The sequence below is a fragment of the Lithobates pipiens genome, unplaced genomic scaffold (genome assembly GCF_037356315.1).
Source record: "Lithobates pipiens isolate NorthernLeopardFrog02 unplaced genomic scaffold, aLitPip1_a1.2 Scaffold_10, whole genome shotgun sequence".
NCBI lineage: Eukaryota > Metazoa > Chordata > Amphibia > Anura > Ranidae > Lithobates > Lithobates pipiens.
In genome coordinates this window covers 24,623,322-24,695,410 of record NW_027507686.1, presented here as the reverse complement: position 1 = coordinate 24,695,410, position 72,089 = coordinate 24,623,322, and the positions used below count along the sequence as shown (strand labels likewise).

The window sequence follows — 72,089 nt, the reverse complement described above, 5'->3', positions numbered from 1 at the left end:
AGAGTTGACTTTAGCAAACTGCATGGTTTTTAATACCAGTGTTTTACTGATGGTCACTGACAGAAATCACCCAAAAAAAAAAAAACACAAGCATTACTTCCGGGGAATTAACTAAGCTTCCTGTGCCAGAAAACTGGTTCAGGAAATGGTCTGAATTGACGTTAATGACATTACCTAAGCTGATGGGCTTGTTATAGATCTATCTGCACCACCCAGAGTAAAATAGAAACTGGCGTGAGTTCTGCGACTAATTGCAAAGGGATTGTGGGAGTTTTTATTATGGAAAACTGCCACAGATGCCCACCAGGTTGAACCTGGTGTATAAGATGTGAGTTGTCAGCAGACATCTGACATCCCTCTCTGCATGAACATCGCCTGCACATCCTCCCCCTCCCTTCTGATCTCAGGTTGTGCTTGGTGGTGGGGATAGGGACGGGCAGCTCCAACAAAACAGGTCCACGTTAAAGTAAGCAGTGTGATCTTGCCTCAGATACTTGGACAGAGGAAAGCTTTCTTTGTCAGAAGGGGAGCGATGAGGTGCCATTGAAAAGTGGAAGTGCTGTGGTGTTCTGTAAGGAGCCCTTCTAAAGCCTGGTTAACACCCATGCAGTTTGCTTTTGATCCGTTTCTGCAGTGCTTTTTGATGCGTTTTGCTTTTTCTTTTTTTTGGCCTATTTGTTGTTGGGCAGATTAAAACACAGCAAAAACACACTACATGCTTTTCTGCAGCGTCTCCATTGAAGTCTATTGAAGCAAAAAATTTTTGTATTTAAAAAATTCCTCTTTCCAAAAATGCAGCGGCTGAAAAATACATAGATGTGAATGTGTCCCATAGGAAACCATGTTAAATAGACTGTAGTGCATTTTCTGCAAGAAGCACTAAAAACCGCATAGGTGGGAACCAGGCCTTAAACCAGGAAATGCTTTTAAAGGAATTGCCCATGTAGATCTTCTTATGAAACCATGCCCATCAGAATTAACCCTTTGTGCAGAGGACAGCAAAGTCTGATTTCTGATCCCTTTAATCGAATCCTCCTTTTGGACATAATGGGTTAGATTTACTAAAACTTTTGCACTCAGAATCTGATGCAGCTGTGCATAATGACCAATCAGCTTCCGAAGCTGTATATTCACACCTAGGCGTCACGTTTTCAAGCATTTTTTTTTATCCCAAATGTATTTTTGGAGCAGACGTGGATGTTTTTGCAGCTTTTGTCAGGTTTGTTTTTTTTTTAGGCGTTTTTCAACGAAAAGGTGTGGAATGCTGCTGAAGGGCCCTAGAGCTGATGTTTGAAAACAAAATGCTTAAATAAACGCTCGAAAAAAAGCACGTTCAGGCGTTTCCATTGAAGCCTATGACAAAAATGCTTAATTCTGCCTGAAAAGAAGCTTGTGTACTTTTTTTGAGTGACAGGCGTTTTGCTACAAGCGACAGGACGTTCAGATGTAAACAAGGGCTATTGAAAACAAAAGTTTTTTGCTTGTTGAGCGTTTTTGAGCTTAGAGCTACAAGATGCTCAAGAGTGAATGGTGGCCTAACTTCAGCTGCTTCAATTTAGCTTTGCGAGTAAGGCCCCTTTCACACGGGGCGGATCAGTAATGATCCGCCCCGTGATGATCCGCTCGCTCAGCGGGGATCGCTCCGTTGTCCCCGCTGAGCCGGCGGCAGACAGGGCGGTCTCTGCACACTGTGCAGGGACCGCCCTGTCAGCTCTCCTCTATGGGGATCGGATGAGCACGGACCGTCTGTCCTTGTTCATCCGATCCGCTCTGCAGACGGATAGAAAAATAGGATTTTCCTCCATCTGCAGAATCGGACAGTAGCAGAGGCAGACAATAGTGGGTGTCTGCGGATGTTCATCCGCAGACACCCGCTATCCCATAGGGATGCATGCATGTCCGTATTTCATCCGCAAACGGATGGATGAAATACGGACATACTTGTCCGCATGTGTGAAAGGGGCCTAAAACCCAGAAGCTGATTGCTTACTGCGCACAGCTGCACCAGATTCTGTGTGCACCTGATTTGGTAAATCTCCCCCAGTGATGGAGCTGGTCAGACAAATTTTAGAAGGAGCGGGGGGGGGGGGAGACTATTTTGAAGTGCTCCTCCAGGGTGGAGTTAACCCTGGGGTAGGCAACTGGCACTCCTGCTACGAGGGAAGGACAAATCCCATCATGCCCATTACTGTGACTGTCAGTCTTGCGCAATGCCTCATGGGACTTATCCATAATAACAGCTGGAGTGCCGAAGTTGCCTGCACCTGAGTACACTTACAAAGAGATTGTGACTTGCAGCTCATTAACTTCTACAGGAGAGCTAGTGGCTGTGACAAATAACCAGCTGTTGCAGAACTACATATCCCATGAGGCATTGCAAGCCGCTGACAGTTAAAAGCATGACTCCCAAAGGCAGAGGCATGATGGGATTTGTAGTTCTGCAACAGCTGCAGGGCCACAGGTTGAGCACCGATTGTAAAGTGTGCAACCCTTCTTTAAAATCAGTGCCAACTGGTTGTTAGGTCAGAGTAGAATTCCAGCCTTAACCTATTAACAATGTGCACCTCCCCTCCCCAAACACCTTTGCTGACCTGTGGGAAAAAAATAAAACAAAATAAAAGTGTGTATATTTATCAATTCTCAGCCTGCTGCAGTCATGTGATCCCTGTGTCACCCAGCGGCGGCTGCATAGAAAAAGCAAGAATGCCGACAAAGACTGGTAATGCCTGGAAGTGGAGACATCTCCCCATAGACTCCTATGTCCCTGCTGTTAGTGGTCCCTTCTCTCTCCGGCAAACATAGGGCAGTCGGATCACGTAACCAAACCAAACTGAAAATAGCTAAGTATATACATCCTTTTTACACAGGTTAGTTAGCATAGGTGTTTGAGGGAGGTGTGGAGGAATCCTTAAAGGTAACGTTCACCTTTTTATAACATCCAGCCACGTCATTGATTCAGAGCTCTGTAAATGGGAGAACTGCAAGTACCGGCAGCCTTTGTGGCTTTCGCCTGTAGTTTTCAGTGAACTACTGGGGTGCTGTTGTGCACTCTTGGTGGTTCATTGATTCTTCCTGTCAGTGTCTAACTGCCTGCCCGTATGAGGTACGAGCAGACAGCTTACACTGACAGTCTGCAAGAGCCCTGCATTGCAGATCTGATTGAGGGAGTGCAGTGATTCTCAACTTTTCAACTTCAGTCCTCAAGTACCCCCAACGGGCCATGCTTTGGGAACATCCCTTCGATTAAAATAGCTCTGAACAATACCAAGTCATTGATATTGATTTAAAGCAGCTGTGCAAAGTAAAGGAAAACCTGAAAACATGGTCCGTTGGGTTTACTTGAGGACTGAGGATGAGAACCACTGCTTTACGGCTCTCAATAAAAAAAGAAAAAAAATTAATGCACTTTCTTTTTTTTTACCTGCAAAAAAAATGAACATTTTATTTTATTTTTCCTATGGTGAACTTATCCTTTAAGACTAGTTAGGTTGAGGCTGTAAATCTACTTTACATCCAGCTATAGATACCCACTAAGTTCAGTGCTTATCTATATCAACCAATTTGACTTGCCTTGGCTGATTTCTTAGTGTACTGCAGAACCCTCATCTCAATTTGTATTAAAAATAAAAAATAAAATGACTGTCAGCTCTTTTGCTAAAGTTAACAAGCTAAAAGCTGTAGAACATTCCCCCTTACTAGGCTTTCCTGGAAACCCTCTTGCAAGATTCAGTGAATGCGTTGACATCCGTAAAATAAATCAGTTGTGCACCTCTTACCAGATGCTGTAGGTCATGGATTTTGTCGCCCCCCCCCCCCCCCCCCCAGAAGGGAGGCTATCGACTCCACTGCCATTCATTTCCCGAACTCCCTCACCCTAGCCTAAACAAAGGAAGAGTACCAGACCCAGGGTCGATGTCATCAATGTTTGTAAAACCATTTTCGGTCACTTTGTAGTAGTTACGTTTCAGTTAGTAAATTAAAATGTCCAGGGTCGAGAGGCTCCCCCCCCTGTTTGAAAACTTTAATCCACCCCCCCATGCCTAAAATTCTGCCCCCACTGGCAGTATTTGTGCCTCTATGACAACCCTACAGGACATTCCATCTAAACATGGAGGATCAGTTTTGTGAAATAAGGTCTGTTCGTTTCATATTAGAGACCCCCACCCCCCAAATGTAGTTCTTCAGGTGGATGCAAGTTGTGTCGCAGTCTCATTTTCATTGCCACCGGTTTTCTTCTTTTTTTTTTTTTTCCTTTTTTTTGTTTGTTTTTTTTGTTTTTTATTGAATATATAAAATGTATCCTGTTCCTTATGGCCAAAGGCATTATGCACATACAACTCCAGAAAATAACTTCTGAGATAGTAAGTCTTTCAATATTCTTTAAAAATTATATAAAAAAAAAAAATCTTATGTGAGCTGGCTCCGAAAAATAACTTAATTAGCAGGTAGATGAAATAATAATAATAAAAATATATATTTTTAAAGAATGCAGCATAATGTCACTTAACAAAAAAGAAAAAAAAAATGTGCCATGACATACAATGCTTATATTAGGAGTCACGTTTCTTCCAACCAAAGTGGCTACAAGAGAAGAAAATGGTGCTTATGATATAAATTTAAATAGTTTGTGTACAGGTCTCCCATTTTATCTTAATCAATGTTACAGAATATTCTTTATATCTATATATATATATATATCTATATATAGTTTATATGTATTTAAAAAAAAAAAGGCGTCATTTTGTCTTTTGAAAAGAGCCCACTGCAATCCCTCCCAATGTTTTCTAGTTTCGAAAAGAGAAAAATTAAATAAAAATATTGACAGTATTAATCTTATTTTTCTATTTTCCTATATTGTTATATATCACTAATATACTTTAACTCATAACTGTGAGTAAAGAGCTTGCTGACTTGCGTAGCGGAACAGTGAAAAACAAAAAATTGTGTTTCTTTGGATTTAAACATTGAAGCACTTTTTTTTTTCTTTTTCTTTTTTTTTTTTTTTTCTTTTTCAATTTAATTATACCAAAAATATGTATAAAACACTAAACTATATACAGTTCATAACTTGGGGTATTTAAAGCCCGTACTTTTTTTTTTTTTCTTTCCCCCTGACCCCTTTGTACAGTGATGTATTTTATAGCCCGAATGTTACTGTTTTTTGCGTTGTGTGATAAATCTGACATTACTGTATTTATATTGGGTTTTTTTTTGTTTTGTTTTTTACTTCTGACCCATCAAGTCTACATACATCATCTATGTTTACAGAGACTTGTGTGCTGTGCATAGCCCTCAATACTGACCTGCTCTGTTGCTTCTTTTTGTTGTTTTTTTGTTTCCCTCCTCTCTTGCCTGTTTCTGTAAAGACTTCTGTACCTGTTTGTTAAAGGTTTATGCTAAAATATTTCATTGAATTTATCATTATGGTTCTCTTTCAGTCTCCCAAAAATAAATACCCTGCTCTCTTTTTGTCCGCAGACCTTTGCACTTAAGTAGGCGCTCCACCCAAAAGGCAATTTTTTTCAGATATGGGGGGAGTTCAGCAGAATCCACACCAACCTGAGGCTTCTTGGGGACCCCAATGCTGAGGTCTTCTCTGCGACAGTCCCTCATCCTGCTGACTCCTACCTACCCTGGTAATCATTGCATTTCTCCTGCAAAAATGTAATTTTGGTAAAATTAGAGATCAAATATTTATGACCACCTTCTGAAGGTGGTAGAGGATGGGGCATCAATTTGAGTCGGCTCCTGCCGCCGCCTTGTTTCTAAAAAGAAACCGGAAAAAGGGGTGATTTATATGTAACTTTATGTGCAGTTTTTGTCCTCTCATAACAGCCTTCTTTCACAGGGGAACCTTCACAATGGCTGTCTAAAAGTTACTCTCACTGCAAGTTTTTATGGTGGTGTCGCACTCTGGCGGCAGGTGATTATGTAGGTGTCCCTCTGGCAGCAGGTAATTATGTAGGTGCCCCTCTGACAGCTAACCATTATGGAGATGTCGCTCTCCATTGACAGCTGACCATTATGGAGATGTCGCTCTCCATTGACAGCTGACCATTATGGAGATGTCACTCTCCATTGACAGCTGACCATTGTGGAGATGTCACTCTCCATTGACAGCTGACCATTGTGGAGATGTCACTCGGACTGCTGGCCATTTCTGAAAGTGTCACTCTGGGACAGCAGGCTGGTATGGAAGCGGCGCTCTGGGACAGCAGGCTGGTATGGAGACGGCGCTCTGGGACAGCAGGCTGGTATGGAGACGGCGCTCTGGGACAGCAGGCTGGCATGGAGATGGCGCTCTGGGACAGCAGGCTGGTATGGAGACGGCGCTCTGGGACAGCAGGCTGGTATGGAGGCGGCGCTCTGGGACAGCAGGCTGGTATGGAGGCGGCGCTCTGGGACAGCAGGCTGGTATGGAGGCGGCGCTCTGGGACAGCAGGCTGGTATGGAGACGGCGCTCTGGGACAGCAGGCTGGTATGGAGACGGCGCTCTGGGACAGCAGGCTGGTATGGAGACGGCGCTCTGGGACAGCAGGCTGGTATGGAGACGGCGCTCTGGGACAGCAGGCTGGTATGGAGACGGCGCTCTCTGAAAGCGGGCTGGTATGGAGGCGTCACTCTCTGACAGCGGGCTGGTATGGAGGCGTCACTCTCTGACAGCGGGCTGGTATGGAGGGGGAACTCTGGGACAGCGGGCTGTTATGGAGGCGTCGCTCTGTGGGACAGCGGGCTGTTATGGAGGCGTCGCTCTGGGACAGCGGGCTGTTATGGAGGCGTCGCTCTGTGGGACAGCGGACTGTTATGGAGGCAGCGCTCTGTGGGACAGCGGGCTGTTATGGAGGAGGCGCTCTGTGGGACAGCGGGTTGTTATGGAGGCGTCGCTCTGTGGGACAGCGGGCTGTTATGGAGGCGTCGCTCTGGGACAGCGGGCTGTTATGGAGGCGTCGCTCTGTGGGACAGCGGACTGTTATGGAGGCGTCGCTCTGTGGGACAGCGGACTGTTATGGAGGTGTCACTCTGGGACAGCGGGCTGTTATGGAGGCAGCGCTCTGTGGGACAGCGGGCTGTTATGGAGGCGGCGCTCTGTGGGACAGCGGGCTGTTATGGAGGCGTCGCTCTGTGGGACAGCGGGTTGTTATGGAGGCGTCGCTCTGTGGGACAGCGGGCTGGTATGGAGGCGTCGCTCTGTGGGACAGCGGGCTGGTATGGAGGCGTCGCTCTGTGGGACAGCGGGCTGGTATGGAGGCTTCGCTCTGTGGGACAGCGGGCTGGTATGGAGGCGTCGCTCTGTGGGACAGCGGGCTGGTATGGAGGCGTCGCTCTGTGGGACAGCGGGCTGGTATGGAGGTGTCGCTCTGTGGGACAGCGGGCTGGTATGGAGGCGTCGCTCTGTGGGACAGCGGGCTGGTATGGAGGCGTCGCTCTGTGGGACAGCGGGCTGGTATGGAGGCGTCGCTCTGTGGGACAGCGGGCTGGTATGGAGGCGTCGCTCTGTGGGACAGCGGGCTGGAATGGAGGCGTCGCTCTGTGGGACAGTGGGCCGTTATGGAGATTTCCCTTTGCCAGCTGGTCTTGCCAATTCTATATGAAAGAGAACTCATCAGTGAGTGGTGGCTGAATCGTTTGGCTTTATCACAGTGGTTTGAGTGCCCAAGACATATTTAGAAGCCTTTATGTGATCAAACTTGCCACCAATCAGGCAAAACTGAAATCTCTGTTTTGGGTGGAGTCAGCCCTTCAATGGTCCCCGATCCACACTCAGTGAAGGAGTTATGAACTAGACCTCTGTCTTGGTAGACCCTGCCTATGGAATCAGGATGATCCAATAAGGTCCCTAGCTCCTGGAGGACCAATAGGCTGCCGATTGGTTTAGTCCATGAAATGTCTTCCTCCACTCAGTGGGTGACAGGGACTCTTTAACCCCTCCCACCCCAACCGTTTTATCAGAATATTATTGGTCTTATTAATGGGTAGACATATATATTTGTATCAAAACAGATGTCGCAAAGTGCCAACTTAACTATTCCACATGCTATATATGAACATATATTTTTTTTACTCGTATTTTGAAGTCTTCTAAAAAAAAAAAATTCAATGTGATGAACGGAAACTGAAAACAGAAACCTTTTTTTTTTTTTTTTTTTTTCTTCGATATGTTGATGCTTTGACCATGTAGGTGGTATGTTCCTGGCTTCAAGCTGTACTGAACACTGGCCATTAGATGCTCCTGGGGGGGTGGGGAAGACTCGCCTCCCCACTTTCTATGAGCGCGTTGCAGTGCTGTGCTTGGCGACGGCTCCTCGAAGTCCGATTCACTGCCAAGTGCGAGGGTTTACCGCTCGTGAGCGTGACCCTACTATCGCTTTTTTTTTTTCTTTCCTTTTTTCCAGCCATTACTTGTAAACTGGAACTGTACATTTTGTATTTTACTTCTAAAGCTTCTGTAAGTAAAATAACTATTTGCTTTATTAAAGATACATTTAATAGTGTGACATTATTTTGTGTTTTTTATGGTATATTTTTTTCTAGTTTAGACATTTAATTTGGTGAGTTTGGCTGTGTTTTATATTGATGGGGTGTTTTTTCTATATACTGAATTTACTATTTAATTAGGTCTTCCAATGAAGTCACCCCAAAATCACAATCTTTTTCTCCTGCATAATAAGGGTCATTCCCCCTTTATTTTTTTCAGTGTCCCACCCACTGTTTAGAAGAACAAAAATGTAGCGCTAAGAAAAACGCATAAATGTGAAACATGATGGACCCAAAATAGAGTCATTCGTGAGACTCAGATGTGAAACTCAAATGAAGTATTTCATACAGTGTATATGCCAAAAGGAATTTCAAAAATGGTGCTGCACACAGTGTATGATATTGCACACAGTATATAGGCCAAAGAAATCGTAGAAATATCTTGCTTCCATGACGTCAAGATAAATGAGAAATGGGTCCTCTTACCGGAACCACTGGACCTGTGCGTGAACACTAGGTCATACAGGCATGTAGGGATGGAACATCGATGGAACCACGTAGGTCTGGGCGAGGTTGTCTTGTTCCCTGTATTGCTTTTTTTAACATGTGATCAAGTTTATGTCCTATGTTTATTTTTTGTTTACGCTGGTTTTATGCCAATAAACAGCTATTGATACATTTTTTTCAACCTACACTGTGGGAAGCTGTTTCTTTTCTTTTATATTTTATATATGATCCCTTTATGAGTTGGGCTTCATAACTTGCTAAATTATCGGCTGGGAGTCTTTTCTGTTGCCGTTTATTCAGATCTTTGAGAAGAAGATTGGAGTGCCTGCGGGGATGCAAACCTTTCCTGTGTCGGTTTGAAGATCTATAGTCCCTTCATTGACAGACCTACGTGGTTCCAACGATGTTCCATCCCTACATGCCTGTATGGCCTAGTGTTTACGCACAGGTCCAGTGGTTCCGGTAAGAGGACCCATTTCTCATTTTATCTTGACCTCATCGAAGCAAGATATTTCTACGATTTCTTTGGCCTATATACTGTGTGCAATATCATACACTGTGTGCAGCACCATTCTTGAAATTCCTTTTGGCATATACACTGTATGAAATACTTCATTTGAGTTTCACATCTGAGTCTCACGAACTTTAAAGATTTATTCTATTGTTCACTATTTTGACTCTATTTTGGGTCCATCATGTTTCACATTTTATGTGTTTCTTTTTTAGCTCTACATTTTTGTTCTTCTGTTTATATGAATTTGGTCACATTCGTGTGTAGCTGCTTTTTTCTTTTTCACTTGTTTTTTAGTTCGCGCAGTATATTTTCCTATATTTGTCACCCACTGTTTAGTTCATTCATACAGTGGGAGGAGACAGATCCTGCACTGACCTGCCCATAGTCTAATTCAAGAGGAACTGCAGACTGCTCACATAATTTGTAATAAAAACATTTTGCATTCTGAAGCTTCCCTCCAACCACTTTGCCCATTATTTTATATATATATATATATATATATATATATATATATATATATATATATTTACATTTACACACTGAGATTCTGTACTTGCCAAATATGCTGCAGAAATCTCCCTCCACTGAGTTTCGTTGCCGCCATTTTAACTGTGGGCAGCTGAAACTGCTGCCTGTTCACTTCCTGGACACACACACACACACACACACACACACACACACACACACACACACACACACACACACACACACACACACACACACACACACACAAGTATTCATACCCCTTGAAATTTTCCACTTTTTGTCATGTTGCAACCAAAAACGTAAATGTATTTTATTGGGAATTTATGTGACAGACCAACACAAAGTGGCACATAATTGTGAAGTGGAAGGAAAATGATAAATGGTTTTCAACATTTTTACAAATATGTGAAAATTGTGGGGTACATTTGTATTCGGTCCCCCTGAGTCAATACTTTGTAGAACTGCCTTTCACTGCAATTACAGCTGCAAGTCTTTTTGGGAAAGTGTCTCTACCAGCTTTGCACATCTAGAGAGTAACATTTTTTTCCCATTCTTTGCAAAATAAGTCGAGCTCTGTAAAAATTGATGGAGAGCGTCTGTGAACAGCAATTTTCAAGTCTTGCCACAGATTCTCAGTTGGATTTAAGTCTGGACTTTGACTGGGCCATTCTAACACATTAAAGGTGAACCTCCGCCCCAGTCTCAAGTCTTTTGCAGACTCTAACAGGTTTTCTTCTAAGATTGCCCTGTGTTTGGCTCCATCCATCTTCCCATCAACTCTGATCAGCTTTTCTGTCCCTGCTGAAGAAAAACATCCCCACAACATGCTGCCACCACCATGCTTCACTGTGGGGATGGTGTATTAAGGGTGATGTGCAGTGTTAGTTTTCCACCACACATTGAACTTTTTGGCTTAAAAGCAAAATGCTATTTTGGTCTCATCTCACCTTCTTCCGTGGGCTGTGCCCCCCACATGGATTCTTGCAAACGGGACTTCTTATGGCTTTCATTCAACAATGACTTTCTTCTTGTCTCTCTTCTGTAAAAGGCCATATTTGTGGAGAGCACGACTAATAGTTGTCCTGTGGACAGATTCTCCCACCTGAGCTGTGGATCTCTGCAGCTGCTCCAGAGTTACCATGGGCCTCTTGACTGCTTCTCTGATGAATGCTCTCCTTGCCCGGCCTGTCGGTTTAGGTGGACGGCCATGTCTTGGTAGCTTTGCAGTTGTGCCATACTCTTTCCATTTGCAGATGATGGCTTGAACAGAGCTCAGTGAGATGTTAAAAGCTTGGGATATTTTTTTTTTATAACCTAACCCTGCTGTAAACTTCTCCACAACTTTATCCCTGACCTGTCTGGTGTGTTCCTTGGCCTTCATAATGCTGTTTGTTTACTAAAGTTCTCTATTAAACTTCTGAGGGCTTCACAGAACAGCTGTATTTATACTGAGATTAAATTACACACAGGTGGACTCTGTTTACTAATTAGGTGACTTCTGAAGGCAATTGGTTCCACTAGTCTTTAGTTAGGGGTATCAGAGTAAAGAGGGCTGAATACAAATACACCCCACACATTTCACATATTAATTTGTAAAAAATGTTGAAAATCATTTTCCTTCTACTTCACAATTATCTCAGACTGTGTTGGTCTACCGCATAAAATCCAAATAAAATACATTTTGGTTGTAACTGTGTGTGTAAAATAAATATATATTTGGGGGAAAAGTAATTTTCTAGCAAAAACACTTTTTTTTTTTTTTTTACTTGAAACCAACAAATGTCAGAAATGTATATGTGTATTTTTTTTTTTTATATACTCACAAACACTCCCCCTCCCTTGTTGGAAAACTCTCATGAGAGAGAGCTGTACATGATGTCATTAGCCTTAACCAGTGCTGGCAAACCTTGGCACCCCAGATGTTTTAGAACTAAATTTCCCATGGTATTCAACTATGCTGCAGAGTGCATCATGGGAAATAAGTGGTTGGGTGCCAGGGTTTGCCATCACTGGCCTAGGCCAATTACCAGACAAGAAAGAGAAAATGGACATCATAAGGTATTCACTGGCAGAAAAAAAAAATGTTTGACTATCTAAAGTTAAACAAGGGCAGAAGATTTAATGGATGGAAAGATGGGGGGGGGGGGGACTGAAAAAAGGGGTCCGCTTTCATTTATTGATGTAGTGGGGAAGACTCAAGTGTGACCCACCCACTGTGGTTCATTTATTTGTGTCCTGGGAGGAACTTGTTCCAGGTCTGACCTGCCCACTGTGTTAGTACAGTTGGAGGAATCAGGTCCTGGTCTAATCACTGATTCACACAATGTAGTTCATTTGTTTAGTGAAAAATAGATGTGGTCTACAGCACTGAGTAATAAGATTCCATCCCTAAATAAATAAAAAAAATATATATAAAATATATATTTAAAAAAAATTATATATATATATCTTCCAAACAAAAAAAAGTACACATGATTACATGTTTATTGCGTAATAGGAGATTTCATGTTGACAATTCAATAGACATGATACAATATGAACAAAAAAAAAATTGTATTGAGCTGATCCATAAAAAGTTATCACAATACACACTAAATTCATAAAAAAGATTAATATTCGTATACATTATATTTTTTGATGGAGATACATGATTTAGGCAGCTGGAAAAACATATGAGTACAAAATACATAGAGGTCCACAATTGTCTTGGTAGCCTGTAACTCTACGTGTTTTGTGGATCAATGTCCTATAGATGCAAGAATATTATCTAAAAAGAGAACGAAAATGCCAGAATAATATTGTATACAAAAATGGATGACTCCCAATGTAGGGGGAAAATAGTGTGGGCAATTTTCCCTAGTGCTTACAGGTCACTTCAAAATAGCGGAGGGGGGGGCGTTGGCTGGTTGCAGAAAGAACCAAGCAGCCTTGTGGGGGGGGGGGGGTTTACGTGACTCAAACGGACCTTGAGGACAAATGGAGGGCGGACCAAGTTTTCATAGCAAGGTGAATCCATAACTTTGTCACAACTAAGACCAACTAAAATTTCAGCCACAACTACCAGGAAAATTGTTTGGGATGCAAAGAAAATCACAAATAACTTCAGGTGAAATGCAGGACTCTCTGAAAACATGGGGCGTGGCTGTTTCAAGATGCACAATAAGGAGACATTTGAAGAAAGATGGGCTGCATGGTCGAGTCGCCAGAAAAAAGCCATTACTACGCAAACGCCACAAAGTATCCCGCTTACAATACGCCAAACAGCACAGAGACAAGCCTCAAACCTTCTGCCATTCAAGTCATTTGGAGTGATAAGACCAAAATTGAGCTACATTTGGAGAGGAGTCAACAAGGCCTATGATGAAAGGTAGACCATTCCTACTGTGAGACACGGAGGTGGATCGCTGATGTTTTGTGGATGTGTGAGCTACAAAGGCACCCGAAATTTGGGCAAAATTGACGTCAAGGTGAATGCAGTATGTTATCAAAAACTACAGGAGGAACATTTGTATTCATCAGCCAAGAAGCTGCACATGGGACGTACTTGGACATTCCAACATGACAATGATCCAAAACACAAGGCCAAGTCCACCTGTCATTGGCTACAGCAGAATAAAGTTAAAGTTCTGGAGTGGCCATCTCAGTGTTCTGACCTCAATATCATTGAGCCACTCCAGGTAGATCTCCAACGTGCCGTTCATGCAAGACAGCCCAAGAATTTACAGGAACTGGAGGCTTTTTGCCACGAGGAATGGGCAGCTTTACCATGTGAGATGATAAAGAGCCTCATCCACAAATACTACAAAAAACTTCAAGCTGACATTGATGTTAAAGGGGGCAATACACGGTATTAAGAACTGGGGTATGTAAACTTTTGATCAGGGTCATTTGGGTAGTTTCTGTTATGATTTAAAAAACAGTAAACACAGTTGATTGATAAATGGCTTCAGCCAAACACTAACCATGAGTGAAAGAAATGTTTTTTCTGTTATTCATATTCTCTGAAAAATGGCCAAGAAATCATAAAAAGTGTGCATGATATAGCTGATGACTATAAAAATTAGAGTAGAGCAAGATATATAGTAAGGTGACCAAAGTGGTCAATTTGATCAGCTTACATTGCATCTTGCTCTACTCTCATTTTTAAGCATCAGCTATATCATGCACACTTTGTTCCCTCCTTGTCACACAATAAAGATTTGTGAATCTATATATATATATATATATATATATATATATATATATAAAATTTCATAGATTATTGCTGGCTAATTGTGCCATCACCCATGCACATAAGCTATGGATTCACCTTGCTATGAAAACTTGGTCGGCCCTTCAGTTGTCCTTGAGGTACAGTTGGGTCATGTCGCCACAGCCTCTGGGACAGACCTTCCCTGGAACCCAACCCCCCAACTCACAAGGCTGCTAGGTTCTTTCTCCCCCCTTCTTTTGATCTGACCTATAAGTACTAGGGCTAATTGCCCACACTATTTTCCCTTTTTATCCTCCTACATTGGGAGTCATCCATTTTTGTATAAGATATTATTCTGGCACTTTCTTATTATCGTTTTCGATAATTTTCTTGCATCTACTCCTGAGGAAGTGGTCATTGATCCATGAAACGTGTAGTTATAGGATGTAAAGACATTTGTGGATCGCAACATATTTTGTACTTATGTATTTCCATCTGCCTAAATCATGTATCTCCATCTAAAAATATGTATACGAATATTATTTTAATGAATTTATACTGTGTATTATGATTACTTATTAGGTATCAGCTCCATGTTTTTTTTTTTTTTTATATAATTTCTATTGAGGTCAACATGAAATCTGCTATTATGCTATAAACATTTAATCATGTGTACTATTCTATTTGGAAGTGATTTGCCTCATTTAAGGTCCTGTGACCAATGCTCTAGTTTTTGTTTATATTAGATTAGTTTAGTTGGAGGACTGAGGTCCTTCTTTGACCCACCCACTGTGTAGTTCATTTATTAGTATAGTGCAAGGGCCCAGGTCCAGTTGGCTCCACCCATGGTCTAGTTCATTCATTAGTGTACAAGGACCCAGGTCCTGGTCTGCCCCACCCATGGTCTAGTTCATTCATTAGTGTACAAGGACCCAGGTCCTGGTCTGCCCCACCCATGGTCTAGTTCATTCATTAGTGTACAAGGACCAAGTCCTGGTCTAGTTTGTTCATTAGTGTACAAGGACCAGGTCCCAGTCTGCCCCACCGATGGTCTAGTTCATTCATTAGTGTACAAGGACCTGGGACCGGTCTTCCCCGCATATGGTCTAGTTTATGCATTAGTGTACAAGGACCCAGGTCTTGGTCTGCCCCACACATGGTCTAGTCTGTTCATTAGTGTAGTGGGATGACCTGATTCCCTCTCCCACTGTAGTTCAATAGTGCGCTGGGGGGGACACAGGTCCTGTCCTGGCCTGACCCACCCCCTGTGTAATTCATTCATTAGCACAGTTGGAGGTCCTGGGCTGAATCACACATGGTGTAGTTCATTCATTAGTGTAGCGGGAGGACCAAGGTGCCAGTCTGACCTGCCCACAGTGTAGTTCATTCATTAGCATAGTGCGAGGACCCAGGTCCCTGTCTGACTCATCCATGGTCTTGTTCATTCATTAATGTAGTGGGGAAGACCTGGTTCTCAGCTTGATTTCCTCCCCCCCCCCCCCGTGTAGTTTGTTAATGGGTGGACTGTCTAATTCATGCACCAGTGTGGTGGGAGGTCCCAGTATGACCCACCCATGATCTATTCTAGGTTCATTCATTGGTGTAGTGGGAGGTCCTGATCTCCATGTAGTTCATTAGCGTAGCAGGACAGCCTGGTGTGACCTGCCGCCCATGTGTAGTTCATTAGTGTAAGAGACGCTTCTTAGTCTGATCCTCTTTCATTAGTGCAGTAGGAGGACCTAGCCAATATGTGCTTGAAGAATATGATGCTCTTCTTCCTTCCACATGACAGTGTTGGTGATCGGTCATCACCTGGGGTGTAACTAGTCAAGTGGGGGGTGGGTAGGTTAGCTTTAAAATTAGATTGTGCTGAACCCTGCACAAGGAAAGAGACACTGATTAACGTTAAAGCCGGGGGGGGGGGGGTCGGCAACCCGTCGATCATGATCTACCTGTCCATAGCAGGAAGCCGACAGGTAGATCATGATCAGGGCTGCGCCGATTTTTTATTTTTAAGACATGCACAAGGGTGAAATTAACCTTTAAAGCTCTTTAGGACCACCCGGGTGGCTCCTACAGGCACAGTGGGAATTTGTCAGCAGGTCCCAGACAAAGATTTATGATTGGGACCTGCTAATCAGCTGTGTTCAATCACCGCTCAGAGCCCCGAGTTGAAAAACACAGGGTTCTGTAAAGAGGGAACAATCTTTATTTCTTCTCTTCAGGCAGAGGAACAGATTTTTTTTGTAAAAAAATAAAAGAAAGCAAGAAAGCACAATTAACCCCTTGATTACCCTGAGATGTTAACCCCTTTCCCAGCCAGTGTCTGTGTATAGTATCACTGGTGATGTCAGTGTCAGATTTCACACCAGACTACAAGTCACTGATCACCGCCATTACTAGTATCAAAAATAAAAAATAAAAAAAATTCTAGTATGTTTCCCATAGTTTGCAGACGCTGTAATTTTCACACAAAGATCAATATACACTTTTTTTTTTCCCCAAAACCATGGCAGAATACATTCTAGCCTAAATTTATGAAGATTTTTTTTTATATATATTGCATATGTATGCTTTATAGTAGAAAGGAATAAAAAAAAAAAAAAAAAGTTTCAAAGTATTTGGTCTTTTTTCATTTAAATATATATATATTTAAAAAACGGTGATCAAATACCACCAAAAGAAAGCTCTATATGTGTGAAAAAAATATATTTTGTTACGGTACAGTGTTGCATGACCGCGCAATTGCTAGTTAAGTAGCACAGTGCTAAATAGCAAAAAAAAAAAAAAGATGGTCTGGTCCCAACAGGGTAAAATCTTCCAGATTGGTGCCATCTATTCAGAAAGACAATTCATAGGTTTTATTTTTTTATTAAATAAAAATACCTAAAATTCAAACAAGATGTACAGCCTCAAGTAAACAAAATATTTACAATCAAAAAAATGTAAATCCTTCCAATGCTAGCTAGACTCACTAGTGGCCGGAGCTGCTTAATCGGCTCCATCTTGTGGACAAAACTGGAACTTCGCCAGACAAATGTTCTTCCCAGCCAGCACTGTTGTTGGGGGGGTCACATTCTGGGGTTTTGGCATTTCACAGCCAGAAGTCACCTACCAAGGAGCTCAGACAAAAGACGGAGAGTATACAGGTAACGTTACAGCATATGCAGTCTGGATGTAGAAATACACACAGGTAGGTTTGATGGTCAGAGAGGGGAACTGGCACACATGGTTTACGATGCTGGTTTGGGTGAGGGTGGGGGCGGTGGACTTGCATCAGCTATGGTTGCCAAGTAGATGAGATTCCTGTGCAGAACTTGCTGGTACCTACAGGAAAAAAATAAATAAATATATAAATAAAGCCATCAATACTAAAGTAGCAAAGACGCAGACAGCAATAAAAACTGACAGATTAACCCCTCACTGCTCCACCTGAACCAAAAAACACTATGGGGGTTATATACAAAAGGCAAATCACTTTGCACTACAAGTGCAAAGTGCATTTGGAAGTGCAGTCACTGTAGATCCGAGGGGGACATGTAGGAAAATAAAAACCAACATTTTAGCTTGCACATGGTTGGATGATAAAATCAGAAGAGCTTCCCCTCAGATTGACAGCGACTGCACTTCCAAGTGCACTTTGCACTTGTAGTGCAAAGTGGATTTGCCTTTCGTAAGTAACCCCCTATAGCAGGGGTCTCAAACTGGTGGCCCTCCAGCTGTTGCAAAACTACAAGTCCCATGAGGCATTGCAAGCATGACTCCCAAAGGCAGAGGCATGATGGGACTTGGAGTTCCGCAACAGCTGGAGGGCCACCAGTTTGAGATCCCTGCCCTATGGCTTTGACAAATCCCAGGTGCTAGAAATTGTGTCCTGGGCTTTTTTTTCAGCCCATTCACTGTTGCAGGGATGCACAATTTGTATCACCCAATGCCTGGGACATACAGTTTTTTTTTTTTTTTTTTTTTTTTTTTTTTTTTTTCCCACCTGACAAGTAAGCCCTGCTAACTTTCACTGCTCACTTGTCCGGTGGAAGCACTCGGAAGGCTTACACACACGGGTAAATTGCGCCTGACCCAGGAGCGATGTGTGTGATGTCACTTCCGGCTCCCTGTTGACAGTTTCCCCGGCCAGCAGTGCATAGCATTTAGACCCTGGATGCATTAAAAGAGAGCAGTCACAAAAAAAAGGAAAAAAAAATTCAATAAAAAAAGGACCACCACGTGTCCCCTATGTGGTGAAAAAAATAAATAAAAAAAGGTAAGTAGATTTTTTTTTATTGTAAAAAGGAGGAGTATGGGGAAAGCTCATTTGGCTGCATTTCTCCTGCGGATCACAGGTGTGCAGTTCGTGATCGCGAACAGAGACGGTTCAGGTTTGGGCAAGATCACGACACTGGGGTCAGGATCCACCCACATGTCTGGGCTGGCACCTGGCTCAGCCTTTCAACCAGCCGCTCCAACCTCCTTCGCAGCCCAGCGCTCTGGTGAGCCCAAGGGGGAGGGGGAGATTGGCAGAGCAGAGCGCTGGTGACTGACAGACCCAAGCACATAAAAAAAAAAAGTTGCACGCACGCCCCCCCCCCCCCCATACACACACATAGAAACACATGTTGAGGCACCTACGCATGAAAGCATTGATTGCGATACACGTGTTACAGATCACCATGCACGCGCACAAACTGGTACCTAACATTTTTAGCTGGCTCCTAGATTTAAAGCAAATTTGTCAAGCCCCGATTTAGATGCGGGTTAACCTGATTATATTCACAGATCTATATACCAGACTGACAGACATGAGTGCAGAGTAACTGACATGCGGGCAGACACTAAATGGAAGCAGCGCAGATTGCTTGGGGGAGGGATGGGTCTGGGGTTACTCACTGGGAACACTCGGTGGCTCTCCCCTTGTTCTGATATTCCACAATACAGTGGATGAGTTGATCGTTCTCTTCCAGCAGCTGGAAAGGAAAAAAAACAAATGACACAATTAGTGGGGTGGTGAAGGTTAAACGTTTGACAAGGTCATTGCTGGCTGTAGGGCTGAAACAACTAATCGATTATAAAAATAGTCATCAACTATTTTCATAATCGTTTAATGGGTCAGCCGATTAGTTGCACTGCCTACAGAATGCAATATTTGTTTACATATCAGGAAATACAGTTCAGCACACATACAGCTCAGTACACCATCGTCCATACATGTCAGTAATTGCCTCAGAGCTTGTGAGGAGCAATGCCTCATGGGACATGTAGTCCTGGGCAGGAAGTGAGTGGTTCTAAAAGTATATACTATACAGCTTGCTATTGGGGCACTCTGAAGGTAGGAGGAGCCAGAAGCGTTGGTGGAGGACCCCAGAAGAGGAGGATTGGGGCTGCTCTGTGCAAAACCATTACACAGAGCAGGCAAGTATGACATGTTTGTCATAAAAAAAAAAAACCTTTTTTTAACTTTACATATTATGGTAACTAAAACTATACACCACACTTTAAGGTTATTATCCAATTATGCAAAGCAATAAATCAGCCAACTAATCAATTATGAAAATAATCAGTTGCAGAGCCCTAGCTGTCTGTCTTCCAGTCCCGGTGACAACCTACTCTCTCCACATTCCTTACAGGACTCGCAGGGACAGGAAGTGGGGGAAATCTTCCCAATGGGGTCACAGACAGCCACAAAGAGTCAGGATCGAGGTGGTTGGCACAGACAGCGATGCCGGTGTTCTATCAGATTACCGATACACATCAGATCGTGTAATGGAAGCGACGTTCTGACCAAAAAAAGACTTAAGCCCCATACACACTATCAGATTTTCTGCAGATTTTTTCCTTCAGATTTACCAAAACCATATAATATGAGGTCAAACCTTAGGAGTTTCAATTTGTATGCAATCAGGCAGGCCCTTCCACTACATGGTTTTGGTAAACCTGAAGACAAAAAAAATCTGCAGAAAATCTGATAGTGTGTGTGGGGCTTTCCTGTGCATTAGAGCTGTACGATTCTGGATAAAATGAGAATGAGATTTTTTTGCTTAGAATAAAGATCATGATTCTTGGCATAACATCTTTCAAATTATACAAAAAAAAAAAAAAAAAAATTGGGCTAACTTTACTGTTTAGTTTTTCTTTTCATTGAAGTGCATTTTTTCCCCAAAAAATTGCTTTTGAAAGACTACTGCGCAACTACAGCATGACAAAATATTGCAGCGACCACCATTTTATTCTCTAGGGTCTCTGAGATTATATTATATAAAATATTGACATCTATGATGCTATTTTGATGTTCTGAAAGAAGCTGGACGCCAGCAGTAGGAGGGTGGCGGAGGCGGCCATGTTGGTACACCCTGCACTGCTCAGCGCTAAATCTTTAGGTTTTCAAAATTAAAGATCCAAACAGCATCACAGGTGTCAATGATTATACTATATTTCTATAAGCTCACTTTATTGCTAAAATTATTCTGAAATTCAAGACGTAGCCGGGTGCATGGGCGTTCTATCAGATTACTGCTACACTACATATCAAAGTGTTTGGAACGCATCGCGCTGTGGAACGCATATTGGAATGCATAGCACACGCGCAGTAAGTATTTTTTGGTCCGAACGTCACTGCCACGATCTGGTGGGTAGCGGTAATCTGACAGAACGTCAGGTCAGAGCTCGGCCTGTGTGCTGCACCGAGCGGGAGGACGAGGCTTCAGGTGTGTCTTTTCCGTGTTTCTACCTGTAGTTGATGCATGGAATAAACCACCAGCAGAGGTAGTGGGACAAACACAGAGCTATACTCAGACCAGGGCTCGACAAACCCCAGGCGCCAGGTCGCCAATGCGACCAGAAATCGCGACCTGGCGCCTAAGCTGCCACCAGCCCACTCACTATCGATGCCCCAGACATGCAGCAGCATTAACACTGACTGCCGTCCTCCTCCCTCCTTCACACTCTGCAGCACCGCGCTGTGTGTGAAACTGACACGCAATGGAGAGAGGAGGAGGATCTGTCAGCCTGATGGGGTGGGCGGGACCCGGCCGGGGTGGGCGGGACCCAGCAAGCTATCAAACACCAGCCAATGGGATCTGTACATACACGTAGCGGCCCGCCCCTTTTCTTAAGCAGCCCAATCGTTGGCTGGTGTTTGATAGCTTCTGAGTCCCGCCCACCCCGGCCGAGTCCCGCCCACCCCAGCATCAGGCTGAAATCTGACATATCCACCTCTCTGTTACTTGTCAGTTTCACACCCGGCAGGGTCCCGCCAGCTCCTCTGTTACATTTCAGTAACAGAGTGCTCCGTGTGAAACCTGCCAGTGCCAATCAGTGCCACCTGCCACCAATCAGTGCCAACCAGTGCCACCTCCAATCAATACCACCTGCAACCAACCAGTGCCACCTGCCAGCGCCAACCAGTGCCACCGCCAATCAGTGCCACCTGCCACCAACCAGTGCCACCGCTAATCAGTGCCACCTGCCACCGCCAACCAGTGGCACCTGCCAGTGCCACCGCCAATCAGTGCCACCTGTCAGCGGCAACCAGTGCCATCTGCCACCGCCAATCAGTGCCACCTGCCACCACAAATCAGTGCCACCTGCTAGTGCCAACTAGTGCCACCGCCAATCAATACCACCTGCAACCACCACCCAGTGCCACCTGCCACCACCCAGTGCCACCTGCCACCGCCAATCAGTGCCACCTGCCACCACCTACCAATGCCACCGCCAATCAGTGCCACCTGCCAACACCAACCAGTGCCACCGCCAATCAGTGCCATCTGCCAGTGACAACTAGTGCCATCGCCAACCAGTGTCACCTGCCAGTTCCAAACCAGTGTCACCTGCCAATGCCAACTAGTGTCACCTGTCGGTGCCATCTGGCAGTTCCACGTGCCTTCCAGTGGCAACCAGTGCCACCTGCCAGTGCCAGCCAGTTCCATCTGTTGCCAGCATTACTCTTTCTGGTCAGCCCATACCCCTGATGTAAAAGCGTTTCAATTGAGTTATTGACTGGGTGCTCCATTGTGAGTTAGGGATAGGGGGTGAAAATGAGTGGCCTTACCCCGGGAGCTGAAAAAAAAACTGGCTCCTAACTTTTTTAACTGGCTCCTAAATTCAAAGCAAATTTGTCACCCCCTGACTCAGACAATAAAAGTTAAAGAAAAAAAAATGGGCAGACTCGATGAACTACTGTCTTTCTGCCTTTTTTTTTGCCTCTTTCTCACTTTTCTATGACATATCCTGGGACTGGAGGGTTATACTGATGTCAGGGGAGGGGGGGTAATGACATCTACAGTCATTTATTCCTGACGATCAACCCCCCCCCCCCCCCCCCCGGGGCGTACTAGGACCAGCAGTGATGACTTATGGGACAGATGTTGACAGTACACCATACACAGGGCAAGGATTCAGCAAATGATATACTTCTGGAAATACCGGACTCAGGGGCAGCCAGGAATTTAGTATTTTCAAGTGCTTAGTAATGACGGGCCTCCTTTTTTCTTGTACCAGTAACACTGAAGAGCCATTGCCGGTGTCCTGTCGCATACTGTCCCCCGTCGGATAGTGTCCACTGTGGACTGCGCATGAACAGTACACAGGACCAGCAGATTCCGAAAATAACCGAAGATGATCAGCGCCTGCGGCGTGAGTCCAGGTTCTATCCCCACCATCCAAGTGGACATAGAGTTAGAATAAAAAGAGCCGAGTGCAGCGAGGCCGAGCCCACGAGGGGCCCTCTAATATGTGCAGCCCCGTGTCCACTTGGATAGTGGGGCTACCACCTCGACTCAGAGATTTTCCGAATCGCCTTCTGCTGACACTTTTCAATGGCTGGACTATATATATGTGACAACACCGGCTCCCCTCACCCCCAGGATGTTCTCCCTTCCCCCCCCATTTGAGGGCTAGGTTGCACTCCTAGGTAATATTACACAGGAGCTATATGGCACCGACAGTTTGTGTAGCACTTTACAACATAAAGGGAGACAATACAAGAGGAATCAGAGGGTCCTGCTCCTTAGAGCTTAGGGGGTCATGTGACCCCCCCTTTCCCTACTGGGATAGGCTGTACTTCCTGGTATTGGGGGGAAGGGGTGGGGTCACGTGACCCCCCTCCTGGGATAGGCTGTTCTTCCTGGTATTGGGGAAGGGGTGGGGGTCATGTGACCCCCTCACTGCTGGGATAGGCTGTACTTCCTGGCAGTAATGGTGTCTGCTGATTGGCTTGCAGCCATCATCTGAAGACCCCCTCCATTCACTCCCGGGGGGGGGGGGAATATGGAGAGCCGTGAGGTCGCAAACATGTCACCCACCACCGTAACGGGGGTCATTTTATACTCCACAAGCCAAGCCAGGCCTCCACCACGCTGGGAGTCCCGTCCTCCTCTCTCCCCGGGCTGCTCACCCTCTGTACATTGTCCTCCGTGACCTGTGCCCGGGCCCGCAGGCGCTCCGGTACAAATACCAGCGACATCTCTCTTGCACAGATCCCCCTCACTTCCGGCGCAAGGCTATCGCGTCATCCGACGTATCGTCCCCACGCCAGCCTAACGTAAGGTGCAGGCTGAGCCCGCCCCCATTATATGGCGCTGAAGTTCAGATTTAAAGGAGAACTCCACTTAAAGTACAATTGTTTTATCACCGCTTGATTGTTGTCCCCTCATTAGGTTGGAGCTGCAAAAGATGGAAGGCATGCTTCCATATAGCATAAGTGAGCCACGTCACATCATCACCCAATCATTGCACGTCCATGTGTGATCAGTACACGAGGGGGCCGCCCGCTCCGTGTGTGCGCTCACTTCTCACCCCAATAAAGAAGTGCTGGCAGATCGATGGACCCCAATATAAATGGGTGTTCACCAGTCTCTCCAGAACCCGACGGGTCCCGACACGTCCACAGACCTCCAACACAGAGGGGCTGAAAGTCACAAAAGTCTTACTAGATATGAGCAGTATGAAAAAAAATTGCTTTGATTTGTTATTTCATTTAGTTTTAAAATTTATTCAATTCGAAAGACGGTTATATTCTATTTTATTCTATTTTTTTCTATTCTATTCATTCTCTTATTTTCTAATATATTTGAATTTCAGAATTACGTTATATTCTATTTTATATTCCATTTTCCATTCTATCCTTTTCTATTTTGTTCTATTCTATTCATTTAACTTCTATTTATCCTATTCTTTAATTCTCTATTCTATTTTACTGTATTCCTTTACTTTAGATTCTGTTTTACTCTATTCTATTAATTTCTATTCTTTTTTTTTTTATTTATTTTTTTACTATATTCTTTTCACTCTAGTCTATTAGTTTCTATTCTATTCATTTCTATTTTCTTTTAATTTATTCTAGGGCTGTGGAAATTAAAGACTAATACCTCGATTAATCGTTAATTTTTTTCAAAATTCAAAATTATTTTGACTGGTACTCACCTCTCCACCAGCTTCCAGGTCTTCAGGGAGTTCTGTCGGAGATCCGGTGATGTCACGGACATCAACGTCACCGGACGCTTGTTTTGCGCTTATATCGCAAAAAATAAAAAACGGAGTCGTGAATAAATACCACCAAAATAAAGCTCTATTTGTGCGAACAAAATGATAAAAAATTCATTTGGGTACAGTGTAGCATGACCGCGCAATTGTCACTGAAAGCGCTAGAGCGATGAAAGCTGAAAATTGGGCTGGGAAGGAAGGGGGTGAAAGTGCCCTGTATTGAAGTGGTTAAGGACCAGGCCTCTTTTTCAGATTTGGTGTTTACATGTTTAAAACATTTTTTTTTTTTTGCTAGAAAATTACTCCAAACATTATATATTTTTTTTCTAACATCCTAGGGAATAAAATGGTGGTCATGGTAATACTTTTTTTCACACCGTATTTGCGCAGCGGTCTTACAAGCGCACTTTTTTGGAAAAAAATCACTTTTTTGAAAAAATAAAAATAAGACAACAGTAAAATTAGCCCAATTTTTTTTTATATTGTGAAAGATAATTCTTAAGCCGAGTAAATTGATACCCAACATGCCATGCTTCAAAATTGCGCCCGCTCGTGCAATAGCGTCAAACTTTTACCTTGGGGCGTGGTCAAGCTGGCGGCCTGAGCAGACGTGCACTGCGGGAGCTCCGCTCTTGCCTGGCTAATTTACCCTCTTAATACCGGCGATCTGCTGAATATCTTCCCCTGCAGCCCTTCTGAGACCTCCGGGCATGCGAGGAGGCAAGGCCAGCTTCAGAAGGAAGAATTCCTCCATTCCTACACCCTCTCCGCAGCACCTGAAGCAGCGGCGGCCTCCTTCCGTTGGCGCGCAAATGGCGACTCAAACTCCGGCACCGGACCCGGCCACGGTAGAGGAGGACCGAATTACAAGCCCTGATGCAGGCTATCTCAGGCTGCAAAACAGCCCTCACGGCCAAGATTGACCTCCTGCAAATGGACTTTGGGCTAATGCGCCGCGACATGGATAAATTCCGGGAGAGGATCAGGAGGCCGAACGGCGAGTGGGCGACACGGAGCACTCCATTAGGGAACACTGTGCCTCCCTCCACACGCTGCAGGTATGGGTGAGGGCGCTGGAATCCCAGGCGGAGGACAGTGAGAACAGGAGCAGGAGGAACAACCTCTGTGTTGTGGGCCTGCCTGAGGGAGCGGAGGGACAAGACCCGGTGACCTTCACGGAGCATCTCCTCTGTACTCTCCTGCCTGACGCGGCATTCTCTCCTCATTATGCGGTGGAGAGAGCTCACAGGATGCCCTCCATGCTGGGCCCACCCAGTGTGCCCCCTCGCACCTTTATCCTCCGCCTGTTAAATTTCCAGGACCAGGACCTGGTGCTTTGTAAGGCAAGAAAGGTCCCCGAACTCCGGTTTGCCAATGTGCATCTCATACTGTTCCCGGACTACTCAGTGGAAACTCAGAGGCAGAGAAGGACCTTCGATCAAGTTAGAGCCCAGCTGCGGACCAAAAACATCAAGTACAGTATGCTGTTCCCTGTCTGCCTCCGGGTGGTGGATGGAGAATCTACTCGCTACTATACTTCACTGGAGGAGGCCTCCCAGTGGCTGGACACATTACCTAGACCCCAGTAACTATATTGTTCTGCTCAGCCTTTGACTTTGATATCGCTCCTTATTGTCTCTTCCCCCCCCCCCTCGTGTGGCTGAGGGCACTCTATGGCAGCTAAACATGTAAGACTACTCCTGAATTCTGCCTCCCGCCTGTTTTGCTGTTGTGTACTGTACAGTCATGTCCCTGTCAGGGTGCTAGAGTTTTGTTCCTTTGCACGGTATTGTCTGGAGCAGATGGCCGGGACTGATCGCACTGCCCGCTCTTGCACGCCATACCACATTTGGCTCGGAGGGCAGTGGGGGGGTGATATGTGGGGGGGGGGTGTGGGAATTTGGCCACTCTGTGGCACTGTTACCTGGCTGGACATGGAGTGACACAGGCTGGGAACTGTTCATGCTTTACTGCACCATCTTCCAAGTATGTGTCCTTGGCTTATGCTAAGTGATCTTGACTAATATTGTACTATTTGCTGGTTTTCTAATTTACATTTTCCAAGTTGGGGTTGGTGGCTCGTGGCCCGTAGAGACTGCAAGAACTTTGCCTACAGCACCACCCCGGACAGCCTTTTGTTTTTCTCTGCACCCCCGCAGGAGATTTACCTGATTTGCTCCAGTTGAGCTAGGTTCTGGTTTAGGGAGTGGGCACTCCAAGTTCCTCAACGGCTGTGCGGGGTGGGTTCTATGGGTTGGTTTGTTATAATGTTGTGTACATGTCGGAACGCTTTTACTGTGGTACTTTTCTCTGGCGGGCTGCCCACTGATGGCACTGGCTACTACTAGGGGTTCATGGGACCATACAAGTGCCTAGGTGTGTAATGTGTGCTGCTTGTCTTTCCCTGGATCCAAGTAAAATGTGCCCCCCTGGCGTTCCCATACAGCAGATCTCGCTATGGCACAAATGAGACTGCTTTCCTGGAACGTCCGGGCGTTAAATGATAAACTGAAACGTTCCTTGGTTTTGACATACCTTAAATAACACAACCCACACGTGTGCATCCTACAGGAGACACATCTGGTGGGGGGCCAAGTGCTGAACCTAAAGAAACCCTGGATCGGCCGCTGTTATCGCACTACATACTCTAGCTATGCGTGGGGTGACAGTGTGCTGATCCATAAATCCCTGACATATGAATTATTGGATGTGAAGGTGGACCCGGGGGGCAGGTATGTGATACTACATACAGTTATAGACACTGTCGAAATGGTAATTTTGGGCCTCTATATCCCACCGCCGGCTACTACGGCCCTTTTAAAATACTTGATCCCCCTCCTGGCTAGCTATCCCACCGATAACATAATTATAGCGGGCGACTTCAATATGGTTCCGAACCCTACATTGGACAGGCTATCGCAGGGGGTTGGGGTGGACTCTCCTTTGTCGAGGTGGGCCTCCCTCTATGGCAGGGATATGCAATTAGTGCACCTCCAACTGTTGCAAAACTACGAGTCCCAGCACGCCTCTGCGTGTTATGCTTGTGGCTGTCAGTCTTGCTATGCCTCATGGGACTTGTAGTTCTGAAACAGCTGGAGGTCCGCTAATTGCATATCCCTGCTCTATGACCTGACTGATGTCTAGCGGTGGAAACACCCTGATAACACACGTGTCATTCTACCTCATATAGGGCCATGTCAATCATTGGCCTGATTTTTGTTAGCAGAGGGATGCTCTCATGTGTGCGGGTGGTGGACATGCTACCAAGGGGAATCTCAGATCATGCCCCTATGCTGTGTACTTTTCAGATGCAAACTCCTTCCTCAGAAGTTATGGCGATTGTCTCGGTACTGGATCTCTGACCCCTTAGTTGAGGCTGAGATCTCTACACATATACAGACCGTTTTTTTGGCTAACGAACACGGGTACTGCTGCAGCGCATAGCGTATGGGATGCATTCAAGGCCTACATTAGGGGCTCGTATCAATCCTCTATATCCAGGGTCCGGCACGACTCTGCAATCACCCTTGCGGAAGCAGAGGCCTCGGCTCAAAAACTGGAATCCTGTTATGCTTCTACCCAAAACCCTGTCACCTATCTTGACATGCAGGCGGTGTACAGGAAGGTAATGCTCCTTAGGGTGTCCAGGGCTAAAAAGCAACAATCGGCGCTGACGCACCGCATTTTTGAGCAGGGGGCTAGGACCGGCCGACTTCTGGCCTGGTTGGCTAGAGAGCAGCAGCCTACTACTTCCATTGACCGTATTCTGGACTTGGACAGAACGGTGCTGGTGGACCCCTCGCTCATAAATGCTTGCTTCGCTTCCTACTACAGTGATCTTTATTGCTCCCGGGTAGACTACTCTAGTGAAGAACTCCATTTATTTTTAAACCAGATCAAATTCCCCACTCTTTCTGCCATGGCTCGTGAACGCCTTGATGGCCTCATAACTGTGGAGGAGGTTCAGCGGGCTCTGGGTGAGCTTCCAGGTATAGATGGGATCCTCCCAGAATTTTATAGGCAATATGGGGACCAGTTGACGCCCAAACTCCACCATATGATAGTCAGAGCTCTGGGGGAGGGGACCCTGCCAGCATCTATGGCCGAGGCAATTATAGTGGTTATAGCCAAACCAGGTAAGGACCCCGAGCTGTGTTCCTCCTATCGGCCCACCTCCTTGCTTAATGCTGATGCCAAGGTCCTCACTAAGATCTTGGCGTGGAGATTAAACGAGGTAATCCTTACACTGGTCCATGAGGATCAGACTGGCTTTATGCCAGGTAAGGGTATGGATATAAACCTCCGAGGTTATACACGGTTCTGGGATCCGCCAACCACCTGGTCCCTTCGGATGCAGTGGCTTCCCTGGATGCTGAAAAAGCATTTGATTCAGTAGAATGGGAATATCTGTGGGAGGGCCTGCTCCGTTTCGCCCCCAGATTTATCTCCTGGGTCAGGGCCCTCTATGACTGTCCAAGGGCCAGAGTGCACACCGGGTCGACTATTTGCCCCCCCCCCCCTTTTCTCCTCGGCAAGGATGCCCGCTCTCTACAGCGCTTTTCATGCTGGTCATAGAGCCAATGGCGATACCGATACGTTCTTCAACAGTGGTCTGTGGCATCTCCTTAGGCCCTGTGGAGGAGAAAATTTCTCTATATGCCGGACGACACCCTCCTCTACCTTAGAGATACATCCACTTCCCTGCAGGAGGCCCTCTCCCTTATCGACAGCTTTGGCAGGTACTTAGGTGTTCGGGTGAACTGGGGGAAGTCTGTCCTGTTTGCCCTGCACTCCTCTGACACCGGGTTGCCAACAGACACCCCACTCCAAATAGTCTCCCAGTTCAAGTATTTGGGAGTTGTTATTCACAAGGACTTGGCCCGGTTTATCCCCCTCAACCTGGAACCGATTATGTCCTCCCTGACGTGGAAGTGCTCGTTCTGGAAGGTTTGCCTCTTTCGCCCGTCGGCAGGGTTAACCTGATAAAAAAATGTCTGTTCTTCCCAAATTTACCTATTTGTTCAGACAGACCCCAGTGCACATCCTGCAGGTTTTCTTTCGGAAATGAAATAGTCTGCTTATTTCTTTTATCTGGAACGGAGGTACCCCTAGAATAGAGCAGGGCATGCTCCAGCTCCCGATCTCTCTAGGAGGCCTGGCGATGCCTTGCTTTGTTAGGTATTATTGGGCTGCGGTCCTGGTGACGGTCCAGTGGTGGCCGTCTGAGGAACCAGCAAACCCTGCGGCTACGTTGGAGGCGGCGTTACTGGGTTCCTACTCCGAACTCCGCAATTTAATTCACAGAGGCCCCAGATCCAATCCCAATGTCACTCCTTCAATGCGGGTCACGCTGCGGGTTTGGGACACAGTTAAGGTGGGGAAGCCCAACAGTTGGTCCCTTTGTACCCCGCTATGGGGGAACCCGAGGTTACCCCACTTTCGATCCAATCTGGACCCGGCCCTGTGGGCCTGGGGTGGTATCAAAACCTTAGTGGCTATCACTTCCCCGAATGGGTTACTTACATTCGATGAACTAAAAAGACATGAATTGCCTAATCACATGTTCTTTAGGCACATTCAGCTCCGGCATGCTTACCAAGTGCAATTCTCCCAACCTATTACCCTTGAAGCAAATTCCATAGAGACCACGTTGGCCTTAGGAAAATAAAAACGCTGGAAGCTCTGTACGCTACACTAATAGATCTCGCTACCTGTTATCTCCCGACTATTTTCCAAAAGGAAGCAGGACATACCGGCATTGGACGACGATGACTGGGAGGAGTGTGTACAGCAGTACCTTCCCCTCATGATATCTTCCAGGGATAGATACACCCAGCTTAGGTTCATTCACCGAGCTTACTACTCCCCAGACCGTTTGACAAAGATCTACCTCGACAGGAGTGGCCTGTGCCCCAAATGCACCTCAGCTCCAGGCACCTTCTTCCATGTCATATGGTCCTGTGAACATCTCCAGACCTTCTGGAGGGAGGTGGTCTCAGACATTAATTCCATAGGCCAACTTTATGTTCCCTGCAACCCGCTGCCACTGCTGCTAGGCATTGTTGACACGATACAGGCACCACAGGCTAAGAAGCTCTTCGTATTTTACACAGCCTTCTATGCAAGGAAAGCTGTTCTCCTTAAATGGAAGGACCCCAGTCCCCCCCCAACGGTAAACCAGTGGAGGCCCTTGATCGGCGTGACCTTACCACTTTATAAACTGACATACCTGGGGCGAAAATGCCCCCAAAAAAAAAAAAAAAATGAGAAAATTTGGGGACCCTGGACCCGAGAGAGATAAACTATCTTGCCGTAAGAACTAAGAGTGAACAGTGTCAAGTCTGGCGGTTGGGCGGGGACCGGACCTCCACACTGGAGGGACTCTTGCCCCCTCCTCTGACAAGGGATTCTATCCTGGTGGACATGGGGCACCTGGGGGAATCCTTGACGTCGAGACTGTGCCAATACAGTTGCCTGGTGAAGGATAGGGCATGGACCCAGTTTAGACAGCTACATCCTACCTTCAGTTTTAACTCGCCAATTCAGACTTCACCTTATCTATACCTTCTAATGTTTAGGAAGCAATGCATGTTACTGCCTAGTTTATATTGTCTGATCTGTTGGCGGACAACTTTTTTGGTTTTATTTTCGTCTCATGTTATGCATAACCACTGCTAAGATTGTACCACTGTTCTAACATATCATGCACAAAATAAGTTTATGGGAGAGAGAAAAAAAAAAAAAAAAAAAAGAAAAAAAGCACCTTTAATGAGGTACGGGCAGAAGTGACGTTTTGACATCGCTTCCGCTCTCCTATGGTATAGAGACGAGTGGGGGCCATCTTAGCCTCACTTGTCTCTATACCCAGCAGTGTGAAGGACCCGATCGCCTCGCAGGAGAGCGGCGGCACATCTCCCGCCACCGATAACAGTGATCTCGCGGCGAACCCGCCACGGAGACCACCGTTATCGTACACAGGACCGCCTCCTGTAAAGAGATATCTCAGTTGTGGCAGCAGCTGCTGCCGTTACCGAGAGATCCCTCTTCAAAGTACCAATGTATATGTACATGAGGCGGTCCTTAAGTGGCTAATGGAGAGATTAGGGGACCAATTAGACCCATCATCCGCATTCCAAAGCAGCCAAACAGATCGGCTGTTTAGGCCAGGGAAACAGCACTGAAACTCAAAGTAACAAAATCCTCATCACTTCTAGCTTATTTGACACAGAGATGTGCAAACGGATGTTCCTCCAGCAGCTGGTTTGTGGCCAGTCCCAGGCTCCCCAGTGCAACAGGAGAGCTGTGAATTGAGGGGGATGAGGATAGGAATACAAAAACACCACACAAAATATTTGTATTTCATTGAACTTTTATTCTGGACTTAAAATAAAAACCTTTTCATTTGCAGGGTACTCCAAAAAAAATACAATGTTGTTCTTTGTACAAGTACAAAAAGAAGGAAAAATATAGACATAACCCTGATCAATTGTCCAAAGTCGTCAGGAAAATTCAAAGTATCACCACAGCAGTTATTCACAGGACAGTTCTTTCCAACAGGTGGCTGAGCCGATCGCACTGTCCCTCTTTCAAAGCGGTGATCTCGTGTAGTCTTGAATAACACCGTCATGTTTAGTCTGCAGACTCAAAGCCTGTTGGAAACACCCTGCAGATATAACTGCAGTGTTATAGAATCAAATGCTAGAAATGTCACTGCTTTAAATCAGCACTGTGCTTAAAGTTTCTATAGATCACCTACTCAGGAGGATTCAGGAGGACATTCACTAGAAGCATCAGTCATATCACCACTTCTGTCTGAGTGAACCGTTAGGCTATAGAATAAAATCTCCCACATGGCTTCTTCCAGTATGAAGGTACAACTTACACTTTGTTGCACTTCCACGCTTACCAAGTCAGGATTTGAAATCAGTCCACTTTTCTGATCTGTCACCAGGGCAGGGTAATCTTACAAGAAGAAAAAAAAAAAAAAATGGATGTCCTATTTTGTCTTTGTATTGCATTTAATAAAATGGTAAGAAAAAAAAAAAAAAAAAAAAAATTATACCACACTTTGACCAAACGGTTCCCACCCAGTTTACAGGTGCAGGATAGTTGTCAGTACAACACTAATAAACTGCAGGTCAGCGTCGCAAGAATACCCCTGGACTCCACATGGCTGATGAGCATTTTCCTGTAACATCAAACACAGGTCTCCAGGTTTCAATTTAATGCGGAACTATTCCCATCCTTTACAGCCAAGGAAGCTGCCATTCTAGCCTCCGCTTGATTTGCAATGGTCATTGTGCTGCACATGTGATCAGCTATGACACCTGTCATTTAAAAGGCTTTACAATTCGGTCGAGAACAAACATAAGCACACTAGTAATAATTAATAGTTATTCAAACACATTGCATGTAATTGATTCAGGAAACATTTCAATTTATTGGGTTTTAGTTCCACTTTAATAGAGACTTATGGATAACCACTCTAACGGGCATTTTTACACTGATCAGCTGCAAAAACGCATAAGCATGAATGTTACCATGTTTGCAGTGCAGTTTTAGAGGACATGACTCAAAAACCGCACCAAAAAACACATCACAGGCAAGTTTTTGCCCCCATTTCCATTGCTTCCAATGGGAAGATGCCTTTTTTTTTTTTTAGATCCACAAACAAGATTTTTTATTTTTTTTCTACCGCAACAAAAGATCGCCGCCCCAGTGTGAACACATTCATCGATTTTAAAAAGGGAATCATTTTTTTCTTGAGCTTTTTATTTTTTTTAAACGCAAAAGCACTTTAAAAACCTCTTCAGGGTAAAAGGGTCCTTAAGTTGTTTTTGTCCCACAATTTGAAAGCAGCAGGTCCGATCACATTTGCAACTTTTTGCTTTTGAGCAGTGCTGCATTAGGATGCAAGAGGCAGCATACAATAACGAGCCTCGCCTACATGTGCTCTTCAAGTACCAATTTTTCCCCCGGTGGAAAAGGTTTCGATTTTCTTTCATGGGAAATTAATAAAAGTTGACATTTATTGTCCCCTTAAATAGTTGGATCAGGTCAAGTTAGCCCAAGCCAACTATTTACTGCACTTGCTGAGCCTTCCCTACATACATTATACAGCACCATGTCCAGCAGCGAGACGAGGCCTTACCATCTCACTACCAGAACAAGATAAGTTGGGCTGAGCTCTGCTCAGCTATTCACATGAAGCTTTATATTCTATGAACGAATATGAGCTTCCTCTGGTTGGCCGAGGCAGGTGAATGATGTCAATTATTCCCAGAACCACAAAGCTGCCTATGAATGTCTGAACAGCACTCAGCCTGACCATTTTGTTCCGGGAAGTCCCTAACCCACTGCCAAAACACAGCACTGTGTATTTTATGTAGCGGAGGCTATGCACACTTCATACAGCATGCCCAGCAAGCACACCAGATACTGCAATAAATTGTTTGGGCCTTACCATTTTTTTTTTTAAATAAAAAAAAAAAAAAACATTAAAATGTTGATGTTAGGCTTGAGGCCATGTTCACATTGGTCCAATTCGACATACGTTTTGACATGTCAAATCAGAGAATATTGCCAGCAACGTCACTGTCCAAATCAGTGGAACGCCGATTTTGCTACACAGTAACTGATTCCCAAAAGTAGTTCCTGCACTAATTTTGGCAACTTCAGGGGCGATTTCAATAGATATCTGTGCATGAACGTGTTGCGATTTCAAACCCGCATTTAGTGTGAACCTAGACTTAAAGACAGAAGAAATTCTGTGTCAAATGCAAACATTTCATATACAGTGACTGGGAACAGCTAGAAGCTGCACCTACAGACCACCCACTACAGCATGTAGTAATACATTTTATAAATTAGGAACAGTTAATCATCAAGTGGATTATACTTCACTGCCCTGACTTTAGATTCAGTTTTGCCAGAAAAATAGGATCTGCCTTATAGAAACCTAAAAAACTATAGAAGCCATGCCAATCAAACTTTGTTTTTCAACATGCTATGCTGTCATGAATGTTGGTAGCAATAGTCAGCCACTGTCTGTAATCCATTGCACACAAAAGTAGTATACCTGTAGTACCCTGTCGCATATATAAGACCTGACTAGTCTGTAAAAGTATATATCTGGGCAAGATAAAAAACAAAAACCACGCACTGTAGTCACAGAAAATTGCATGCCAGAATTTCACTAAGCTGCAAACTTCCTGTTGTGAGCTGACAACACTACACTGATAGCCCAAGCAATGTTTTCAAACCCTGCCCAGTTCTCCTCTGGATTAAAAGAGCATATCCCCCCCCTTATGACCACCCAACACGTGGTGGCTTTAACGCCCATTCGAGTTGCTGGGTGGCCAACATTTGTGCCGAGACTAGCACAACCAGCCAGCAGGACAGACTTTTAGTCATGTGACTACTGACAGTGGTCACAATTGTCACTATCCTTACCTCAGGCATTCAGAACTGTTTAAACAAGGGACACTGATGGGCAGTGCAGCAGTGGCAACATTGTACTATATTTTTCTGTATTTTTTTTTACCTGCAGCATATTTAATATGTCAAAACAAAGAAAAATGCCATGCTTTACTGAGAGTTAGGTGGCCAATCATAGCCGCTATCCCTCCCTCAGGCATGCAGAATGATTTAAAAAAAAAGGGACACTGGGGTGGGCAAGGAGGGGTTATAAGGGGGAGGTGGTTTGTAGTCCAGGTGGGGGAGAATTAGGGCAGGGCTGATAACTCTGCTGGGAATTTCAGTGCAGCAGTGCCAATGTCAGTTACTGCAGGAATTAGGATCGCTTTGATCTCTGGCAGGTATTTTTTTTTTTTCACATGACAAAACATGGAGGAAAAATGCCATGTATTGCTGAGATGTATTATTTTGTTTGGTTATTTTGCCTTAAGGTACAATTTAATAAAATACGTTAGGAGACCAATCATAGCAAACAGTGGTCTTGTGGCTGAACATAGCTGCCAACAATTTTTTTTGCAGGAGCACGTCTAAAAAGAAATGACAGGAATCCGATTCCACAATATCATGCTTTTTTTCCCCACTGCAGATCAAGCAAGGTTATTTGAAGGTAGGTTTCAAGTACAGCTGTCCTTATTTAAAGTGCCATTTCCCCTTGCTTTGCTACCTTATACATTTACACTGTTATCTGGGAAGAGTAGTCTGTTATTGTCCCTTTGGTAGGGAGGACAGATTTTGTCACCAGAGTGGCCCATTACTGAAGTCCCACAATAGAAGGCAGGCTTTGCCACAAGAGACTTTAAACCTAAAAAATTGGGAAAACCCAACAGCTGTTCTAATCTTTCAACACCATCAAAAACTAAAAATAAATGCTGGCTTTAGATGGACTTTAATATAAACCTGTGCCCAGATCACACACACACACACACATTACATTTACAGATCGTGAACAAGCAGTAAAATAATATTAAAAACTCAATCTCTGCCTCTATGAGCATTGGGGAGAAACTAATCATTAAATATTACAACACAGACATTGAAATCTTAGTTTTTCTTCCCATTACTTTTACTGCTTGTTGAATATGTAAATAGTTTACAGCCCACAGTCAAGTGCACTTTAAAAACAGATTTTAATTGCTCAAGCCCCCTGAACGCTACAGATGCATACTTATCGCAACAGGACAGCCACAACTCAATTATGTCCTACACCACAAGTCTTCACTGTCCTGGTCATGCCTGTGTAATACAGTTCCAATGACTTTGATGAGACCGTCTGCAGCTCCATAGAAGTCCACAAGGAAATAACGCACAGGTGCCTCCAGGACAGTGAAAACTTGGACGTACACAAAACAGAACTGCGTCCATCAGAGAACTTGCAGCACACCTAGCATTGCAGTATTTCCTGTCCTGGCCACACATCAGTGCCCCACAGAACTCAACGGGGCTGTGTCCCAAGGCCATAGAAGCCTGCGGCCTGTAATGCACAGTGGCAGTGAAGACTTGCTGTGCTGGATGTTAAATGCGGTCCTAGACGTGCCTGTACATCAGTGTCCCACAGAATTCGATGGGGCTGTCCCGAGGCCATAGAAGGTCCCATAGAAGCCTGCAGGCTGCAATCCACATGGGCAGCCAGGACAGTGAAGACATAATAACCACAGCTACTGGATCAATGTAATTATGCATCCATGGAGGGGGGGTAGTGGGTTAATTTAGGTCATGGGAACAGGGGGGGGGATAAGTGCACTTTTTTTTTTTAAAGTGCCCTTAACGGTCAGAAAGACTGGTTAAACTTGGTGACTTGCTAGGCTGACTGAAGGGAAAAAGAACAAAAAGCCATCAAGGCCAATGCCTTTAAAACCCTATGTGGCAGAGGCATTTTCTATATTTAGCAGAACAAGCTACCTTTAATCACAGGGTAAGGTGAGAAGTAAGCTCTTGCCACATTAAAAAAAAAATATACATATATCTGCACTGCGTGACTTCAAAAACATTACAACTCTGATGAGAAAGCTGTCACTTTCAACATCGTTGATATGATGGCATCCAAGTGCTTTATACAACGAAACTCTAAGTGCCGATCACTGGCCTACATAAGGATAAAAGCCTGTGTTCCACCACAAGCAGTGGTTTTCAATTTACAGCAGTGGGCAAAGCTACCTTAAGTACTTCATTTTGCGCCGGCAAAATCACTTTTAGCATTTAAACAAAAAAACAAAAACACACAATAAAGCAACAAATGAAAGTTTAAAATCCTACTAACATCTTTGGATCCCTTTATTTTATTGTTTTGTAGAACTAATACACAAAATGCCTCTTTTATAAGCAAATCTTGTGAGGGAGCAAAAAAAAAAAAAAATATATATAATACAGGAGGCACCCAAACAGGATAATGTAAAGGTGTTGGCAGACCATTTGTGTCTTGTACTGTCTACACCAACTGATGAATTGTGCTCTATAAAAACGTATGCTGCTCAAAAACGAGCTAAACTTCCACTCGGGTCTAGAAAATACTTTTCAGAAGCTGGAAAACTAAATCTTACGTCAAACCCCACACCTCTGGGCACCACAAAAAAAAAAATTTAAAAGCAGTTTTTGCTCCCCTAGAACTGCAAAGGACAAATGCTTGTCAAGTCTATGGATAGAGTAATAAGCTGTAAGAGCTCATAGACATTGGTGCCTGGGGGATATAAACCTTCCCGCATGAGCCACCAGGTTTTGCAAACAGCCATCAAGACGGAAAATAAAAATAAAAAGCCCTTTACAGATGTACACTGGAATTTGTGTAAAAACGCAGATGTGTTTGGATGCATGACCCCGGGTGCAGATAGTCTCCATCCAGAGGCATATATCCATTATGCATGCACGTGTGCATAAAAGTGCTGGCATATACCTGTATGTGCAGTTGCGTTTTTTTTTTTGTTTTTAGGTGGCTGTAGGCATCAGGAAAATGCTTGGCTCCCGGTACCCGTACACGATGCCCGATACTTACCGCATTCCTTGCTCTGGCAGGCTTCCTCCACACCACAGCTGGTCCCCCACTGCCTTTTCTAAGGCACGCCAACTGACGCTTTATCATTGTATACAATGCAGGGCCAATAGTCCTGCATTGCACGTGGGGATGGTGAGAGCCCGCTCACAGCCCAGAGTGTGGCAGACAAGAGGCGAGCGCCAAAAGGAATGATGCAAGTATCTCATTCCTATACTTAGAGCATTTAACGTGTGGGGAAGGGGCACTACAACGTTTTTTATTTTTTTAATCCTGGAGCTTTAAATGTCAAACTAAAAAACAAACCTTTTCCTCGTAATCTGCCACAATTCTTTTAGTTAGCCATCCACATACACCGCAGAGAACTCTAGAAAACCAGCTTGTCCTTTCATGGATTATGTAATCAATTTTGAAAAAAAAAAAAAAAAAAAACCCCCACACACACAACCTTTTCCACAAGGATCCAACAGCCATAAACGGCATCATTCAGAACCAAATATGGCTCCCGCAGCGGTGCCATTATCCTCGGCAAGGATGCCATCATATTTACCGACATAATACAACTCATCAACTATTGAACTTGTGACATCACTGAGAGCCGAAGTTCCTCCATGGCACCTCTAGATCTTAGAAGCCATGCAAGATTGGATCAGAAAAAAAACCCCCAAAAAAATAAAAAAAATTGGGGGCAGCCGGTCCCAGGCAGGCTACCTCTGAATTGTGCACAATTTACGAACAAAGCCAAAGACTAATAAATTTTAAACATTATGACACTTCAAAATATGCATCGCATCTCTGCCTATAGAAAAAGACAAGTATACATCTAATGGAAGCGTTACAAAAAGACAAACTAGAATTGGCCCATAACAATATCAATTGTACACCCCATTAGATGTGCTGAATACAAAAAGGTATTGTTTTCCTCCATTTTTTTACAGCTATACAAAGCTCTGTTTCTTTGGCAGTGGGAATATAATGCAATCTTGCAGCTATAGAAAACTGTCATTTGACTTAGAAACTGTACTAAGGTTTTTTTTTTTTTGTTTTTCTCTTTACAACATCCAACTAACATGTGCTGCTATCTGGTGCGTGACCTCACAAGGGTCAGACTAGGATAACAAGCAGTAATGACAACGCTCTTACCCATCATACACAGAGAATATACAAAAAAAGGATAAAAACCTCACAGTATCAACGGCATTCTGGGTAGATGCTCGCAGCGACTACACAATACAAAGTGTTGAAAAGGAAAAAATAAAAAACCTCCCGTTTTCATCACTGCGTTTTTCATATTCTGTTAAACTATACATACCAAAAAAAACCTCAGTCTATCTCAAATATGCTTAATGCTCAACATATTTCAAAGTTGCCCTGTCTTATTTTCTTTCAGAACTGCTGAGCACGCATCAGTCCTTTAGTGTTGCAGGGGTCACAAACAACGCAAGGGGGAGGAAAAAAAAAAAAAAAAGTTCTGGTAGGACCCTGCGGCACTGAAGTTCCGTCCGGTAGTCACGATTGAAGTGCTGGTGACAACTATACGGCAAGTTTAACCTCATTCTTCACAAAGACTGAAAACATCTTCCTGGGACTGTAAATGGTAAAAATAGAGAGCTTCATCTGCAACTAAGCAGCCACTTTGTTGTCTTTCTGCAGGAAAAGAGAAAACAAAAAAAAAGTCAAGTCAAAATATATTAGAGATGTATAGAGGCTTCTTTGATGCAAAATAGACCTTTGTAAATCATATATATATATATATATATATATATATATATATATATATATATATATATATATATATCTATATATCTCTCTCTCTTTTGTATTCTCACACACACTCTAGATACAGAGTGATATTCCATGAATATGATATGTTGTATATGCCAAGGTGATAAAGCAGAAGTCATAATTACAACTTGCTCTCATCTGCAATCCCCTCCCTTATACATACCACTCACTGACGGCATCCAAAGCAGTTCTATCCACGAGGGGTAGATATGAAACCTGGTGACACCACTAGCACATACCCATTGTTCTTACATTCAGGGCAAGAGCCCCCTGCCGAAGTGCCCAGAGCACCCCCCCCCCCTCCCAATGTGCCCTCATCTGCCCCAGACACTGGTTCTCAATCTTACTTCCTGAAACCACATATGAATAGCAAAATCAAAGGGGTTGAAAAAAAAAAATCTCTTAAAAAAGCAATAGTAAACGTTTGACTTTAAAAAAAAAAAAAATCCTACCGCCTGCAGGGAAATGCCATAATGTGTTAAACTGTATGATTGAATCAGTTCGGATATCACTGTTTTACTAACCCAACAGCTTATTCTAAATAGGAAACCTTTGCTTTATTTGCAAATATTAAATATTCTACCAGCGAGAACAAGGCCTTACATTTAAAGAGCACCTGTCATTTTAGATCCATTATGGCAGCACCTTTTAGCAGGCTTCCACTCACCTGCTGCCGCCACGTCCCTCACCTTGTTGTGTCACTGCTGCATCACCAGCCGTCCCGTTAAATGTGAATGGGACTCACTGTTGGTGAATCAACAGCAGGTCAGAGGAGGAGCCGCTGCAAGACAGATGACAGTTGCTCTTTAAAATTTATGTTGCTTATTTAAAAACATTCTAGAGAACTTCCTCTTGAATAGGCAAAGTGAAAGTATCTTTAATAAGTGCACTTCCAGCACGGATTCTGACTTTTACCGGCTTTCTAATAATAATAATAATAAAAATAAAATAAACACACACACACACACACACACACACACGTGCAAGGAGTATCTGTTGTGCTGATAAACAATTTTTGAACACAAGGGCCTCCAATTTGAAATTTGTTTGTACTCGTCCTTCCTTCAGAAGCTGCTCCCAGAAACCAGAGGGAGCTAAAGAAAAAAAAAAAAAAAAAAAGAAGAAGGAGGAAGAGGTGGTACAACATTTCTATTGGGATATATGAACATTTCCCATCAGTTCTCCTTAAGCTCCCTCATGTGGAGAGGCTGGGAGAAGGAAAATAAATAAATAAAATGGAAAATGATTTAGGCGTGACGGTTACAGGGGGAAAAACTTTATACATATTAATGGCCTTCGGATGTTCAACAAGCTCATGGAGTAAGGATCCATAGTGTAAGAAAAATTCTGCAATTCTCCCCATTCCATCAAATATGCCCTCAAGGGCCAAAACATCCCCTAGTATTAGCCAACTTAATGAAAACGTATGATGCAGCGTATAAAATTGGCACCAAGAGAGGATATCTTCTGTCACACAAGATCCCTTGAAATACTCTTCACTCACCCTGTATTCATAGTCTGTAAATTCCCTTCCCCCACGCCCTCCTCTGTAGCCTCCACGGAAACCTCTAGGTGCCCCAAAACCCCCGCCTCCTGGGGGGCCTCTCCTCTCGCCTCGCCCTCTTCCACCACGGTAGCCCATGTTCCCTCCTCGACCTCTGAAACCGCCACGACCTCTGGAGCGCAAAGGAACACCAAATGTCTCAACATTAATTCGTCGCTCCTCAGCCCACGTTGACCTTCGATCTCTGAAGAGGGGGGGGGAGGAGAGAATAAATAAATAAAATATTTAGCATATATTACAAGTATACACACACACACGTTTGCAGATACTACACTTAAAAACAGAAAACAATTAACACTTTGGAATTTATTTTTTATTTTTTTCTTTACACACAAGACATGTAGCAGAATACATTTTGGCCTAAATTTATGAAGGCATTTGATTTTAGTCGATATGTTTTTGAACAGAAAGTAGAAAACATTGGTTTCTTTCAGTCTTTTGTGTGGGGGGGGGGGGGGCTAGTCATGAAGGGGGTAAAACCTTCCAGAGCTTAAAGTGTTACTAAAGCCAGGACCACTATATCTGGTCTCCCTCAGTACATGGAAATGGAATTTTAGTGAAATATAAACTGCTAAAAAACCTCATCAGAAGTATATAGAAGTCTTGTGATTTCTGTTTCTGGTAAAAGCTTGTAGGAGGAGTTTTCCTACTGCACAGAGCCCTCCAATCAGGATCCAGGGCTCCTGACCCTCTGTCTGGGACACACTAGCAATACAAACCAAACTGAGCATATGCTGCTTGACTCCAGTAACTGTCTTAGCCAGACCTCTTTTTGAGTCAGTGGAAGAGGATCTGTGCATACAGGATCAAACAGTTTTTTTTTAACCACAATGTAGAGGATTAACCCCTTAAGTTCCACAGCGAGTATAACAAGCATGCTTTACTACATATACACACACACACACACACCGATTTTACTGTTGTGGGTTTAGTATTACTTCAAGTGGTTACAGCAGCGACTGACCAATGAAAATTCCACCCGTGAAGAGCAGATACAGCTTAGTCATTACCTGTTATCATCACAAGAGATGTTGTCAAAGAAAGATTTGGTTTTATCATAGTAACAAGGCACCTCTTCCTCTTCTGTGGTTCCTTCACTGGTCTGCATGTCCACTCCAGAGTCTCCTTTGTCCTCCCCATTAACTGGCTTCTCCACTTTGTCATCTGGAAAAACACACAAACACAGGACACGTTTGCACAGGGTAAACAGTCAAACATAAATTTCTAGATGTTATGGCACAAACTTTGCAAGAGGCCCATTTAAACTTTTTAAGGCCTGGTCAATGCAGGTACTTTTTTGTAAGTCAAAACAGTATTTTTGCTATTAACCACTTTGTGCCCAGGCCAATTCTGACATTTCTCTCCTACATGTAAAATTCATATTTTTTTTTGCTAGAAAATTACATAGAACTACAAAACTTTTTTTTTTTTTTTTTAGCAAAGACCCTAGAGAATACAATGGTGGTTGTTGCACCTTTTTTATCTCACACGGTATTTGCACAGCAATTTCTCAAACACATTTTCTTCAGAAACAAAAAACAAACAGTTTCATGCTAAAAAAAATAAAAAGAGAAGTAAAGTTAGTCCAATTTTTTCACGCTTCAAAATTGTACGCGCTCGTGGAATGGCGCCAAACTGGTTTTTAAAAATCCCCATAGGCGACACTTGCAATTTTTTTTACTTGTTACATGTTTTGCGTTACAGAGGAGGTCTAGGGCTAGAATTATTGCTCTCGCTCTAACGTTCACGGAGATACCTCACAGGTGTGGTTTGCACACCGTTTTCTCAAGTGGGCGGGACTTACATATGCATTTCGCTTCTTCGTATGAGCTCACAGGGACAAGGGCGCTTAAAATTTTCTTGTGGTGCAGGGAATCGCCGGCTGAAAATGCCGATATCTGAATGATGTCTGTAGCCTCAGGCATCATTCAGATATAACCCTGGTAAATCAAGGCCGTCCCAGGACGTCCACCCAGCGCGAAGTGGTTAAATTAGAACCGCCAAACCTATATTTTACTATAATTATTAAAATTATATATTAAACAGAGGCCCTAGAGAATAAAATAGTGCATTTTGCAATTTGACACGGTAATGCAAAAGACACAATAGAATACCCAGTTGCTTTGTAGAATACCAAAGATGATACGCCGAGTAAATGGATACCCAGTTACACAGGTCTGCTGCTGGAATTATTGCTCTTGCATTAAGTTAGCGAGGATACCTCACATATATAGAGCACACACAGTTTACATATGCGTTTTCCTTTGCACGCAAGCACAGGGGAGGGGGAGGGGGAATGTAACAAATGTTTTGTTTTGTTTTTTTATTTATTTTCACACTGTCGCTTTACTTTTATTGTTAGTACAAGGAATGCAAGCATCTCTTGTGATAATAAGCAGCGACAGGTCTATTAGACCCACAATCTGCCCTGGAAGCTTCAGGTTAAACCCAGATCAGTTGGAGCCAAAGCCAGTAAACAAAACACTGAGGCCCTGTTCACACCTATGCGAATTAGATGCGGCTTAAACTGCATCCAATTCGCAGGGCATTTCAAAATACATTAATTTTAATGAGGCTGGTTCACATATCTGCGGTGCATTAACACTCTGCACTGCACAAAAAACATGTGCGTTTTCTAGGCAGTGCGGTCCAGCTCAGGTGCGAATTCAGGCCCATTATCTTCTATGGGTACGCATCTGATTCGCAGATGTGTTCTTTGGTGAACAGGATAAAATACTGATACAATCCTGAGCTGATGCTGATCAAAAACTGACATAAAACTGAACAACTGAGTTTTCTCTTCGCAGGGAAACCTGAGCTTCAATTGAGCCCAGGCTAAATCAGGAACAAAACACACACCACTGTCGCTTCCGATTTCGTATACCATAGAGATGATCAGGGACATTCAACTCTATGGTAAGCGGCAGAGGGGAGAGCCTGGAGAGGCACCGGGATGACCCCGGCCAATGCCCAATTAGCTGATAAAATTGCTTTTACATGAAAGCCGACCGTCTCCTGAAAAAAATAAAAAATATGGGCCGATGCCTGTAGCTGCAGGAGCATGAGGAAGTCACGTGACCAGCGACAACTAAATCGGGCAGAGCCTGCGACGTCACTTTCAGTGCCCGATACCCAGAAGAAAGCTTGTGCAATAAGGATCACTGATGTTATAAAACTGTATTCTTTATTCAAATGTGCCAAACATGAATGTATTTTAATAAAGTGTTTTATATAACTATACTGTGCAATGAGAGGATTTCTTTTATGTATTTTTATGTATTTGAGCTGTTTCTGTGGTGTGGAGCAAGCCCCTTAACCACTTAAGGACCGAGCCCCTGAGATTTGTTGTTTACAGGTTCAAAAAACATTTGGTCTTGCTAGAAAATAAAATTATATTTATATATTCTTTTTATGTTTGGGGGTTCGAACACCCATGAGAATAAAATGGAGGTCGTTGCAATACTTTGTCACACTGTATATTTTTCTTATAAGAGCACTTTTTTTTTTATTTATTTTTTTATTTTTTAGAAGAAAAAAAAAAAAAAAAAAACCCAAACAAAACTAGTAAAAGGATGTTTTTTTTTTCTTTTGTTTTTTTTTGCCGAAAGATAATGTTTCGCTGAGTAAATCGATACCAAACATGTCATGCTTAAAAATTGCACCCACTCGCGAAATGGTGACAAACATCTACTCGATAGAGATATTTTTCATTCTTTATCTCCGAGAGCACTTTTACTACTACTTCTATCCATCATATTCATTTCATCAGATGATACAACTTTATTATTACCTATACGTTTAAGGGAGCAGCACACTTTTTTTTTTTTTTTTTTTTTTTAGACTACAATCCAAGTATACATCTTCAAAAGGTACATACATATTAAAAATAAATAAAAAAAGCATTTATATATGCACACACACACTAGCCATCTATATGTCATACATAAAAATCTGTGCAGGTTAGTCTTCCCCAAATTGTAAGCTTACTGGAGAGCCACACATTTACTCACCTTTTATTTTTAACTTGTTGTGAAACTCCTTGTCAATTTCTTCTTTGTTGAATTGTGCGTTGGCGCTTTCAAAGTCAAAGTCCTTCTCAAATTTCATGGGACCATCTCGTCTGACGTTAAATCTCCCTCGGCCCCCTCTATGACCACCGCGACTTCTCCTGGGCTGGGATGTGCTTGATGCTGCAGGGGCTTTGGAGGAACAAATCGCATGGTGTAAAAAAAAAAAAATAAAAAAAAAAAAAAACAAACACACACACACACACCACTCCAATTTGCCTCCATGTACAGTTATACTCAAAATCCTCTAGTTTGTGCCCTAATCTCTAACTGTAGATCCAGTTTCTCCAAGTTAAGCGCTATCCATTTCCCCACTACCAAAAAAGTAACACACAGAGTTTATTGCCATTAATAGGGGAGGGAAAAGGCTGCAAGTTGAATATAACAAGATACCCTGGTTCAGGGGCCTCTCTAGAAGCACAAATGGTTGATCTAAGTACTTGCGCTCATTTAAAATGCATTTCCCAATAGCCACAAATTATATAAAGTCATTTGCACCAAATGTTTTTAGAAACATGTTTTACTTTGGGAATATAGTATCAACTTACTGCTTTACAGCCTGTGCAAAAAGAAGAGCTGTGGGAAGGACCGATCAGGCCCCACTTACTACAGGCTGCCTGCAGAAAACTACAGGAGTGGGTTTAGACCAGACCAGCTGCACAAGGAGAGAGCAGCAGTGAGCGGTCTTTATTGTAGTAAGCTCCTGCACTGAGGCAAAGTCTCACACTGGATTACTGCACAGATCTGGAAGAAACATACAAAGCTCACCAAGATTTAAAAATCACACAAGTCTCTTGTATTTACACTTAGTATGTATTTGCTTAGACCACATTGAGTTTAACCACTTATTTACCAGGTACTTTTAACCCCTTCCTGCCCAGGCCAATTTTCAGCTTTCAGTGGTCACACTGTCTTGCAACACTGTACCCATATGAATTAATCTTTTTTTTTCCCACACAAAGAGCTTTTTTGTGGTATTTTATTCACCACCGGGTTTTTTATTTTTGCTAAATAAACGAAAAGACCAAAAACCATAGTTTGTTATAAAATTTTGCAAACAGGTCATTTTTCTCCTTCACTGGTGGGCACTGATGAGGCAGCATGGATTATCAGTGCAGATGTCTTTCACACAAGCCGGCTATCGGCTCTCCTCACGCCGTCAGTGTAAAAAAACAGCTTGTGTTTACATCATAATCTGTCATTGGACACAGCTGATCATGTAGTAAAGGGCCTCTGTGATTGGCACGTTACCAGTCACAGGAGGATGTCATGACGCCGTTTGGCTATAGCATGGTCAGCAAGTAATTAAAACCCACATTTTCGCTTTCAAGAGAAAAACTAGTTTTCCCAAGTGTACGAAAGTCCATTCTTACCCATCTGCCTCCTGCTGGGGTCTTGCCTGTCATTCCTGAGCATGTCTGCCTCGGCTCTTGCTGCCTTTTGTGCCTCGCCTAGACAATAAAAATACACAAAACATAAGACATCTGTACACTGTAAAACAAGGATATGAAAGACAAAAAAAAAAAAAAAAAAAAAAAAAAAAAAAGGAGAGAGCTGGTGCTCACTTTTCCTTTGCTCTGAACTTTCCATGGCCTTTTGTATTGTGGATGGCAGAGACCTGGAAGGAACTGGACTCCTCCTGCCCACAGCAGCCGCCACAACTGGTTGAACAGTCGATGCCGTCTGGACCCCTTGTTCGATGGTTGGGCTCTTCCGTAACGAATCTAGCAGAGGACTCACACGACCTACAGACAGACAAAAAGGTAACAAATTACCAAAAAAAGAATACGGCAGAGTGTGCGTAGGTTCAATGAAGACTTGACAGGAAAGTGATTCATGTGCACTGACCAACTTTTCCAGCTTACGGGCCCCATGTGCAAACTTTATCTGCTATAGCAGAATGTGAAGATGGCAGAAATTACAGGGAACCAATACATGTATCTAAAAAGGTAACTTTTTTTTGAGTTTGTGGCGAGGGGCAAGAACTTCCTGCAGACTGCGAAAGATCCCATCATTGCAGTTTCTCTGCCACTTCCCTCTACCTCAGCATTCTTGTATATTGATTTGAGTATAGCGCATTACAATGGCTGCAGCTGGCAAAAGTGACAATATAAAGGCTGATGCTTTTATGGGCACTGAAAAAAAAAAAAAAAAAAAAAGAGAACATCCCAGTATTCTAGGGCTTTTTTTTTTTTTTTTTTTTTTAATTCAAGTTTAATAAAAAAGGCATACAGTAGAAAAGAATGACATTGACAATGCCAAGTCACCACACAGACAAGCATGGTCCAACAAACTTCAGAGAACAGCCTAACAAACTCCTGACTAAATTCAAAGAAACCTCCCCCAACAACCCAAAGCTCAGTTCACTCATAACCGTTTTATCCGGAGAAACTAACTGATCATTTACCTCCAGCAGTAAAATTTCTTCATTTATAGCAGTGATGGCAAACCTTGGCACCCCAGATGATTTGGAACTACATTTCCCATGATGCTCAACTACACTGCAGAGTGCATGAGCATCATGGGAAATGTAGTTCCAAAACATCTGGGGTGCCAAGGTTCGCCATCACTGATCTATAGCAACCGAAAACCCAGAGAATCAGAGGAGCGCAACTTCCACTTCAGGGTGGAGGTCCGCTTTAAGTAGAGTGCCCGTGACAGAACCAATTCCTCCACCAGGCCCAGTAAAACATATTCAGAGGTAATCCAAAAAAATTTGGATCTGGGGACACCCCCAGAAGACATGGTCGGCAGCCGCCAGGCGAAAAGGAATACCTCCAGCAGACCGCTGGGGCAGACGGATAAACAGAGGCCAATCTGGCTGGTGTATAATACATTTTGTGTAAAAAATTTGAAGTACATCAGTCTATCTCTAGCAGAAACAAGATGCAAAAAAGGGGTGGTTCTACATGTCACCCCACTCCTACACTTCAATGTCAGACACCTCAGCTTCCCAACGTTCCCTATTATGGCCAACGTTCTCTTTTTAAATATTTATAAGTTACAGAAAACGTTTTAGGAAGCGCCTCAACCACGAGCAGGTTTTCTAAACCAAAAGGAAGGGACTCAATGTTCTTGTCCCTAAACTGGGCCTAAAAAGCACGACGAAGTTGTAGGAACCTGAAATAATACGAGTTTGGAAGGTCATGTCTATTCTTGAGCTGATCAAAGGTTAACGATTCCCCATCCCTAGTAATATCCTTAAGGAGTTGGATTCCTTTAATCACCCACATCATGGGATTCATCCACAAACGAGTTAAGGGAGAAAAGCACAGATGATTGGGACAAGCCAACCTGACCGCTACATCCCAAGCTTTAATAGTGGCTTTCATAGCCAAGGGGAAGATCAGACTTGGGACCTCTATAGATGGCCAAACACAGGCACTTGTACGACCCCAACTGAGCCGCCTCCAATACTGTAGCTGAATCCCCATCATCTGAAGTCAACCAACGATGGGCAAACACCACTCGACTTGCTAGATATTTCTGCCAATCCGGCAAGACTAGACTCCCCTGACCCTATGGCTCCTGCAATACCTTTAGCCCTATTCTGGGTGGTTTACAGGCCCATCGAAATTAATTCCATCCAGTTTTTTTGAAAGGGGTTTAGGAATCCCAAGTGAGTGCATTAAAGTAAAAAAAATAAAATAAAAAATAAAATAAAATGACCATCAAGGACAAGGGAAGCCTCTGCCAAGCCTGGACTTTAAGGTCACTAGGGGCAACAGGTTAAGGGTCATAATTAGCGACATTTGCTGTGACTTTAACTCCCAATTATGTAAAGGAAGAGACCCACCGCAGCAGCAGGTTAGGGTCCACCACCTCCCTGGCCCCTTCGTCCAATGGCAAGATAAACGACTTGTTACAGTAAACTTTAAAAACCAGAGAAAGTAGTAAAGTTATTCATAATGTTCAGTGACGCTTTTAGCAATTCCCCCTGGGTTTCTAAGGAACAGCAAGTCACCTGCATAAAGTGCCAGGCATCAATTTAGCCTTCCTACTCATAGTTCATCACGGGGAGGTAGAGATCAAGTGCAACTGCTAGTGGCTCCATCAGGAGAGGACAGAGGACACCCCTGCCCACTGAAAAGAAAGGGGAAGTAGAGATGCTCAGTCGTATCGCTAACCCTAGATTTACTATACAATAAAGAGATCCATTGTCGGAAGACCAAACCGAAGCCCATCCTCTCCAGTACTCCAAGCATATACTGCCAAGCGTCTGAATCAAACCTTTTTTTCGACGTTGATTGCCACTATAATTCTAGTGGGAGGAGAGAAAAAAAAAAAAAGGATTGGGAGGTTGTAGGTGTGTAAAAAGTCTTCGTAAATTTGTGTCTGTAGATCTACCATGCATAAAGCCCGTCTGGTTAATATCTACCAGGGAGGTAATAAACCCAGCAAGCCTATACGCCAACACTTTTGCCATTATTTTTAAATCATTGTTTAAAAGGGCAATGGGTCGGTATGGATGAACATTTCAGTCTTAGTCAGCCTTTAACAATAAAATCATATATACCTCTAGCATCGAATCCAGAAGCCTTTGCCGTTACAAGCAATGCTGTAAGAGAATTAAGTCTAGGAGCCAGCACATTCAAGCAAGTTTTGTAAAAAAGTCAGCAGGGAAACCATCTGGCCCGGGGGCCTTATGTGGAGGAAAAGCAAAAATAGCCGATACCATTTCTTTAGTTGTGATCTTGGCATCCAAAGCAACCCCATCTGCATCGGACAATCTCGAGAGAACAATATCCTCCAGTAGTGTATCCAAGGGCACACTTCAGGATAGGTGCATATAGGGATGAAAAGAAATCCATAAATTCAGCCATTATAAACAGAAGAGTCACTGGCTAAATCCCCACTCTTACATCTGATGACTGGAATATTCGTTATCTGATTATAATCGGCCATCAGCATTGCTAATAATTTACCATTTTTTTTTTATCACCTTCTGAAAATAAAGATTTAGCCCTATGACCAGCCTCCGTATAAGCCAAGTTTGTGAAATGTAGGGAGAGGAAACGCCTGGCCTCCAGCAGAGACTAAAAAGGCAGTATCCAAAGGGTGACCAGCATGTTCCTCCGCACAATCCCTTTCTTGTAACAAAAAGGATCTCAGCATTCTGTTCGACCTGCACCTTCTTAATAGCAAGTATGCACTTCTCTCGAACCGCTGCTTTAAATGCATCCTATACTATAGGAGGGTCCTGCAGACGCCTCAGTTGACCAGCAAGAGGCAATTGAGTCCTGTAGATAAGATGATTCCTGATAATTTTCTAACCAGCCAGGAGAAAGTCTCCATCCCCTTGTCCTCCTCTCCACAAAGGAGGGTTAAGGAAAGAAAGCAGATGATCGGATATGCCCCCAGCAATATTCAATCTCGTGTATAAATGCCAACTAGGCTGAATTGCAAAATCTATCCTAGCCGACGAGTGATGAGACACAGGGAGGAGCAAGTAGCATATATTGGTGGGGTTCCTTGAATGCCACATCTCAGTCAACCCGGTCACCGAAGCACAGTAAATATGATCAACAGACCCCATCCAACCCGGATTGGAGGAGGAGTCCAATGCATCCAGAATAGCATTGATGTCATCCATCATTATCAATGGAAGGTGAACAAAAGGGGCCAACCTAGATCATACAATAATTGAACGTTAAAAAACGGCGGGGGGGGTAATGAAACAAACATTCACAAGCAACAGTTTGCGATAGTAGATATCCAAAGCCACAGCTACACAACGTCCCGCCGGGCCAGAGAACACCTGGCGGATAGAACAAGGAATAGCCTTACCGACAGGAAACCTCTAGCAAAAAGGTAGAAAACGTAGCATGAAAGGCTCTTTGTATCCAAGGCCTACGCAGAGCAAGTACCCCGTTACCATTCAGGTGCATCTCCTGCAGGAGGACAACACGCAGCCTAGATTGCTCAAGATACTGGAACGCTAAAGCCCCTTTTGAATTATTTAACCCTCTAACATTCCGAGACACCAATCTGATTGGGTTAGCCATGAAAGTGCAATTAAAATACTGTAAACCAGGAGAACAAGTGCAGTATCATATACAGCGTTAAAGTGTTGTCAGAAATAGATGAACAATGCCACACATAACTGGTGCTAAAATTCCCAAGCGAGCCGAGCTAAAACAATCCCCATCTGCCATTATACCAGAACCAAAAAAGTAAACAAAGTCCGACATGCAGCTTAGTCCCAAACACGAACAAAAAGCAGTACTGGAAGTTCAACCGTAGGTCCAACTGTTTGACAGATCATGATATCATTGTGATTCCACAGGAAGCCCCACTTAAAGGAGCACTTCAAAACAGACTGTCAGAAGAAGTAAGAAACTGGATAACTAGACATCTAGCACCATCTAGTGATACATAGCAAGTATGACATCAGACTCAAAGTTGTAATAAGAGAGCAAAATGAAAGCTGGGGTCATTGCAAGCAGCAGCATAGTGTAAGCCCAGGAAAAGGCACAACAGATGCAAGGATATAAAGAGGCATGCAGCCCCAGGATCTATCAGGTTGTAGTGTAAAACAAAACAGATCACAGCCCAAAAGACATTCAGGGATTCCTGTCAAGCCAGTCACAAGCCTGAAGCGGGTTATCAAAAAAATTCACAGCTCCTTTATATTGAACGCAAAGCCTACTGGGATAAAGCATGCTGTACTGTTATATCCTTAGCTCTCAACCTTTTCCAATTAAAGGAACGCTTTTTTTTCTGGGTTTCAGCAGAGAAGTCAGGGAAAATCATCACTCGGGCGTTCTCATAACGCAGCTCCTGGCGTTTCCTGGATTCTGTAAAAATCATGTTCCGTTCTTTACAATTCAGGAATCTGTCCAAAACTGGCAGAGGGAATGCACCGGGGGGGGGGGCTAGAAGACGAAGAACTGTTCAGCAAACGTGGTGGGCTTAGCCCCTTCAACACCCCCTCTGGTAGCCCCACCGCCCTCACATTATTCCTCCTCTGCCCTATGTTGTAGTGATCTCACCATATCTTCAAGCTTGGATAATTGAGAGCCATCTTCCACTTCAGATATACTGTCCTCTGCTGTAGTGAGCTGGCCACGGATATTATCCAAGTCATGCCTTATGAGCATTCCTTCAGTGGCTAGATGGTCTATGGTTACCATCACTGCAGCCTTGTTGGCATCGATAACCTCGAAGATGGCTGTGATCCCCCCGACCAGTCACGTTCTCCATTCTCTTGGATATCTGGGGAGAAGGCAAGATGGCAGAGCCTTGTCCAGATCGGGTCTTCCGCTGATCTTTCTGTGCCTGGTGGCAGAGTTTGGATACTGACGTTTTCAGGTCCAGGATGTTGCAGACGTGATCCGGTACCTCCAGCGCTGAAAACCAGGCAGGAAAGCTCAGAAAAAAAAGAAATATGTTTACAGGTGAGATGTAGAGCTAGAGCTCAAATACCAGGATTCTTCAGAAGGGGAGGTGGAGTTCTCAGCTAAGCAAACATTTACTTTCTGGGATTTCAGAAAGTAAATGTTCAATTAACCATCTGCCCTTACTCAAGACGGCAAGAAATGCTAGGGTGGTGTCTTTCAAAGTGATTTCTTAGCAAAATAAAGTATGGAGACATGGATTGGGGGGGTGAAAGATAACCATCCAAAAGATAAAGCTGGGCACAGTTGGATTGAAAGTTGACCACGCCAGCAGGAACCAGTCATGTTTTGATCTCTCTATGGGCAGGCTGGTTATACTGAAGTCGATCCATCCATCGATCAATACAACCAGGCTGTTGGTTTTGTGCCATCGCTGGAGGCAATAGCCGCAACATTCACTGTTGAGAGGCCATCTGAGCAATTTTCCTTCATCTCCCGGTTGAAGAAAATTGCATAATCTATGGTCTACCCAAGTACAGCAAGGACCGGGAGGGTGGGGAGGGTGTATGGCGTTAGTGCACTTTCATACTGCAGCGACTCTCAAACATTGGTGGTAAATAACCACCAAAAAAAAATAATAATAGCATGCACACAGAAGATTAACTTGCAGCGAATGTTTCTTTATAAAGTATACACCCCAAGTATATTTTGCGACTAATAATTTGGCTGCTGGAGTATAAATGTATTCACCCTTACCAATCAAAGGTGGAGGAGTGTTTTCCCACTAGCATGCAATAAAACGCTTGTGAGCATATGCCTGACCTATGTAAATATCATATACAAGAAGTGGAAAGCAAATCATGGCAAAAATCAGTTTAGGAAAAAGCTGGCCTATAAATACGACCAAAAAAAAAAAAAAAAAAAAAATAAAAAAAAAAAAAAAAGATAAAAAGTTTAAAAATCTACTCCATTAAAGTCAAACAAAAATAACTGAAAATAGCCATTTACCCTGTGACAATTGTGTTTTTTGGGTTCTTGTGTCTTGGTTAAAGGAGGGCATGGTGCTGGATGAGCCTAGAGAAGTACTAGATGCCGAGTCTGCACCAAATGAGCTCAATGCGCTTCCAGCTAGTGAGAAAAAAGGAAAAAAAATTAAAAATACATTTAAACCAGTTCAAATGCTACAACATACTGTCCAAATACAAAACATTAGATGCCTACGACCAAAAATATTTTAAATAACGTATCTGGTAGAGGGAAGGTATGACATTTGTATGAATTGATTAACTCTGCTAGTACTGAATTTAAATCCCACTTAAGCAAAATGGTTCATATTTAAAGCTAAAATGTAATATACCTAGAATACCTTCCCAGGCATTCAAATGATTATATTGTGGAGATGAAAGTTTGTAGACAATGAAAAGCAATTGGCCTCAATACATAAGAGGACTTGCCACAAGTGTGGGAAATATGTTAAGGCTGGAGTTAAGCTTTAATCTCTTCCCACCTACAGTACGCATATACACTGCCTCACTGGACTGGGCTTTTTTCCCCGTGGGGTTGCATATATAAGATTATTTGTCTTTGTGGCGCATGGCACGCTCCCAGCATAGAAACCATGGTCTTACCGGGAGTCCTGGGTCCTGTATTAAAGCGGGAGTAAACCCAGTTTCAAAAAAAACTTACATTCCCAGCATGCCAGAAATACTAACTTTCACATTGGTTGTGCTCTCAACCAAATTTTCAAACCATCCACTGCCCGATTTCATAACTGATCACATGTGCAGCATTATGGCAGTTGAAGAATCATTAGAGGCGAAGATGGCAGCTTTCCTGACTGAGAATTATAGAAGGGTTTACTTCCACTTTAAGGATCGGGGATCCAGAACGCCTGAATCCAGGTCATCTGATCGCTGTGAGAGCATCTGATTGGCTATCACAGTGATCAGTCACTGAAGCCTGCCCCTGTATTTCTCTCGCTCTCTCTATGGAAGGTGGAGATACATAAAAAAAAAAAAATAAATACCTAGATCAAGGTTTGATCTGGGTCAGTGTCAGGGTAAGAGTTTGGGGAAAGTAAGGGTGAAAAGGTCAAGGCCAATATATTTTGGGCAGGATAAAAAAAAAAAAAAAAAAAAAAAACTTTTTTTTTTTTTTTTTTAGGTAGGAAAACACAAACAAAACATGCACACCATAAATTAATGGCTTGCCGACTGCCAACCGCAGATATACTGTGGTGGGTCAACAGACAGCGGGGGCATGAGCTGATTGGACAGAGGACGGGGGGGGGGGGGGGGGGGGGGGTCGCAGAGAACCCGATGTCCGGCAGCCACCCGTGATCGCTCCCCAGAGAGGCAGATCGGCGTTCTGATAGGGACAATAGCGATCTTGTTTTCCTGCTAAGCAGGAACATGGATCTGTCTTCATCCAGTCAGACCATCCCCCACACAGTAAGCAAACACCAACTAGGGACACAATTAACCCTTTGATCGCCCCCCAATGTTAACCTCTTCCCTGCCAGTGTCATTAGTACAGTAACAGTGCATATTTTTAGAACTGATCACTAATGACACTGGTTCCCACAAAAAAAAAAAAAAAAAAAAAAAAAAGTCAGATAGGTGTCCGATTTGGCTGCTGCAATGTCCAGTCCTGCTAAAAATGTGCCGATCGCAGTCATTACTAGTAAAAATTAAATAAGTATGCCATAAAAATATCCCATAGTTTGTATACGTGATCGCTTTTGCGCAAGCCAATCAATATACGCTTGTGATTTTTTTTTAACCAAAAATACGTAGCAGAATACATATTGGCCTAAAATTGATGAAGAAATTCATTTAAAAAAAAAAAAAAAAACGTTATTAAACCCCAACACACAAATTGTCACCCTTTTAGTTTATAGCGCAAAAAATAAACGCAGAGGTGATCAAATACCACCAAAAGAAAGCTCTATTTGTGCGAAAAAGTACATCAATTTTATTTGGGTACAGCATCGCACGACCATGCAATTGTTAGTTAAAAGTAATGCAGTGCTGTATCGCAAAAATGGGCCTGGTCAAGAAGGGGGGGGGGGGGGTAAAACCTTCCGAGGCTGGTTAAACTATGGTTTCTGAGCTGTACTATGGGTACATACAACAACGAACACACACACACACACGTGGTAATGCTGCGATCGTCAGGAGAATTTATTTTGATGGAAGGTTATGGTAGTAACAAGAAATATACAGCTAAAACCCCCCCAAAAAATTTTTACATTTTTATCACCATCTTGGGCTACAGTTTTAATTTCAATAATAAAATGAAGAAAAAAAAAAGCAAATAAAAACCATGCATACCAACAGCTCCAAACTGCTGAGGCATCAGAGGGCCTGAGTTGAATTGGCTGTACGCCGGCATCCTACTGAAAGGAGCGTAGGAGCTTGCAGTCTGAAAGGAGGAGGTCACAGAGGATCCTAGTGAAGACTGGAGAGAAAAAAAAACAAAAGAACAACTAAAAAGTGTGTCTGGGCAAAAATATCTCAGCAATACATGCACACTTCCACACAAACCGTGGTGTGTTGCGATTCCGTTTGAACGCCACTGCAATGCAGTACTACAGTAGTAGCAGGCAACACAGCAGTGCACCAAAACACATGTGGTATGACAAAAACGCATGAAAATGATCTCCCCTTACATCCTATGTTACTGTTCACATTAGTGCAGTGCGTTTTTAAAAGTCCTCCACGGTGCATCTTTGGGGCGCTTTTTAAAAAGCACACCTTCCACTGTAGTCAAGAAAACCATAAAACACATTAAAAGATGTATGGGAAACTTTGTTGAATCATTAATCGGTCCAGTGCTTGCATCTGTTCCCCCCGCCAGGATGAACACTGAAAACTGAGCGATCAAACATAGTTGATTACTCAGTTCTCCCAGAGCAGAGAGCTAGTCAGTGTCAGTCACTGCTCTGAACACCCTCCCCCCAGTTTGCTCACTGGAACCCTGGACGGGGCGGGGGAGCAGTCGGCTTTGCCTATAATTCTTTAAAAAGTACATACCAAGTTTAAGCGCATCAGTGTGAAAGGGCCCTTAAAGTGATTGTGTAAAGTCTCCTATGCAATGCTTTGGAGACCCCTGCTCTAAAACATTCCCCTCTGCTCGTTATTTTGATGTGAACTTGAAAATGCAAAACTCTGCTAAACACCACTTTTTTTGCTCGTTTGAGTGTTAGGCGTGATCTCCTCTCAAAAATCATGATTCTGAAGTTTTGTTTTTTGTGTCTTCCTCTGAAAAATATGCCTGTAAACTCCCTAATGTGCATGAACAACAGGCCGAGGGAGAAAAACAAAAATACAAAACACATAAAAGCAACATTTTTTTTGTATGCCCAGAGTGCATGGTCCCCATTAGGCCCCTTTCACACTGGGGTGGTATTCAGGTGTTACAGCGCTAAAAATAGCGCCTGAAAAAAACCGGCCCCTTTAACTCCAGTGTGAAAGCCGGAGGGCTTTCACACTGGAGCGATGCGCTGGCAGGACGGTGAAAAGGTCCTGCTAGCCGCATCTTTGGAGCGGTGAAGGAGCGGTGTATTCACCGCTCCTACCCATTGAAATCAATGGGACACCGCGGCAATACCGCCGGCAAAGCGCCGCTTTGCGGGCAGGGTTAACTCTTTTTCGGCCGCTAGCGGGGGTTAAAACCACCCCGCTAGCGCCCGCAGACCGCCGCTAAAACGACGGTAAAGCGCCGCTAAAAATAGCGGCGCTTTACCGCCGACGCTGCTCCCGCCCCAGTGTGAAAGCAGCCTTAGGGAAAGGCTTTCAATGCTCTATTTAAGACCCTAAAAGATAGCAAACAGCAAGTAAGTTGTTAAAGATGACATCCTGGTTTAAGAAAAAGACTAAAGAAAATGCTAGATGGTATCTTGTTGATGAGTCAGGGCCAATGCTTACCCTCTATACATGCCTTCGTGTAAACATAGCGCCCTCACTGAAAACATGCTGCAGTTTCCTTCCACACCAGGCACAAAACCAAACAGCTATTTGGCGACATGACAAGCAGCCAGCAATGGACAGATAGGATGCACATACCTGGACTATGGCCGGATCTTGAGGCAAGGAGCATTGCGGCTTCGGAGGTTCGCACACAGTCAGGTCTTTGATATCGCTCCCCCGGAATATGATGTATTCAAACACTTCATCTCGAGGAGCTACAGGCCGCTCCGTTGGCCGATCCTCAGTTCCAAAAGAACGAACTGGAACAAAAAAATAAAAATAAAATAAAGAAAAACACCATTTGTGAGCAGAAAAAGAAACACATGGCCAGCTGTTTACTAACAAAGCCATGTGATCACCACGTCATAGCTGATCAGGAACCATGCTGACTGACTCACAATCTATAGTAGACATGGACGATTAGCAATTACTTCCTATGCAGCGGTCTGGAGATTTGAAAGCCAGCGCTTCTTCCCCCAATTTCCTTGGGGCTTCAGGACAGATCAGAGTGATGCTGATTGGTCCCATGCTGCCACGTGACCGCTTTGACTAATCTGAATCACTGATCTGCTCTGGAAGCCCTAAGGCAGCAGTGGTGACCATCTCCAGTGCGCATGCTCGGAAACAAGTCGCGGCTCATCCAGTGACGTCACTGCGTCTGACGCCGCGCTCAAAGCCATGCTGTGTTCCAGAATCTGTTTGGGACGGGGAGCACAGATTGGGGGGGGCTGTGGGAGGACGAGGACTCCTACAGGGGCCATTACCGTAGCATGCGATCTCCTCCCCGCGGATCGGACATATGGCGGCGTGAGCGGAGTTCTGTCATCCGGGCTTACTAGTTTTCCCAATGATTGCCTTCCCTTTGGGATTCCAATGAGTGTATATTATGGGATGTCTGGTTGTAGCGATTCCTGGAGATGAGGCTGCTTTCTTCCATTGTAGAAGTGATCTTTAGTGACATTATCTCCCCTCCAATAGATCAGGAGTGATGACAGTTCTACACACTCCTCTCCTCTGGACAGTCAGGGGAGGGGCAGGCGCACATCATGCCCCCCACAACTCTCACCCTTAAGGGGGAGGGCGCACGTCAACCCCCCCCATTTCCACCCTTGGGGGAGGAGCAGGCGCACATAAATCTCCAACTCACTCTTGGGGGAGGGGCAGGTACAAGACCCCCCCCCTACAAGACCCCCCCATTTCCACCCTTGGGGGAGGGGCAGGCGCACAAACCCCTCTTAGGTGAGGGGCAGGTACAAGACCACCGCCCCTCAGGGCAGGCGCACGTCAATCCCCCCCATCACCCTTGGGGGGGGGGGCAGGTACAAGTCAAAACACCCCCCCAATTTCCACCAGGGGGGTGAGGGGCTGTGCAGGTCAACAACTCCCCACTTTCCACCATTGGGAGAGGGGCAGGCGCACATCAATCGTCCTCAACTCACCCTTGGGGGAGGGGCAGGTACGAGTCCACCCCCCATTTCCACCCTTGGGGCAGACACACGTCAATCCCACCCTTGGGGGAAGGGCAGGTACAAATGAACCCCCCCCCCGATTTCCACAGGGGGGCCTGGTAGCACATCAGACACCCCCCCCTCTCACCCTTGGGGGAGGGGCAGACATACTATCCTGAATCTCACAATTGGGGGTGGGGGAGGGGCAGAGACACAATATACCCCAACTCTCACATCTGGGGGAGGGGTAGAGACCCAAATGCCCCCCGTCAATGTCGGGCTTCCCGGCACCCCCCCTGTATATAGAGATGGGATGCTGACACTCGGGGTCCCCCCCTCACTGTCACCTCCATCTGAGGGAGAACTACAAGTCCCAGCACAGCCCGCCCGGCACCTCACACAGGCATGCGGGCCTCCATTGTAGGCTGTGAAGGGCTCCAACAGGCCGCTCTTCCCCTCTGGGGGGTCCGGACCCCTCTGCGTACCTTTGGCCAGGGCCACAGTGGAGTTCTCGGTGTCGATGGTGTACAGGATCCCCTCATATCGGATCTCCGCCTTAGAGATGAGGCTGATCTTACTGCCGATGTACGGCGTCCCCCCGCTCATGGTGTCTCCCTGGCTGGATGGATACGGATTGAGATTCAGCCCTGGATGAGAAGTTCTCTTCCTTCCTCTCAGCTCTGCTGGACGCGGGCCTAATCTAACATGGCCGCCACAGCCTTCATCTTCCTGCGCGGGGCACGACGGGAAAGCGCGGCTGCTGCGCTGTCTTCTCGCGAGAGCTGGGCCGCCATTGGCTGGCAAAGCGTCGTCATCGGGCTGCCAACCACGCGGCGCGTCATTGTCTCCATGGCAACCGGTCCGTCAGCGCTGAGGTGGTCAGATTAGGCGACCAAAACACCTGAGAAAGGTGTGTACACCCAGGGGGAGCGGGTGGGCGTGGGGATACTGAACCTTTATGTATAAAGTTATTTGTATGAAAAAAAAAAGTTATTTGAGAATGTATAAAGAGAGCCTGTCTGTGGATGGGAGATGTGGGCGATAGCAGTCATTACTATTGTCAGCAATGGGCTAAATGGCCAAAACTGCCCCCAAACTGGGGTAAAATGGTTCAGCATTGGACTACATTTCTGGCACTTGCCTACGTTGCATACAACTGTCCAACAATGATGCAAATGACCAATATTGAGAAAAAAATGTCAAACAATGGCAGAAATAATAAATACTGAGGTAAAATTGTCCAATAATTGGTTAAATAACCAGAACTGAGGTACATGTGCCCAGCACTCGAGGAAAATAATCAGAACTGAGGTACATTTGTCCAGCACTTGGTAAATAACCAGAACTGAGGTACATGTGCCCAGAACTCGAGTAAATAATCAGAACTGAGGTACATTTGCCCAGCACTTGGTAAATAAGCAGAACTGAGGTACATGTGCCCAGCACTCAGGTAAATAACCAGAACAGAAGTACACGTGCCCAGCACTTAGGTAAATAACCAAAACTGAGGCACATGGGAGATGTGGGCGATAGCAGTCATTACTATTGTCAGAAATGGGTTAAATGACCAAAACTGCCCCCAAACTGGGGTAAAATGGTTCAGCGTTGGACTACATTTCTGCCACTTGCCAACATTGCATAAAACTGTTCAAAAATGAGGCAAATGACCATAATTGAGAAAAAAAATGTCAAACACTGGCAGAAATAATAAATACTGAGGTAAAATTGTCCAATAATTGGTTAAATAATCAGAACTGAGGTTCATGTGCCCAGCACTCGGGTAAATAATCAGAACTGAGGTACATGTGCCCAGCACTCAGGTAAATAACCAGAACTAAGGTACATTTGGCCAGCACTTGGGTAAATAACCAGAACTGAGGTAAAATCATCCAGCAATGAGGTAAATGACCAGACTGGAGGGAAAAGTGACCAGCAATGCAATAAATTACCAGAACTGAGGAAAAATTGTCAATGCATCTGATAAATAATGAGAACTGAGGTAAAATTGTGAATAAATCAGGTAAATAATGAGAACTGATGTCAAATTGTATTTAAATTGGGTAAATATTCAGAATTGAGGTTACATTTATACACCAATGTAGCAAATCACAAGAATGGAGGTAAAAAGTAACCAGCAATTGGTTAAATCGCCAGAAAGGTATCAATCGATTGGGTAATTAACCAGAATGAGGAAAAAATTACCAGCAATGGGTTAAATAACCATAAGGTAGGATTGTCCAGCAGTGGAGCAAATAACCAGAATCCGTTAATTACATAATTGGATAAATACATTACCAGTATTGAGGGGAAAGTGGCCAGCAATGGGGGTAAATAACCAAAACTGAGGTAAAGTCACTCAGCAGTGGGGTAAATAACATGAACTGAAGTGAAATTTTCCAGCAGCAGGGTAAATAACTAGAATGGTGCAAAAACTTGACCAGCAATGCATTAAATAGCCAAAACTGAGGAAAAATGGTCAATCAATTCAGATAAGTAATCATAACTGAGGACGAATTGTCAGTAAATCGGGTAAATAATTTAGAATTTACCCCATTGTCTTGAAATGGGGTAAATAACCAGAACTTAGGTTAATTTTGTATACCAATGAAGCAAATAACAAGAATGGAGGAAAAGGTAACCAGCAACTGGTTAAATAGCTAGAGAATTGTCAATCCATTGGATGAATAAACCAAATTAAGGAGAATAAAATGACCAGCAATAGGTCAAATAGCCACAATTGAGGTAGGGTTGTCCAGCAGTGGAGCAAATAACCAGAATCAAGGTCAAATTGTCCAGCAACAGGTTAAATAACCAGAACTGAGGTAAAATTGACAAAAAAATAATAATCAGAAGTGGTGAAAAATTTCCAGAATTAAGGTAAAATTGACCAGCAGTGTGATAAATAGTCAGAATTCATGTACATTTCTCCAGAACTGGAGTACATTACCAATATTTAGGGAAAAGCGGCCAGTACTGGGGTAAATAACCAGAACTGAGGTAACATTGCTCAGCACTGGGGTAAATAACATGAACTGAAGTTACATTGTCCAGAAACAGGGTAAATAACTAGAGTAGAGGAAAAACTGACCAGCAATGCATTAAATAGTTGAGAATAAAAATTGTCAATCAATTTGGAAAAGTAACCATAATTGAGAAAAAAGTGTCAATAAATTGGGTAGATAACCAGAACTGAGGTACAATTGTCTATGAATGGGGTAAATAACCAGAATTGAGGTAAACTTGGTCACCAATGGAGTAAATAACAAGAATGGAGGAAAATGTAACCAGCAATTGTTTAAATAGTCAGAACGGAGGTTAAATTGTCAATCGATTAGGTAAATAACCAGAATGAAGGAAAAAATTCCCAGCAATGGGTTACATAAACATAATTGAGGTAGGATTGTCCAGCAGTGGACTAAGTAACCAGTATTGAGGTACAATTGTCAACCAATCAGATAATGAGAAGAGGTGTAAACGTGTTCAGAAATGGAGTTGATTTCCTGAACTGAGGTAAAATTAACCAGTAGTGGAGTAAATAGTCAGAATGTAGGTACATTTCTCTAGCACTGGGGTAAATTACAAGTACAGTACTGAGGAAAAAATGTCTAATAAATAACCTGAACTGAGGTAAAATTGTCCAGCAATGAGGTAAATGACCAGACTGGAGTGAAAAGTGATGAGCAATGCATTAAATAACCAGAACTGAGGAAAAAGTGTCAATCCATCAGATAAATAATCAAAATTGAGGTACAATTGTCTACCAATGCAGCAAATAACATAAATGGAAGAAAAAGTGACCAGCAATTGTTTAAATAGCCGAACAGAGGTAAAACTGTCCAGCGATAGGGTAAATACCATTGACTGAGGTCAAATTGTCAATCAATTAGGTAAAAAAACAAAATAAAGGAAAAATGGCCAGCAATGGGTTTAATAACCAGAACTGAGGTAAAATTGCCCAGGAACAGGTTAAATAACCAGAACTGAGGTTAAAATGTCAACTAATCGGATAATCAGAAGTGGTGTAAAACCAGCAGTGGAGTACATTTCCAGAATTGAGGTAAAATTGTCCAGCAGTGGGGTAAATAGTCAGAATGTAGGTAAATTTCTCCAGCACTGGGGTAAATTACCTGAATTGAGGAAAAAGTGGCTTGTAAATAACCAGAACTGAGGTGAAATTTTTAGCACAAGGGTAAATAATATGAATTGAAGTGAAATTGTCCAGCAGCATATTAAATTACTAGAATAGAGGAAAAATTACCAGCAATACATTAAACAGCCAGAACTGAGGAAAAAATGACAATTATTTGAATAAATATAATTGAGGTCAATTTGTCATAATATCTGGAAAATAATCATAAATGAGGTAAAGTTGTCTATAAAAAGGGGGTAAAAAGCAGAATAGAAGATATGACTAGCAATGTTAAAGAGGTTAAGAAGACTAAAGAGTCAAAACTGGGGTAAAATTGTCAATAAATTAGATAAATAGTCAGAATTGAAGTAAAATTATTTAGCAGTGGAGTATATAACATGAACTAAGGCGAAACTGTCCATCAATAGGGTAAATAACCAGAATGGAGAAAAAGTGACCAGCAATGGGTTAAATAGCCAGAATTGAAGTCAAATTGTCCAGCAGTGGAGTAAATAACCAGCATTCACTTAAAGTTGGCTATCAATGGGATGAATAGTGAAAATGAAGGTAAATTTGTCAAACACGCTCGGGTAAATAACATGAACTGGAGTATTGTCCAGCAATGAGGGAAAATACCCCAAATTGTGGAAAAAGTTAAGTAAAGTATGAAGTAAAATTGTAAAAAAATTGGGTAAATAGTTGGAATTGGAGTAAATTATCCAAGAATCTGCATAAATGGTGAAAAAATAGGTTATATAAAAACATTCCACCAGCGCACTCTCGGTATACAAAGGAAATAAATATGTAAAAAATACAGAAACATGTAAACAAAAGAGCAGCCAGTAGTAAGACTCAATAGTCTAAAATATAAAAATAAAAAAAATAATTTAAATACTGCGCTCCTATCATAAACAAACCATGTGCAAACCAACATATGTAAAAATATTAAATGCTTATAATAAATGTATATAAAATGTCCATACACCGCCACCAGATGTCTCCAATCAAGTGAGGGTAAAGTAATATTTTCTTAAAAGTTCATGTGTAGAAAAAACAAAAGTGCTTTCTTTCACCAGCCCCTGGGCAAACATCCTACTCACCAGACATATATGACACCCATCATAGGTAGTCATAATAAGCAGTGTGACAAAGATGTATCCTCCAGTGAAACGGCCCAGAAACATGTACGCCCATTGGGCGAGGGTTTGGTCAATCACATATATCAAGGGGAAAAAGAAAAGCTCCTCAGTAGGTAAATATTTTATTTTATAGCAATAAAAGTGTCACAGTGTAGTAGATCTTTAAAAGTTCATAAAAAAACAAGCAGGCACGCCGATCATGTTCCACCTGCGTTCCAAAGAGGTGGCAGAAGTGACGTGTCATGCACTAACTGATTTGACGCGTTTCATCAGCAGCATCTGACGTCATCAGGGGTCATGTGATCGGACTTGTCACTTCCTCCTAGTTAAATACAATCGCCATAACTTGGATATTCAATCCACTTCAATCTCGCTAGTGGCTCATTAGCCAATATAAAAACTATCAATCAATACAATACCTTATCACCTACTTTAATGTTAAATTATAAATATAAAATTATATAAAAATATAGAATTAATATATCCCAGATGGGAGTATCCTGCAACAAGTTCTTCAGGTGCTTGTTGTCTCTAAGGTAAGATGGAGAGGTTTGGACAATAAGCTGTAAAAAATATATTTGTATAATTTGTTTAAAAAATGTACAGTATTTTTCACATATTTATTTCCTTTGTATATCCAGAGTGCGTGTCAGGACTGGGCTCAGCCCTTCCTTCTCTGAGCTGGCCGCTCAGCTGTCAGCTAATTGCCAACTCCTATCTCTCCACAGTAACTAACCTGTTGATGATATCCTACTCGTCAGTCCTGCCTACTTAAGCCATCCAGCCCAGATGATATCTACCTTCACCTTGGTTAAGATCACAGCGACTATCTCCTGGGTTCCTGTTAAAGACTTGCTTGTCTAACATTCTTTCTGGCTCCATATCCTGCCTGCTGTTCCACTACGCTGATCAGTTTCTGTCCCGGTTCTGGCGAGCCTTTTGTGCACAGTTGAGAATTCAGCTTGCTTTCTCCTCTGCATATCACCCGCAGTCTAATGGGGTCGCAGAACAAGGCAATCAGTCCTTGGAGAAATTCCTACATTGCTATATTTCTGCCCATCATAACAACAGGTCAGACCTCTTACCGTGGGCGGAGTTTGCTCCCAATAGTGCCTTGAATTCTGCTTCCCAATTGTCCCATTTATGGCGAACTATGGTTCCCAACCTTCCATGTTGCCTGACTCATTTGTTCCGCAGAGCATTCCTGCGTTAGAGGAGCATCTCGGTGGTCTTTGTTCCACTTGAGCACAAGTCATGGAGGATTTGCGACATGCTAATGACAGGTACAGACTCCATGCTGACCGCAGACGCCTGCCTGCACCTTCCTAACAGGTTGGGGAGAGGGTCTGGCTGTCATGTCGCAACCTCCGACTTTGTGTTATCTCTCTGAAGTTCGCACCTCGGTTTATAGGGCCTTTACGTATTCTTTGCAGGATTAAGCCAGTCGCTTACACATTAGACCTTCCTTATAATATGCGTATCTCAAATGTATTTCATGTCTCCTTATCAAAACCTTTGGTTTGCAACCGCTTTACCACCATCAGTGCCTCTTCCTCACCAACTACAGGTTGAGAACCATGAGGAGTATGAAGTACAGTCCATTATTGACTCCCGTAGGTTCCATGAGCGCATACAGTACCTGGTGCATTTGAAAGGGTACGGTCCGGAGGAAAGCTCTTGGGTCTCATCCTTAGACGTACATGCCCCTGTCCTCCTCCGTGATTCCCATAGATGTTTTCCCCTCAAGCCTGGTGGTCCTCCCAGGGGGAGAGGTCATTGAGGAGGGGGTACTGTCAGGGCTGGGCTCAGCCCTTCATTCTCATAGCTGGTTGCTCAACTGTCAGCTAATTGCCAGTTCCTATCTGTCCACAGTGACTCACCTGTTGATGATATCCTGCTCGTCCGTCCTGCCTACTTAAGCAGTCCAGCAGATGATCTCTGCCTCCACCTTGGTCAACATCACAGAGACTATCTCCTGCATTCCTGTTAAAGACTTGCTTGGCTGACATTCCTTCTGGCTCCAGATCCTGCTTGCTGTTCCACTACGCTGTTTCTGGCTTGTCTGACTGTCCGTTTTGGTTACCGAACTTTGGCTCTGTTTCGACTACGCTTGTTCTATTTCCTTTTATTAAACAAGTGTGATTTAACTGTACTTCTGTCTCAGTCTGATTCATGGTTTGTGACAGTGCGCTGGTTGAAGGTTTTTGTATAACCAATTTTTTTCACTGTTTCACGTCCTGATTAGGAGGTTATAGCCTGCAGCAGTGGATATTTTTGAATTTATGAACAATACAGTTTTAAATGTGGAAGAAGTATTCACGTGTGCACAAAATTCCACACACAATGATTTAGACCATAATTTTAAATTGTTAAAAAATGCATTAGAGAAGCAAATTCGCACAGGATGGGATATAGCTACATTAGAACAATATGGCAAAAATAAAATAACCCACAGACGCAATGAAGGGCTACTGGACCAGGAACTTGAATGGCATGGTTTTTTTCAACTTGAGTGAACAAAAATTAATAGATTTAATTATATCAAGGAGAAAGTTTAAATAATCGAAACTAGAAAGCAAAATTATAGAAATGCAAGAAATTTTCAGCCCTTACAAAGATTCTTCAGAATATAAAGAAAAATCTACCCAAATCCAAAAGTTTATTGAGAAAACTGATAAAGAAATTAAGCCAAAAAGATTTAAAAATATCAGAAGGATCTGAAAGACTATAGAGAAAAGTTGGTGTATCAGAGCAGGAGGAGGGCATGCCATCATTTCCGCCACGTCCTCACCTGCTCGCAATACTAGGGGAGGGAGCAACCGTTTCTGTTCCTACTCCGACCACTTTAAGGGGCCGTATTGCTAGCTTATCAGGCCTACCCAAGCCCAAACCAAGCCAGATCCTAGAACACCTAAGAACACCTACCAACAGGAACCCACTAAGTATTGGGTACCTACTCATAACCGTTTCCAGCCCTTACAACATACTAATGCACTCTCTATGGGGAATTACCACCCTAGGGGTTTTCCACGGAAAGGACATGGGGACCCACCGGGACCTTACAGGAGGGGAGGTTAGACCCACCACAGAGGTCCTTCTGGCCCCAGGAGAGGGAGAGGGGATATCATTGAAACCAGCCATGGACACCCCTATACTATGGGGAGCCCTCAAATCCATGGTACCAACAGGAACCCCCGGAGTGGCAACAGTGGGAAGTACCACATTGGTAACAGAATGGGACATCAAGAGGCATCCCAGAGGACAGAGAGGGGGGCGAAAGAATCAAAAGAAAGCGAGACCAATGGGCCAAGGGATCTTCAACCTAAGTGATGAAATGTTCACCACTAATGAGTTGAGGGTCTTGGAACTTGGCCTAAAGTACGCACCAGATAAAGGTTTAGACTGATTTGATGCTTTCATAGATACCAAAAGGTTTGTCAGAAAGCTCAATATTAAAAAAAATTTAATTGAAAAACCACCGGCAGAATGTAACAATAGGGAACCCAGTGAATATCAGGATAGTGGTTTAAAGACCTACTCTACATTTAATAAAAAAATCTAATCAATTTCTAGAAGTTTTCAAATCTATAGTGAAACAGGATATTAGATTAATCAAAAGCAAAATAGGACATAGAAAAGGAAATACACAAAAAGGTTTTGGAGGCGCTCGAGAAAAAGGAAAATATAGTAATTTGAATGGCTGACAAAGGGGGAGGGAGAGTGGTTTTAAGGAGAGAGGAATATGAAAAAGAATTGAATAGATTGGTAGGAGATAAAAACACATATAAGAATATAAGTGGGAAATAAAATAAAAGCATTATTAACTAGGCTTGTCAAAAAAGCCCACAGAAAGGGTATATTGAGTAAAAAGGGAGCAAGATATCTTATTCCAGAAGCTGTCAAACTAATATACCAGCTCCCAAAAATACATAAAAATAACCAATGTCCCCCCCGAAGACCTATATTTAGCATTATAGATTCAGTTTTTGGGTGAATATATAGTGTTTTTTACAATCTATTGTCCAAACCTGTCCATCTTACCTTATGCACCTTATGAATTTGTTGCAGGATACTCCCATCCGGGATGACATGATTCTTGTCACCATAGATGTGGAGTTGCTGTATACAAGTTTAAGACATCAGGGTGTTATCTCTACCACTAAGAAAGCATTGGATATCTACACTGATCTTAAAACTGAACAAAAAAAAGCTTCTAATGGCTTTATTAGATCTTGCCGTGACAGATAAATATTTCTCACAGTCAAACAAAATCTCCTGTGCTCAACAGTAGTGTGATGGCAGTGGAAGAAGCCTAGAATTCCTATGGCTCCCAGTACATGCACAGGCCTTGCTGCCCTCCAAGTGTCAGGAGATACCCAATGGAAACACTAAAAGAATGAAGAGAGGGCGCACCAACCTTGCGCATTATCCAAGTAATGTTTATTAAATTCAAAAAGAAGGAAACATACTCACAAACAAGTGGATTGTAAAAGCATAACAGAGTCCACAATGGACAAAATATTCAACCAAGTCACCAGGACTGTGTCCAACACGCCGGAGGACCTTCCAGATGACGCTTTTCAAGGGGGAATCCCCTTTTCCTCAGACCCCCTTTGAGAAAGAGGCGATCCCCCTCGAAAAGCGTCAGTCATCTAGAAGGTCCTCCGACGCGTTGGACACACTCCTGGTGACCTGGTTGCTTTTTGTCCATTGCGGACTCTGATATGCTTTTACAATCCACTTGTTTGTGAGTATGTTTCCATCTTTTTGATTTTATTAAATATTACTTGGGTAATGTGCAAGGTTGGTGTGCCCGCTCTTCATTAAATAACTATTTCTGGCATGAGGGCTCTTATTACAATCAAATCAAGGGCATAGCCATGGGGGCTAAATATGCCCCTAGCATAGCTAACCTCCTGCTAAGCCAATGGGAAGAACAGACTATATTTAATGAGAACCTTCCAGAGATTACTCTTTACAAATGGTGTCATGAACCAGATGTGACCAGAACTGTGTGACTGCGACAAAGTGAACCAGACACAAATAAGTGAAGGTAAATTTATTAAGCAAACGCATATAAATGTGAACACACCACCAATACGAACCAAGTGAACAACCAAACAACCAAACAGTAAATAAACCAGTATATGTAACAAAAGGGAGTACCGGAATCGTAGTCAAGCCAGGCCGGGGTCATAAATAGGAGGTCAGCAGATGGGGGGACAAGGAGAAGGGAACAGGTACAGGAGGCAGGATGCAGGGATCAGGTAACAGGGATCAGGTAACAGGGATCAGGTAACAGGTGACAGGTAACAGGTGACAGGTAACAGGTGACAGGTATCAAACAGGCTGCAGGTCAGGGCTCAAGGACAATACCAAGGCGAAGTGTATATGAACTTGCCGGGTATTTATAATGGCTGCTGTCAGTCATGTGACGCCTGACTGCAGAGGGCAATACCTGCTCCATACTGCCAGGATCCCTCCGCTGGTGGACACCAGTACTGCGGACCAAAGATGACATAATTCCAGCAGGAGACACCTGCTGGTGGATCGCAGTACTGCATGCCAAATGATTGATATTACCAGCGGAGGGAACCTTTCCTGACAAATGGTATATTGATGATATTGTCATTCTTTGGAATGGTTCTATGGAGAACCTATCTAGGTTTCTTGCTAATATAATATAAATGTTAATAGCTATGGGCTAAAATTCCCTGGGACCTGGAACATGTACCAACTTCGTTTTTTATATCTAGTACTTACTAAATTGAATGGGTGTATAATTACTTAAACGTTCTTTAAAGAGACTGATAGGAATGGGTATATCCCTACAGCCAGTTGCCACCACCCTAAGTGGTTGGGAGCGATCCCCAAAGGGAAACTTATGTGTATTCGACAGAATTGTGCCAATTTAGACACTTGTGTCCAACAATCTGAACTTGTGATAAATAGATTTAAAGAAAGGGGTCACCATGATGATCTTTTAGAACCTATTCAGGCACAAGTAAGAAATATGGACTGACAGTGCCTACGGAAAGATAAACCCAAAAGGTCCAATAAATATACAAATAGCATAGCGTTTTTGACAGATTTCAATAGGGATTATAGATTGTCAGAAGACATTGACCTATTCTATTGAGAGATAAGACATTAGAAGGCTTCCTCCCCAAACATTCTACATTTATTTATCAAAAGGCAACAACCTAAAGAAATAATATTTCCCCGAATATTTATAATCCCCCCAAAAAGTTATGCACCTTTCTAGATACTATGGGTTTTTACCACTGTAAAAGGTACAAAGCTTGTAGGACAACGACATTTAAAAATAGGAAAATAGAAAACTTTCAAATCCCATAGTACTGGTAAACTATTTAAAATTTATGAATTTATTTCCTGTGACTCCACTCATGTAACATACCTGGTTTCCTGCCCTTGCGGGCTCCAATATGTGGGACGCACGATCAGGAAATTAAGGATAAGAATACATGAACATCTGAATAATATAAAGACAGGGTTTCCTAAACATAGTCTATCGAAACATTTTAGAACCCACCACAATAGAGACCCTAGTTTGGCCTCTTTTTGTGGAATTGATAGGGTTGAGCCACATTGGCAGGGGGAGTAACATGAGACAGAAAGTATCTAAAAATGAGCTGGAATTGACTTTTGAATTAAATACTCTTTATGCTGCAGGTATCAATGTAGATATTGATATAAATTGTTATATTTCTAATTATTGATTATTATGGTGTTTCAATCATGCTTCAATTCCACAGTTTTTTGGGCAATAAAGTACATTCTATAAGATTTTGAATCTAGCCTTTGGATGTATTATTATTTCTATCCACAAGATGGCGGAACTTAATGGCCCCTATAGTTACACGCCGATTGTATTTAACTAGGAGGAAGCGATAAGTCCAATCACATGACCTCTGATGACAGCAGACGCTGATGACGAAACGTGTTGGGTCGGTTAGGGCACGACATGTCACTTCCGCCATCTTTTTTGCAATGCAGGCGGAACGCGATCGGTGTGCCTGCTTGTTTTTAATGGGATTTTAAAGATCCACTACGCTGTAAGTGATACTTTTATTGCAGTAAAATAAAATAGTTACCTACTGCACTATGAGGATCTTTTCTTTTTCCCCTTGATATATGTGATTGACCATACCCTGGGCCGTTTCACTGGAGGATACATCTTTGTCACACTGCTTATTATGACTACCTGTGATGGGTGTCATATATGTCTGGTGAGTAAGAAAGCACTTTTGTTTTTTATACACATGAACTTTTAAGAAGATATTACTTCACTCTCACTTGATTGGAGACATCTGGTGGCAGTGTATGGACATTTTATATACAACATTTGTTATTAGCATTTAATATTTTTACATATGTTGGTTTGCACATGGTTTGTTGCGCATGTGCGTGGAATGGAAATATTTTTTTTTACTTTTTATAATCTTTTTTTCATGAACAATGAAAATAACAATTTTTCATTGGTTTTTGTCATTTATCCAAATGACAAGAACCAATGAAAA

The 72,089-nt window shown here is 43.4% G+C and overlaps 2 protein-coding genes across 2 annotated transcripts; both read right to left on the bottom strand.

Moving 5' to 3' along the window:
- Window positions 1–17,029: 17,029 nt before the first annotated feature.
- On the bottom strand, window positions 17,030–23,715 carry SS18L2 (SS18 like 2). Its single transcript, XM_077452811.1, has 3 exons — window positions 23,563–23,715; window positions 19,059–19,135; window positions 17,030–17,501 (listed from the first exon to the last, which is right to left on the bottom strand). Exons 1-3 carry the CDS (start codon window positions 23,629–23,631, stop codon window positions 17,408–17,410), a joined length of 240 nt encoding a protein of 79 aa, XP_077308937.1. The 5' UTR covers window positions 23,632–23,715; the 3' UTR covers window positions 17,030–17,407.
- A 9,346-nt stretch (window positions 23,716–33,061) lies between these two features.
- LSM14A (LSM14A mRNA processing body assembly factor) lies at window positions 33,062–60,027 on the bottom strand. Its single transcript, XM_077452799.1, has 10 exons — window positions 59,766–60,027; window positions 57,929–58,092; window positions 56,195–56,321; window positions 53,871–53,990; window positions 47,091–47,270; window positions 46,899–46,976; window positions 45,469–45,657; window positions 42,469–42,622; window positions 41,399–41,642; window positions 33,062–39,756 (listed from the first exon to the last, which is right to left on the bottom strand). The coding sequence occupies exons 1-10, from the start codon at window positions 59,884–59,886 to the stop codon at window positions 39,733–39,735; spliced, it is 1,401 nt and encodes a 466-aa protein (XP_077308925.1). The 5' UTR covers window positions 59,887–60,027; the 3' UTR covers window positions 33,062–39,732.
- Window positions 60,028–72,089: the final 12,062 nt, after the last annotated feature.

Coding starts and splice junctions, on each gene's coding strand:
- LSM14A (XM_077452799.1), bottom strand. CDS start 59,886: ATGAGCGGGGGGACGCCGTACATCGGCAGTAAGATCAGCCTCATCTCT. Junction 56,322..57,928: donor AAGATCCGGCCATAGTCCAG/GTATGTGCATCC, acceptor TTTTCTCTCCAG/TCTTCACTAGGATCCTCTGT. Junction 46,977..47,090: donor AAGTTCAGAGCAAAGGAAAA/GTGAGCACCAGC, acceptor TTTATTGTCTAG/GCGAGGCACAAAAGGCAGCA.
- SS18L2 (XM_077452811.1), bottom strand. CDS start 23,631: ATGTCGCTGGTATTTGTACCGGAGCGCCTGCGGGCCCGGGCACAGGTC. Junction 19,136..23,562: donor CGGAGGACAATGTACAGAGG/GTGAGCAGCCCG, acceptor TTTCCTTTCCAG/CTGCTGGAAGAGAACGATCA. Junction 17,502..19,058: donor AGAGCCACCGAGTGTTCCCA/GTGAGTAACCCC, acceptor TTTTTCCTGTAG/GTACCAGCAAGTTCTGCACA.